The sequence below is a fragment of the Microtus pennsylvanicus genome, chromosome 2, assembly GCF_037038515.1.
Source record: "Microtus pennsylvanicus isolate mMicPen1 chromosome 2, mMicPen1.hap1, whole genome shotgun sequence".
Lineage (NCBI taxonomy): Eukaryota > Metazoa > Chordata > Mammalia > Rodentia > Cricetidae > Microtus > Microtus pennsylvanicus.
The window spans coordinates 152,631,582-152,700,999 of NC_134580.1; the positions used below are offsets into that span (position 1 = coordinate 152,631,582).

The 69,418-nt window shown below is 52.3% G+C and overlaps 2 protein-coding genes across 3 annotated transcripts; one reads left to right on the forward strand and one right to left on the reverse strand.

The window, feature by feature from the left end:
- The first annotated feature begins 3,245 nt into the window (after positions 1 to 3,245).
- Positions 3,246 to 37,824, forward strand: Col20a1 (collagen type XX alpha 1 chain). The gene is made up of 37 exons (XM_075963965.1): positions 3,246 to 3,535; positions 5,956 to 6,066; positions 10,434 to 10,577; positions 10,807 to 10,962; positions 11,235 to 11,357; positions 12,195 to 12,353; positions 12,853 to 12,972; positions 13,452 to 13,616; positions 14,327 to 14,479; positions 14,676 to 14,845; positions 15,220 to 15,349; positions 16,330 to 16,475; positions 16,556 to 16,679; positions 18,202 to 18,338; positions 18,845 to 18,974; positions 19,194 to 19,336; positions 19,531 to 19,663; positions 20,055 to 20,203; positions 20,363 to 20,492; positions 21,353 to 21,391; positions 22,608 to 22,746; positions 25,459 to 25,601; positions 25,885 to 25,994; positions 26,320 to 26,478; positions 26,550 to 26,627; positions 27,220 to 27,306; positions 28,053 to 28,106; positions 33,340 to 33,435; positions 33,510 to 33,563; positions 33,659 to 33,712; positions 34,139 to 34,192; positions 35,112 to 35,183; positions 35,800 to 35,835; positions 35,916 to 35,982; positions 36,060 to 36,230; positions 36,655 to 36,732; positions 37,753 to 37,824. Exons 1-36 carry the CDS (start codon positions 3,403 to 3,405, stop codon positions 36,726 to 36,728), a joined length of 4,143 nt encoding a protein of 1,380 aa, XP_075820080.1. The 5' UTR covers positions 3,246 to 3,402; the 3' UTR covers positions 36,729 to 36,732; positions 37,753 to 37,824.
- A 1,748-nt stretch (positions 37,825 to 39,572) lies between these two features.
- Chrna4 (cholinergic receptor nicotinic alpha 4 subunit) lies at positions 39,573 to 60,188 on the reverse strand. Of its 2 annotated transcripts, none has more exons than XM_075963347.1 (6): positions 59,705 to 60,188; positions 58,216 to 58,367; positions 55,082 to 55,126; positions 54,324 to 54,433; positions 48,466 to 49,840; positions 39,573 to 45,079 (listed from the first exon to the last, which is right to left on the reverse strand). In XM_075963347.1, the coding sequence occupies exons 1-6, from the start codon at positions 60,174 to 60,176 to the stop codon at positions 44,954 to 44,956; spliced, it is 2,280 nt and encodes a 759-aa protein (XP_075819462.1). In that variant the 5' UTR covers positions 60,177 to 60,188; the 3' UTR covers positions 39,573 to 44,953. The 2 variants fall into 2 exon arrangements, with proteins under 2 accessions (XP_075819462.1, XP_075819463.1); XM_075963348.1 differs by lacking the exon at positions 59,705 to 60,188 and adding an exon at positions 59,065 to 59,680.
- Positions 60,189 to 69,418: the final 9,230 nt, after the last annotated feature.

The following is a 69,418-nucleotide window of genomic DNA, read 5'->3' on the forward strand; positions in this document are numbered from 1 at the left end:
ACAACCCTGGCTGCCTCTCTGCTTGGTCAGGTAGCTTGGAAGGTGGGAGAGTTGGTGGTGGACTGGCTCTGAGCTTGTGGCTTGGGTAGATAGCCATTCCTGGGCCATGTTGATGGGCTCTTATCCAGACTCCACATCCTTCTTGAGGCAGGTAGTAGCTTGGCCTCTGCCATCCTCCTGACCCTGACCAAGAGATGTCCGGTGGGGGAGCGTGGAGTTTATGAGTAGTGGCCTGCAGAGAGGCTTCTCCGTTGGTAGCACTTAAGGGCCAGGGGTTATGCTGATGCTGATACATGGTCTCCCACCAAGTGTACTAGGTGGAGTTGGTGCCTCTGGTTAACTGGGAGTGTGGGCTTGGGCAGCTGACCACCAGGGGCATCTGTCTCACAGGTCAGACTTCCTGTCCAAACCCAGCCAGACCAGAGGGCACTTTGGGTCAGCCCTGTTCTCTGTGAAACCATTAAGACAATACTCTGAGTGTCTGCACTCACTTGGGGTCTTCTCTCCTGTCCTGGTATTTCCACTGTCAGGCTGTGGTCCAGGAGAAAGGTGAGCAGACTCTAGGGTACCCTGTTCTGGTTTATAGCACAGATCCCAGAGCATGGGGATGGGCTGTACACATGCCATTGTACATGGGGAAGAGGACCATTGGGCTGATTTAGGGATTCCAGGGCATTACCAGGCAGCCTGAGGTGGATACAGGGTAGCCCACCTGAGGATCATAGTGTAGGGGAATGCTGAGGTGTTTGTGGATACATATAGGTGCTTCAAGGTGTCTGTGAGCTGTGGCCACACATGCATATACCCAGAGATTACCAGGATGAGTTCCTTCATCTGACTGACCATGGTGAAGGTCTGCAAAGACTGAGCCTAGGTTTTTGGGGGTCCCTAGGAACAGAGCTAGGTCCCAGAGTTAGGAGCTTTCAGCATGGCATCAAGAAAGAAGACTATGCCCCCACTTGCATGGATTACATATTACATATTGGCCATTGGCCAGGTTTGTCCGAGGTCATGTGTAAGTTGGGTTGTCTCCTGGCCAAGGTGGTATTGTATAAGGGCTCCTACGAACAATTGATTCATCTCGGAAGAGCACCTAGGAAGGAGGTACCTGCCATTGCTCTTCCCACAGACATGGATAACCTGACCAAGTGGAATTAAGTCATCCAGCTTCAAGGAGCATATCCCAGGATATATGTTCCTATGCATCCTCTGGGCAACTCAGTAGGGAAACATAGTGTCTGATAAGACAGGAAAGGCTGGCAGTTCTGCAGCCTCCCATCTTGCTGGGCTGGGGCTAAGCTAGGGGGCAGGGCAGGTGGTAAGGGACTTGGATCAGCCTAGGATATGGTGGGCTGGAGCCAATGTGTAGTTGAAAACCAAGCTGAGGCTGCACTGGACCCACGGGAACCCAGAGTGACTGCTTCACAAGCCATGCCTTCAGGTAGGAGCAGGAACCCTTTATCCTAGGCCTAGTCTTCGGAGCCAGCTTGCCAAGAGTTACAGCAGCTAGGCCATGGGGAGTTCAAGATGGATCAGGAGAGCTTTGCTTAGGGCAGAACCAGTTCGGGCTGGAGTGGAGACTGTAAGGGCATACTAGGTGCAAGCAGTGTAGGACTGGGCCTGCTCCTAGGGAACACTTGGGTTCTAGGGCAGACAGGAAGAAAGGGAGTAGAGAACCCAAGTGGTTGGTAGAGTCTAAGTGGTCTTTCCTCCCGGTAGGCTGGCGGAAACTCCTAATGTCCAGCACCCAGGACCACACAACTGGCCTTTATTCTCAAGAAGCCTGTTCCCTACTTCCCCTACTGGGATTCCCATTGTGGCATGCAACGGGGTCCTTTGTGCAGGGACCACCATCTCATTCTCCAAAACACGCCTCAGGCAGCAGCGGACAGAGGGGAGGAGAAAGGACTTATGGGCGGGACAAGTGGTGATGTCAGGGAAAGGGGCCTTTTATAAGCCCCAGCTTTCCGATGGGCACAGCTAGACCAGGAGGATCACGAGGCATCCTTGGAGCAGGTTAGTGACTCATCTATGGCCCCTGGGCTGGATGGGTGAAGGGGCCACCAAGAGTCCACTCAGGGCTGTACTGGGGGGTGATTTTGAACTTACAGAAAGATTGGAATAGGTGCTGAGGTCTCACAAGCAGAGAGACCAAGTGCAGCCCAAACACCCGAGCAGATTCTTGGGATCCTGTGAGAGTCTCAAATGACGCTCAGAACTGGGTATACAAAAAGGCTGTGTCCAGCAGAAGGAGGTTTATGTTCTTCAACTGTGACATGAGATAGGAGCGGCTTCAGAATGAGTTCAGAAGGTTAGGGCCATCTAAATGTGGCACCTGTAGATAGACAGTGATTCATACTGAAGCCTTAGTTTGGATTCCTTGGCTAGGTGCATATATCCACTCTAGGGTGGTGGTTCTCAACCCTCATGATGCTGACCCTTTAATGCAGTTCCTCATGGTGTGGTAACCCCCATCTTAAATTATTTTCATTGCTACTTTGTAACTAATTTTGCTACTGTTCTGAATCATAACATGTTTTCCGATGGTCTTAGGCCATCCCTGTGAAAAGGCTATTCGAACCCTCAGGGGTCACAACCCACAGTTGAGAACCACAGCTCTAGAATGTATCAGCCTGCAGCCTTCCTGCAGGTCTGGGCCCCTGCTCAGGGAGAGCTGGATTCCTTGCAGAGGGTACCCTTGAATATGCAGGGAAGTTTTTCAGGTCCTTTGTTCAGTGGGGTGGAGAATCTGGATTCCCCAGGACTCCCAAAACTCAGGCTCACAAAATCCAGACTGGGTCATGTTTGTGTCCCCCTCCTCCAAAGTCCCACCCCTGGGCAGTGGACTCTTGGCCTCTCCACCCCATTGGCCTCTCAAACATTGCCTCCCAACTTCTGAGAGCTCTCAAGTTTCCCGATACTTTTCATCCCTACCCCTGACATGCCTGCCTGCTTCTGCTCTGATCTTGAGTGTGTCCTTTGCTTGAGGGCAAGCCACCCAATGTAAGGACCTTGAAGGTAGGGTTCTATCCAAACCAAATCCCAGATTCTGTGGGGCTGCTGGGGCCTCAAAGTCTTGGCACTTTTAGTGACTCCCACTGTGTACATCTGTTGTGGATGTGGACACCAAGGGGCATGGACAGGCGTGCTGGACTGGATGGACCCTACTCGGGGAGAACTGGTTCCCTGCAGAGGGTGCTTTGGAGTGCACAGGAGGTTGTGCAGCTAAGGATCCTTTGTTCAGTGGGACGCCTCTGTGCTAGTCTTAGATCCTCAGTGTCTGTCACCATCCCCATTATAACAAGTCATAGACCTCTGGGTACCACACATGTCTGTGGAGACATTCTGCTGGTCCATGGGAATGGATGGAGAAACTGGCTTCCTGGTTTGGGGTGGGAGCAGATGGCTGAATTAGTGGTGAAGGGCTGTGGCCTCTCCTCCCACAGGCTGCTCGTCATGAGCCTCCGAGGCTCCCACCTCCACTCCTGCCTCTGGATGTTGTTGGGTGCCACCTTGGCTTTGGGGCAGGGGCAAGGTAAGGAGACAATGCCCCCACTGCCTGCAGGAGGAACTCCGCTGCAAACCTTTGACCTTCCATAACAGGCGTTTCCAAACAGATTGAATGTCTGTGTAAGAGCTGTTGCAGCAACAGGCAAGCTGTCAAGACAAAGGGAGAGAGTCTTCATTCTCAGCTTTTGTCCTGACCTTTGGCCCTGTGGTCTTCCAGCTTCAGTCTTGCTTGGGGAGTTTTGTTTGTTTGTTTGTTTTTTGTTTTTTTTCTCAGCTTTTTCAGGATTACTAGCATACTCCAAATTTAATCCTGTAGCGATGCTTTGCTTAGTTATTCTGTGAACCTTTCAGTGTGGTATCAGACAGCACACACACAGCTTAATCGAGAGAAAGATTCCTGCCTCCTCCTTCCTGAGATGAAAAGGCCTTCCTGCACTGTCTTAGACAGGTGGTGCATCTCTCCTCTGCACAAGTCTTAGGACAAGAGTTTCTATCTGGTCCCCTCCTATTTGGCCACTCCACCCGCTCTTCTTGGGAAAGGCTCCCCTGGTGTCTTCCATGACCTCCAAGGGGTTTGTACAGGACTTGGGGAGGGTCTGTGTTGCAGATTTCTTCCAGTGGAACTGCTGCTGGCTCAGGTGGGTCCCAGAAAGACAAGTTGCTGTGTCCCTTTAGCCTCCACACTCATGACTACACCTAGGTCCCAGGAGCGCTTGACTGGTTTGAACCTGCTTCTAGGATTATACAAATATCTAACCTCATCCATGTTAAGAACCTCTTCCTGTCCCTACTATCCACTGCACTGTAGGCAGGTCCAGCTCAGGTTGGCCTGGAGCCCAGAAGACTTCATTTCCCAGCATATCCACCATCCAGAGAGGTGACTACCACACAGGAGAGTCCCTCAAGCTCCCTTTGTTCAGACAGAGGAGCCCCAAGGCAGGCTTGTGGACTGGGACTTCAATCAGAAGGAAGTCTTGCTATGAGTATGACCAATTGAGAGAGATTCCACAAGACCCACAATGCACTGCTCTCCCACCTCAGATCTCAGCTTGTCAGGCTGCCCCTCATCAGCCCTTTGCATGGCTGCAGTGGACTGGGGTCTCAGAGAACAACCAAAGAGGCAGGGTCCACATGTCCGCCTACTGGCTGGGAAGTACAGCTGAGGTTCAGGAGGGGAGCATGTGCCTGTGCAGTCTCTGAGAGGGAAGTTCTAAGTCTCTAACACATTGCAGGGGGAGGAGAGAAACAGAAGGCTCTTCATGGCAAGGGTTGGGGCCCCTGCTCACAGCTGGCCTGTCAGAGCCCCACCTTCTCCTGTCACATTTCTGCCTTCGGCAGATCACTGTCAGAGCAGCCAAGCCCATCTGGAAACAGCTCACTCTGAATGGGCCATTGTGTCTACCCCAGACGCCCCAGTCTTTGCCTATCTCTCTGTGCCCCCGCACATGGCGAAGGGACTAGAAGAGGCCTCTGTCCCCATTTTCCAAAAATAACTGCCTGCACCACAGAGCCCGGAAGCTTTCTGGGAGGTCAGCACAGACCCCACTGCCCTGTCCTCCCCATTGACCATGGGTATCTCCCCCACTTCCATGGGTAGCAGGAGCTTGAAGCAGCTGGTCACATTGCATCCACCATCCGAAAGCAGAGAGGACTGAACGTGTGCGCTAGAGCTCAACTCACTAGCTCAGTGTCGCCAAAGGAATAGTTCCATCTGCAATTAAAACGTGTCTCCCCACATTGTTAACAAATCAAGATAATCCCCTACAGGCATACTGTCAGTCCAATATCCCAGGCGATTTTAGATTCTGTCAAGCTGGCAGTACTAACCATCATACTGCCAACTCTAGTGTGAGGGCTAAAGCTAGATGTGCATCCTACACGTGCCCACATTTAGGCACAGGTGCACACAGACACACCGTGTGCGCATAAACAGACAGCCACCGCCACACTTCCAGCTGACGTCCTTTACCCAGTCTGCCCACAAGGGGTGCATCAACTTAGCATGACTTTGGCAGTGGGGGGGGGGGGCATCTTCAGCAGCACGGCTGCTTCTACAGAATTCTTGAGAGCAGGAGACTCAAAGCAGCTTCTAAGGCCCTGGGCAGTGGGTCAGCAGCTGCTGTTTTACCTCTGCACCTCTAATCATCACAGGGTGGGCACTGCCCCTGATGCTGATCTGAGCCTCCTTTGCAGCAGGGGCTTCCCCTTGGGTGGGATTAGACTCCCTCCTGCTGAAGCTAACAGTGTGGCCATGTCATCAAGAATCTTAAGGGTGAAGGATTTTTCCTTCACAGAAAAATCTTGAGCCACAGACTCTTCAGACACCTAGATGAAGATATGTCCCTTCCAAGATCTTAGGGGAGGCCTCCCTCTGGTTGTAGGAGGCGGTCAATTAGTCACTGGTAAGTCTGTCTTGCACCCCAACCTCCAATCCTGTTTTTACAGTAAGCGGCCGTCTAAGGCTGGCAGTACTGCCTGAGGACCAGCTGCAGATGAAGTGGAGGGAAGCAGAGGGAAGTGGCCTTGGCTACTTGGTGCAGGTGACACCCATGGCAGGTATGGCTTCTGCTCCTTTTCCATTAGGACTGCTAGAAATGGGTCTAGGCTCTCAAGAAAATGAACCCAGTCCCAAGTGTTTTGGCAACGCATGCATGCAGTTTTACTTCTGCGGAATGGTATATAGCCAAGTTTAATCAAGTAAGTGAGCACAGCCAGCCAGAGGCCCCACTGTGGTTTTGTTCCTAACCACTCTGAGCGATCAGAGCCGGGTCTCACATTCTTACAGATTGGCTAGCTTAAAGCAATATAATTGGTTAACAGAGTACAGCTTCTAAGAGTACGATGCAACCTTGAGCACAAACATGGATCTTAGAAAAATGCTGAAGGGTGGACAGGGACTTTTTTCTCCCAGATGCCTTTTTTAAAAAAAAATTTATTTTCTCCACAAATTTCTTTAAAGATGGAACCTCCTTTGTCTCATTAAATGCTTCAGTAGAAAAGGCAGTGCATTTTATTTACACCTACAGGACCGAGGCTCTCCACTGAGAAAAGCAAGGAGAATGACTCTTAACAGGGGGTCACTGGGCTTGCTCCAGCTGGCGTCTCCCCACACCACCCAGTGGCTCCCACTCTCTGGCCGGGCCATTTCTACATTTCCACTGTCAGCTTCCATCACATGGAGCAGCTGCAGCTGGGGAGGCCTCTGTATTCCCCTGCACCCAGCACCAGCACACACAGAAGGTGCTCAGGACATATGCTTTGAAGAAGTAGTGACTCCCTCATCAGAACAGGTCTGAGGGCTTTAAGAACAGCCTGGATCCCGCATGCAGTGAGCGTGTGAGAGAGCATTTAGCCCTCCAGTTACAGGGACAGGGTCGTGATGACACAGGCTTAACTTGGGTGTGGTAAGGTTTACCTGTTTTCTAATACTGAGGCAAGAGGATCCCCTGTTCAAGGCCAACTTGAGTTACATAGATGCTCTTTTTGTTTTTTCCCCCCTGTGGCTTAGAGGAAGATTAATAGATTCAGCTTCATAAGTTATAAAATAACAATTGCAGGGATGGGGATGTAGATCAGTGGTAGGCTTGCCCAGCATGTGCAAGGCCCTGGTGTGATTGAGTTCCAGTATTGAAAAAGGAAAAAAGAAAAACTAAGAATTTAAACATCCATATTAAGTTATATGAAACAGAAAAGTTAATATGGGTAGACTAGGAAGAAATGATAGAAAAGGGAATGAATTATGTAAATAAAAACATGAGGTGACTCAACAAAGCCAAAAGATATCTTATAAAATAAATAAAATGGATTACACAATACTAATAAAATCAATAACAAAGTAATTAATTTGAGTTTAAATCTACAATCTTCCAATTTGCTTTCTTTTTAGAAAGATTCTAAATGGATAATGATCCAGAGTATTCTTTTTAGCCAGTATGACAGTCTGTCTTCTTAAATTGTGTGTGTGTATGTGCACACACAGACGTGTGTGTGCGTGTGCATTGGTGCAGGTGCCCTTAAGCGCCAGAGGAGATGGATGTTTCTGGGTCTGGAGTTACTGGCAGCTGCGAGCTACCAAGTGTTGGCCCAGAACTGAACTTCATCTGTTACTCCTAACTGTTTGCCATCTTTCCAACCCCAATCTTTGTCTTTTAGTTGAAACATTTTATCTATTTTTATTTAACAAAGTAATTGATTTATTGAACTTTAAAGCTACATTCTTCCAATTTGTTTTCTTTTTGATATACTTTTGTTACACTTTTATTCTCTTCTTCTTTGGGGCTATTTTTATGGGAATTTTAAACACCTGGAAAACAACAGGGTGTAATGGAGTCTGGGGTTCCGCACTAAGCACCACAGGTAACATGTGGCCAGCCCAGCTTTGTTTCCCTTCTTGTCACCCTCCTGGCTGCATGATCTTAAAGCAAATCTGAGACATTGTACAGTCTGTCTGTATTTGTTCTCCTTGAAGAAGGAACGACTCAAACACAGCTCAAGGGCCATTGGCATGCCTCCAAATTAAAACCACAACTTTGTAGTTCATCCAGAAATATCTTCTACAATTGCGCAACCTTAATTAGGACCCCAAACGAGGATACACATCCCCCCCCCCCCGAAATAGGGTCTTTCTTTGTGGCCCAGCTTGTCCTTGAGCTCACAATTCCCTTGCCTCAGCCTCCTGAGTATTGAGATTGCCAAGTGTGCGCCACACACCAGGTTGAGGTATACATCTTGCTAGTCTTGTGCCTCTTTTAATTTTTCCTCTCTCCTTTTCCCTTGGTATTTACTTGTAGGAGAAGCCAGATCCCCGTTTCCTTGTCTAGCAATGACATCTTTGAGATGCTGTGTGATTTGCCCCTCTCTCCCCTGTGTCTCCTGCAGATTGGTAGTTGGATCCTGGAGTTTAGTCAGGTTGAAGTTAACCTGTGTTTGCTAGTGAAGATTGTTGCTAGTGGTATGGGTGTTCTTGTTTTTTTTTTGTTTTGTTTTGTTTTGTTTTGTTTTTGTATCGCAGATGGCTGTCCATGTTTACTTTTACTGTAGCATTAAGATTGGCTGGCAGGTATTAGATGAAGAGTTCATGAGCTTGATAGTCACTCATTCATCTCCTCATGCCCCAGTGACCACCTTAGACACAGCAGTACACATCCTTATAAACATGTGGCAAGCCTGATATCTTTGTCACCTTTCATAGGTGGTGCTTCAACCTCTGAATACCCCATCTCTATCCTGCTTCATGAATCCTATTCTGTAGATATATTAAATCTCATAACATATTTTCAGTATGACAGTTGGTTATTAGTCTATATCTATAAAGGTGGGCTCATGTCCTAGTCTGTTTTCTTTTTCTTTTTTTTAAGTTGAGATAGGGTCTTTTTTTTTTTTTTTGCAAGGCAAAAATTTATTAATGGCTAGGTCTTATTTTCAATCTCCCATGGTAGGAGAATAGAAACAGTCCATATTAAAGGCAAAAGCAGTTTCTTTACATTAAGCAAGAAAGTGATTTAAGAGTGGAATATTGCAGTTATTTTTATGATCATGGGAATGGTACGTGTTTATGGTCATAGAGTTCACAAACCACAAAACATCTTATGGTCAGTCAATTCTCAGAACAACAAAAACAATTTATGATGTGTAATTCACAATGTTGTTGAGGAAAAACCACCCAAAATGTTAACCTCTAGCTGAGGAAATGATAAAAATTTAACATTGTTTAATTAAAAAGAAAAATGAAGTCAGCTGTCTTTAATCTGTAACAAACCAAAGGCAACAGGAAGTAAACTATCTCAATGAACACGGTTTACACAGGACAAGTGTAAGCCTGTATCCAGTGACCCCCACTTCCAACAACAAAGCCATGCCTCCTTAAAACCCCACACACGATGGGGGACATTTTCTTTCCAACCACCAAATTCCACTCCCTATCCCCTAAAGGCATGTAACTATATCATAATACAAAAATGCATTCAGTCCAAATACAAAAGATCCCACTCTATCACAATCTAAACAACATTTAAAAGTCCAGAGTCTCTTCTGAGTCATGTAGTAACTTTCATTGTAATTAAAATAAAAAACAGATTACATACTTCCAACATATAATGGCACAGGATACTCATCACCATCCCCAAACACAGGGAAGAAAGTATGGAAATACTGGACCAAAACAAGACCGAAAACCAGCCGGGAAATTCCAAACTATGTTTCCATGTCTGATGTCAGAATGTTCTGCAGAAATCCAATTCCCTTCAGTTGTGTTGACTGCAACACACTTCTTTCTCAGGGGATGGCTCCACTCCTTGTGAGCAGCTTTCTTCACCAGATATCTCATAACTCTGGCATCTCCAATATCTTGGGGTCTCCAAGGAAATACAGGTTTCTCCTTCACAGTTTCACACAGTAACCTCTCTGGGCTTCCATTCAGCACACCCCTGACACATGGATGGCCTTAGTCGCTTTCCTTAAACAAGGAGGAAGGTTCCGCATACCTTTCTTCTATCCTTGAAGCCAGAATTATGAGGTCAAAGCTGCCGAGTTCTCTTGGCCACTTCTCCAGCTTTGTTTTCAATAATTTCCTTCACCGCCTAAGGCTGGTTGTTCTGGAACTTGCTTTGTAGACAAGGCTGGCCTCAAACAAGAGATCTGCTTGGCTCTGCCTTCCCAGTGCTGGAATTAAAGGCATGTATCCCCACACCTGGCTGTAAGCTTCTTTTTAATTTCTTTCACAAGTTGGAAATTTCTCCGGGTGGGATGGTGCCCTGAGGTCACCACTACCATTTTTCTATTTCTTAATCTGTTTATCTCCTGGAACACAGAATTCAATTTCATTACACTTAACTCCATTCCTGGTGCACACACATCGACCCACATGTATGTTCACATATGTATAGTAAATTTGGGAGTCTCAACAATTCTGCACCTCCACCTAGGGGACTTGGAGCAGGAGCTGATATTAACCACCAAGATGCCCAAGGCCACTGTGGGTGGCCTGAGCCCTTCCAAGGGCTACATCTTGCAGATCTTCGAGCTCACTGACTCTGGGCCTGTCCTGCTGGTGCGAAGGGAGTTTGTGAGTAAGTCCTCCTGCACACAGACAGGGGTGGGTGTGGGCGGAAGCATCTGGCCTTGTGACCTGGGGCATTTTGCCTGTGAGGTGCTAGGGTCTTGTTTCCTGTTCCTGACATTGCTGCTCTCCTCCCATGAGGTGGAAATGTTCAGGAAAGTATATAAACCCCCAAACCCCAAGCCCCTGCTTCCACCCTGGGCTGATGTCCTAACAGTCAGTCCCTCCTCTCTCTGCAGTTGAGGATCTGAAGAGCCACTCTCTGAGCAGAGGCAGCCGGAGGCTGGTAGGACCCACCCCGGATCCTACCTCTTTCCCTCTGCCGGCCTCAGACCCTGAGAAAACACCTGAGCCCAGTATCGCCTTCACCTCGAACAGAGACCGGCCCATTCTTGGTGGGTCAAAGTGGAGTGGAAGTAAATCCTGGGGGTTGTGTGTGTAGCGGGGGGGGGGGGGGGAAGCCCTCTGATGCTTCTTGTGTCTCTTGCCTTATGGCCATAAACTCTTATTTGTATTTGATCACATGCTCTAGCTTTAATTTAGGCTAGTCATATTCCTGGACTCACAATCTCAGGTACAGGGGCCAGGTAGTCTTTGTCCCAGAGCCCTAGCTCAGGTCTGGGAGGTGCGTGGTAGCAGATGTAACTCTTCCCCTTGCCTCCAGCAGTGGCCAATAAGGATCAGAGGAAACCCAAGCAAGGCTTTAGTGTGCAGGACCCCGCTCAGCCAACCACAGACCTGGAGAGGCAGAGCCACATTGCAGACTCTGTGGGGAAGGGAGAACAGCTAGGTAAGGTGACGGCTGTGTTCTGTGGGGTCAGATCAAGCGAGGCCACCTCCTTGCCTGTGCCCCTCGCATCAGGAGCACACTGCCTTCTTCACCAGACACAGAGCTGTGGGAAGACTTCTGTGCTCAGATTTGGTCATTACTGCCTCATGTCAGGCCCTGTGCCCCATTATGTTGTTATGAATCGGGTCTTCTACTGCAATGTTTACCCCACTATTGAGGGTCTTACAGACATGCCTGAGCCTCCCCCTTTAGACTGAGCATCAGAAACCACAGAAAAATCACCTACCTGGCTGTGTTTAAAAATCTCATGAGGCCTGCCAGGAGCAATCTGTGTCAAATTATCAGGGGCCCAAGGAAGCATGTTATCCACAAAGAACTCTAGGGTGATGGAAGATTCTGAGGTCACAGAAGTAGTTCCTGATTGCTACTGCCCTGCCTGGTCTTCCTGCCAGTTTATACGGTTTGGACTGTCTGTGGTGCTAGCACCCCCACCCGTGACTGGTGGCCACCTACAGGCAGTTAGGTCTGGAAATGTGGGTGCTGGAGCCTGCTCAGCCCAGGGACTAAATTGTCAGATTCAGACATAGTGCTGCCAGGGGCCTTGGAAGGCAGAGGTGACCCTTAGACCTGAGACTGTGATCAGCCCTCTTTGAAACCCCAAACTAGGATGCAAGAGGCTTTTCTAAGTCTAGGGGGACACAAAGTCCTTGAAGACCCTGACCCCGAAGATCTCAGGGAAGGGTATTTTGAGGCCTTCAGTCAGGTCTACAATACCTCAGGTGTCCTGGGGAGGCCACAAGCCTCACCAAATATCTCACCCATTCTTACCTGCCCCAGCTGACCCCCAGTTCCACTGTATGCCCCCAATTCCTACCGATATAATCTTCCTGGTGGACGGGTCCTGGAGCATCGGCCACAGCCACTTCCAGCAGGTCAAAGACTTCCTGGCCAGCATCATCACACCGTTTGAAATAGGACCAGATAAAGTCCAAGTAGGTGGGTACCACCTCCTTTGTCTTGCCCTTGGGGGAGATGGGACCTCTTAAGCCCTCACCAGCAAAGGCTGGCAGCTGCCCTCATAACAGGATAGGAAATGCTATAGCCTCCCAAAGTCCATCAGCCTGTGAGGAGAGTTGAGAAACCTGGCTGATGGAAGCCTGCTTGGTCTGGATTGGGTCATGTGACTGATTCACTTTCCCTGTGAACCAGGGTAGCTGTTATAGTCTGCGGGAATGACTGACTCCTAGTCAGTCCCTCTGATGATACTCCTAGGAGAGCCTTAGACCCTGAAAATGTGTCTTTTCCTGGAAGTGGAACCACCAATGGCTGTGCCCAGAGCAGGCAACTCTGTAGACTTCAAAATAGTCCTGGCATTGAGGGTGCAGTAGTACAATATTGCCTAGCGTGCTTTCCCTAGGGCTGCAAAAAAAAAGAAGGAAAGAAACCAAAAATCAAACAAAACAAAACACCCTCAGCAGCCAGAGTCCACCCCCAGGTCTGACTCAGTACAGTGGAGACCCCCAGACCGAGTGGGACCTGAACTCCTTCCACACCAAGGAGCAGGTGCTGGCAGCTGTGCACAGCCTCCGGTACAGGGGAGGAAACACATTCACAGGTAAGTCTTGAGCCTTGAGGTTTGGCTATTATGAAGCCCCTTGACCAACCTCCTTTTAATCCCCTTCCACCCCTGAACATTGGTATGATGGGCAGGTGCTGAACCCACTCCATACTTTAGAGAGCAAACTCCACCTGCACCACCTACCTCAACCTTCGGCAAAAGTGTGGAACTTTGGGCACCTTGTTGAGATCGAGTGTCTGTGCTGATCATAGGCAGCTTCTGTCTGGGTCCCAGACTGAGCTGAACTCTCAGTCTCACAGGTGGCTTCTTAGAAGACACAGACATGGCCTTGCTGGGCCTTGGGTACCCTCCACAGCAGGCGCTGTCCCTGATCCCCGGTGTCCTTAGTCTGACAAGGCAGGACGGACAAGACGCAAGAACAGAGAGCCCTGGGATCAAGTGTGGGAGCAGCTGTAGCCGAGAAGGCACCTGAGGAGGGAGTGGTTGCCTGTCACTTTGTCCCTCATGTTCCTAAGGCCTCGCCCTAACCCATGTATTGGGGCAGAACCTGAAGCCAGCAGCAGGTGCCCGTTCAGAGGCAGCCAAGGTGTTGATTCTGGTGACAGATGGCAAGTCCCAAGATGATGTGCGCACAGCTGCCCGGATTCTTAAGGATCAGGACATCGATGTCTTTGTTGTGGGTAAGCCTGCACAGTGCCCAGGCCCTAGGTTAGAATGCTCATGGCTGGGTGGGCTCTGGGTCACAGACACATCTGTATTTGGGCTCACCTCCACTGAAAGATTGGGTGACCTGCAGTTTCCACACCGACAGAGGCCAGAGGGTGAGACATGGCTGCACCTTGTAGCAGCATCTCAGTATCTGTCCCTGCCCACTTTGTTGTGACACTCCCCTAACTCCTTGCAGCCCTTCAGCTCACACTGCAGGTAGCCTTCAAACGGCTTCCCTGCCTGGCAACTGCTCTTGTGTCTGACAGCTCTCCTACCTTCTCCATCTGCTCTCCAAGCAAGGATTGTTCCTGGCGCTCTCTGGGGCATCAACCACACTCGCTGCCCTGTGTTCGATGGGGAAGGAAACTTCAAGTGTAGGGGGTTGCTCTAGGAGCCCTACTCTACCCATGAGTCCCCTCTTTTATGGACACCTGTCGCCAACATCCACATAGTCTGGCCCGCTTTCCAGAGCTCCCAGAATTAAGCATACTGGCCTCCCCTGGCTCATTCCTATGTCCCATTGAGATCCCATGGGATCTAGGTCATTGGCTTCACTGTGTGTCCTCCGGTATGCTGGGGACTCTGGCAGGTCTCTCCCCAGGGGCACTGTGTGTAAACAGGATGAGAACTCAGAGTGGCGTACTCTGTTGGCCACCTGCTATCACGTGCTTCCCCAAAGCAGGTGTGAAGAACGCCGATGAGGCTGAACTGAAGCTCCTGGCCTCCCAGCCACTGGACATCACCGTCCACAATGTGCTGGACTTCCCCCAGCTGGCCACCCTAGCTGCTCTGCTCAGCCGCCTCGTTTGCCAAAAGATCCAGGGCAGGGGCCCAGGTAAGGATGCAACCCCACAGTGACCGTAGGACAGGGAGGCTGAGGCTACACCTGGCCAGTTTTCATGGCCTGTACTAAACCAGGGGGATGTCTGTCCTTGGCTATGTTGGGAGAAATTTCCTGTACCTCCTGCACATGGCCACCAGGGGGAGCAAATAGACGCGCTTGCTTGCTCCCTAACTACCTTTCCCCACAGTCAAACCAGCAGTGGCTACTCTGGCCCTGGATCCCCTCCCCATGCCCACCAGACTTGTCCTCACCCACGTCACCTCATCCAGTGTCCACCTGTCTTGGACTCCGGCCTCATACCCACCCCTTAAGTATCTAATTGTGTGGCAGCCTTCTAGGGGTGGTGCCCCCAAGGAGGTAAGAGGGGGTCTCCTGGTTCAGCCTGGCTCGGGTGGGGGGGTGAGGCTCTGCTGAGCTGTAGATGGGCACTAGAATGAAGGTCTCCAGCTCACTAAGTCCACATGAGACAGGAAAGCCAAGGGGGTGGACTTGGGAGTGGGTAGCTATATAAGATGTATCCAACCAGACCAAGTCAGAGTGGGGAGCGCTAAGCAGTGACTGAAGACACCCAGATGTGGTTTTGATGACACACTGATAGACAAATGGATTGTTCCACTGTCTCGCCTGTCTCCATGGTACCTGGTGCTGCTCTGCTCTGTATGGGGACATATTTCAGGATGATGGGACCATGCCCCCCAAGTACACCCTGTTGACAGGACTTTTCTGCCCAGGTGGTGGTGGAGGGCCCTGTCTCATCCATGGAGCTCCGAAACCTGACCTCCAACACAGAATACATGGTCTCCGTGTTTCCTGTCTATGAGAGTGGTTTTGGCAAGAGCCTGCAAGGCTGGGCAACCACAGGTAGAGGGGTGACCTCCGTCTAGTCCGGCCCCTTTGGGACTACACTACCAGGGCATAACTATAGGCAGCTCTGGGTCTAGAGTGTTCCCACGAGCCACCATTCCAAGCCTCTCTGACCCTGGTATTCTCTTTCAAACCCAGTTGTGTCACGCCTCATTCCTTACTACTGCTGCTTAAGGTGTCCTAAGGCTCCTATCCTGGCCACTAGCTCCCAGCTGTTCATGGACCCACCATGATGCCTGGCTAACAGCTGCACTGAGAGAGAACTCATATGCCCTCACTCACCCACTTACAGGGGGCAATTGATGGCTGTTAGTATATTCAGGACTTTGCCAGGTGCAGTAGCACACACTGTAATTCCAGAACTAGAGGGTCAGAGACAGGTGGATGGATCTCTAAGTTCAATGCCAGCATGGTCTACATAATGAGTTCCAGGACAGCTAGGGTTACAAACAGAAACGGTGTCTCAAAAGACAGAAATATGAATAAACAAAAAAGCACAGTATATTCAAGGCTATATACACCAAGGCCATCATAGATCATATTTATTTCCCAAGGAAACTGTACATTTCATTGGTACCCCTGGTCCTTCTTCACCCAGCCCTGGCAACCTCTATTCTGCTGTCTGTCTTTAGTCATTCACAGAGATGGCTTCATATATTGTGTGTGTGTGTGTGTGTGTGTGTGTGTGTGTGTGTCTTTCAACCTGGAGGTTACATCAATCACTACCTTTGTAGCAAATTGCTTTAGGCCAGCAGGATTATCTGGCTCCCCCAGAACTGTGAGTTGAAAACCACAGCCCACTGACAATTGAGACAAGTGCTCTGATTGGTGGTTGTCTACCTGACTGTGCCCCATCTATACATCCCTACCTATTGAAAGTCTTATCATTGGGAAAAGGGTTTCTTTGTTCATGGTTATGAGTTCTGCATGTGCCACACCCCTAAGATTGCCCTGATGGGATGGTCATCCCCCCTCAGCACCCCTGCCTCCACCTGGGGCACTGACCCTGGCTTCAGCGACACCCAGAACCCTCCACCTCACCTGGCAGCCCTCTGCTGGGGCCACTCAGTACTTGGTGCGGTACTTGCTGACTGCCTCCCCTGGGGAGAAGCAAAGGAGAGAGGTGAGAGGTGGGAAAAGGGAGACAGGTGGGACAGATGGCAGGGCTTGGTGCTGAGACATGTGTTGCCGCGTCCCTGCCAGGTACATGTGGGACAGCCTGAGGTACTGCTGGAAGGCCTGGAGCCGGGCCATGACTATGAGGTTTCAGTGCAGAGCCTTCGGGGACCAGAGGCCAGTGAGGTCCGGAGCATCAGTGCCAGGACCAGTGAGTAACCTTCCCAGGTCATGCATCCACATAGCGGATACCGTGCTCTGGGTTTAGTTTATTTGTTTTGTTGTTTTTGTTTTTGTTTTTTTTTTGAGACAGGATTTCTCTGTAGCTTTGGAACTAGCTCTTGTAAACCAGGCTGGCCTCGAACTCACAGAGATCCACCTGGCTCTGCCTCCTGAGCGCTGGGGTTAAAGGTGTGCACCACCACTGCCTGGCTCCCTGCTCTGTGTTTTAGCTCCCTCCAGGGTAGGAGACTGTAGTAATATGAGCCGCGGGGCTGCCTCCCAGCACCCTGGCCGCCTGCTAGCTTATGCCCCGAAATAACAACACACAAATTGTATTCATTTAAACACTGCTTGGCCCTTTAGCTCTAGCCCTTACTGGCTAATTTTGATATCCCAATCAACCCATCTCTAATAATCTGTGAGCACCGGTCTTACCGGGAAGATTCTAGCCTACATCCATCCTGGGTCGGAGCTTCATCGCGTGTGTCTGCCCTGGAGCGGGGCATGGCGTCTCTCTGAGGCATCTGCCCCCAAGAGGAGAGCTGTCGAGTCTAAGCTCACTTCCTCTTCCTCCCAGCATTCTGTTCTGTTTATTCCTCCTACCTATGTTTTAACCTATGAGGGCCAGCCAAGCAGTTTCTTTATTTTTTTAACCAATGACCTTCCTCCATCATTTCCCCTTTTTCTGTTTAAACAAAAAGGAAAGGCTTTAACTTTAACATAGCAAAATTACATATAACAAAACAGTTATTAAGCAAGAATTACAGTTACAATATTTATATTTATTTTATCTTTTATCATAACAATGGAAAACTATAACTATCTATCCATTCTTCAACTCCATCAAAGACTCCAGAAGGATATAATATTACCTAAGTAAACAAGAACTAAGAAACTTCAAACTCTATAAATGACAAAGACATTTCGCTGCCTGGACAGTCACCCAAAGTTCTTTTATACCGTTGGGGCATCCATCTTCAGCCTTCAGGCCCATAGTATCCAGCAGACATTTTTATCAAGCAGGAAATTCCAAAGACAGTTTAGTCACTTTCTGCTGTATCCTGCAGAATGTCTCGCAGACTCTTTCATGAGTCAGGAACCCCGAAAGACCATCTCACCTTTAGGCAAGTTCAGCAGTCCTCTCTCTGCAGGTTCTCTTTGTCCAGTTTATGCAACAGTCCAGGCAAGAACAGTTTTTTGCCCAAATGGCTATCAAACTCCAGGAATGATGATCTTAACCTGCGTCTGCCTGGAGTGGAAGAATCATGGCGACTCCTTGACTCAGTTTCTTTCTCCCAGCATTCTGTTCTGTTTACTCCTCCCACCTATGTTTTAACCTATGAGGGCCAGCCAAGCAGTTTCTTTATTTTTTTAACCAATGACCTTCCTCCATCAGGAGACCACAGCTAACTTTAGATACCCCATATGCTCCTCAGTCCTAGCACATCCCACCCTTTTCCCAGTCCCAAGTGTAGGGATGCCAGCTCCTGCAGCCTTGCTATTCTCTGCAGCTGCTCTGGGGCCCCCAAGACTCCTGAGTTTCTCAGATGTGAACCACAGCTCAGCTTGTGTGTCCTGGGAAGCCCAGAGGCCCGTGCGCCTGGTCAAGGTCAGCTATGTCTCCAGTGACGGCAGCCACTCTGGACAGGTAAGAGCAGGGGCCCAAAAGTCACAAGGGCCTCCTGGGGGACCCAGAATCTCAGGTAGATTCGGCATTCCCACAGACACTGGTGGCCTAGTATTTTTAGGCTCTCATCCCTCATATTCTTCTTCCCTATGGACACCTTCAGACCGGATCTGTTTATCTTCCTTTACATAACCTTTGAGATGGTGCAAGGGACACGGTATTGATTATGTCCCAGTCCACAAGGGGGCTGTGTCTGGCAGGAATTAGGGAATACCTGAAGCAAGGACACATACATATACATTCATGCATAGCGATGTCACTCTGAGACTGTGGTCACACCAGACTGAAAGGCAGAATGGCTTGTGGGGCTAAAAGATGAGACAGGGAAAGGAGTCTCCACTAAGGGAACATTCTGAGGATCCTATTTTGAGAGCCATAGGCTAGCTTTGGCTGTAGATCCTGAGCCTAGGTCCCCATCTTGTCAGGGGCTCATGTGCCTGTCTGATCTGCCTGTCTACCCCCCACAGACTCAGGTTCCTGGGAATGCTACCTCAGCCATCCTGGGCCCCCTTTCTTCCTCTACGAAGTACACCGTCCGAGTCACCTGTTTTTATTTCGGGGGTGGCTCCTCTGTGCTGACCGGCCATGTGACCACAAGTGAGTCAGTGACATCAAGGCTGGGAGGAGCTGGACTGTGTCCTTATGTACTGCTGAAGGGCCTATGTTGGGTGTCTGACTGGCTGTACTAGGCCAGGTGGGTACAAGTGTCTGTACAGTGATGTAAGGTCTGCCACGAGACAAGGGCCAGGGCCACTGCTCAGTACGATGGACCCTTAGGTCAACACCCTACACCCCATTTCTACCCCTGTCTTCCAGAGAAGGCTCCCAGCCCTATTCAGCTGTCTGTGGTGGAGCTTGCAGGAGATTCGGTCAAGCTATCATGGGTGGCTGCTGCCTTGTCTGGTGTACTTGTTTATCAGATCAAATGGACGCCCTTGGGAGAGGGGAAGGCCCATGAGGTAAGGAAACAGGGGCAGAAGACCTTTCAGAGAAATTCCTATGGCCCCAGATCCCAAAACCATGGGAGACTTAGACTCTGTGTCCATCCATGTCCTGTATCTTGGGAATACCTGTCTGCCATAGCCTGTGATCCTGCCTCTGGAGGGGAGGTTCCCTATGATCCAAGCGGACCCCTGGACTCTCCTTTCTTCAGATCTCTGTCCCAGGGACCCTTGACACAGCCATCCTACCTGGCCTGATGAGTCATGTGGAGTATGAGATCACCATCCTTGCCTACTACAGGGACGGCACTCGCAGCGACCCTGTGTCCCTCCGCTACATCCCCAGTAGGTGCCTTTTCCTCCACTCGGATGGGCTTGGGACAGGGGCAGCACAGAGGGGACCCAGACCCTCCTGGATCCACATGCCCAGAACCTCATACTCCCACTGGCAAACAGGCCCCCTGAGTTCCTGAGACCCTGGGCTGGACCATTGGATCCGAGCCCACAAAGGGTACAGGTTCTTGAGGTGGCTGAGGTTCAAATTCCCCAGCCAGAGTGACATAGCCTCTGTGTAAGACCTTCTAGGGATAGCGGGGGACTCATCAGGGGGCATTGTTAGGGCTGAGCAGGACAGAGCATAAGGTGATGATGCAGGGACTGGCTGGCTGGCCTTCTAGCTGTGGGTACCTCCATTCTGGAGAGCCTTGCATTCCACGTTGTCTGTGCTACTGGATAGCCTCAGCAAGCAGGAACCCCCCATCCAGCCTGGTCTTGTCCTCGGAGACCCCCAACAGCCTACAGGTCAGCTGGACACCACCAAGTGGCCATGTCCTGCATTACCGGCTCAACTATGCGCCGGCCTCGGGCTCTGGACCAGAGAAATCGGTGAGTCTATAAAGAGCCTCCCAGGGATTTAGGTGCTGGTTTTACCTATCGATTGAGGGTAGCAGCTTCTTTACAGAGAGAAGGATGGGCAGAGGGAGTACAGCCTTGGAAGGAGAAGGCAGCCTAAGAGGGAAGGCTCAGAGGCCTCCTCCCCTGCAGATCTCTGTGCCAGGCACCAGGAGCCACGTTGTACTTCCTGACCTGCTGTCTGCCACCAAGTACAGGGTCCTGGTCTCAGCCGTCTATGGAGCAGGAGAGAGTACGGCAGTGTCTGCCACCTACCGCACAGGTTGGTAGGCACCAAGACTGCGACTCCTTCTAAACCTCAAACCCACGCCAGACTCAAGGTCCAGCTAGACATTGTCAGACCTTAGGTTTGGTCACTTCCCAGACTAGGCCAGATCTCACTCAGTGAGACCTCATAGCCAGTAAGAGCTCAGAAGCCAGTGCACCCCAGAGCCAGTGAGGTCCCAGGCCCAACACAGACTGGAGAGGCCATGGAGAGTAGAGTGGGCTGATCAGAGTGACTGGGAAATGGATGGAGAGTGTGGAGAGTTCTACCCAGGAGAGACCTGCCTTTGATGCCACAGGACATAATCAGGTCTCTGGTGGCCTGGTAGCCTCAATCCACAAGGCCAGGATCAGCTGCTCAGGTCACAGGGCCTTCAAAGTCCATGAAGCTCACTGCCCCAGCTATAATATCCCATCTTGGATTATCCAGTCATAGCCCAAATGCCTGTGATGATTGGTTCCTCAATGCTCAGTGAATGGCCACTGTGACTGGAACACTGGCTGTGGCTTCAAGGGTCAGCCTGTATCTCCTCCCCCAGGCCTGTGCTAGTTGCTGTACCCAGTCATCTCCCTGGCCCTACCATCTGGTGCCGGGGGCTCACTTTGGGCCCATAACTTTTTGTGTGCGGTCCCCAGTGGAACCTTGGCTTTGGCCCTGGGTGCGCAGGCTAGGCAGGGGTACCTGCTCACTCGGTGAGATCCCGGCATGGCAGGGAGGGATAGAGTGACAGGGTGGGCATTGCAAAGGGAGGGAAGTGGGGCTGTGCTCACCAGAGGCCTGAAATGGCCCAAAGAGCGGTCCTTTTGGTAGTTGGACTAGCTTTGGTGTGATTCACTGGACGCTCTTTGTCCTCCCAGCAGCCTGCCCAGCCCTGAACTCGGACAGTTCCCTCTCAGGTAGGTCCTGTACGTCTCTGTCAGCTGTGCCTTGTCGTTTGCCTCCTCTGCTTTGCTTGACTCTTCCAAGGTTGGGGCAGAGCATTCATGATCCAGGATCAACCACAGGGTACTTTTCAGGTAGCCCACAAGGCTGTCAGGGAGATTTTACTTTTGCTTCATCCAAAGTTAGTATCGGTGTGTGCAGGGCAGAGGCAGAGCTGGCTAGCTCCACTTGGGCCCTAGGTGGCTCCCTACTGCCAGGCATCTGGGGTAAGCCATGCCAAGCCTGGAATCCTCATAAGGACTATGCAAGAGTGTGGAGAACAGATGTTTAACATGAGGCATGTCAGGGGATTCTTCCAGCAAGGGAGGGCCTTAAAAGTACTGAGTGGACAGATAGGCTTTGTGATAGGAAGGCTGTATCTCACCTGAATCCCAGCAAGAGAGTCTGCCTGGGGCTTCCACTGCCCTGAAGCTGGCAGGGATGGTGAGTGGTGAGATCCATGAATGGAAGGACCCATGGAATGCAGGGCCAGTGGACAGATGGGTAGGCACAGCTGCTTCCTTAAAATGGGCCTCGGAAAGGCTGAGCCTCTGCACCCTTGAGTCTGGTGGTGCACAGTTAAACACCAAATTCCTATGTGATCTACTCCCTGATTTGTGCCAGTTAATGCTATAAAAGGAGCTGGTACTTGGAGGATCAACCATGACACTCATCATCCCAGGGACTCGTATGCCAGTTCAGCTTACAGCTGGGGTCTGGACCCTAAAGGGTCCTCAGGCTACAAGGAACAAAAGGGGCTGCTTGAAACTTCTACTCTGGCTAGAGGGGAATTCACCAAGGTTTTCCTTAAAGGGAACACACTTGGAGCTGGGTTGGGGCAGAATGTGGGTCCTGTTTGGTAGGTGTATGAGGCAGGTGGCTGGCTCTGAGTGTCAGGGGTTCCACTGTGTCCTGTATATGGCTTTCCAAGCTGGGGCATTTGGGTGAGCGATTTCCCCACTGTCAGAACTGGAATAGAGGAAGAGGAGCAGGGATAGACGTCAGCCTAGAGAGAAAGGGGCTAGATTCTCCTCTGGAGGGTGGAGCTGTTCTGGGCCCATGGCCACCTCTAAGACCCCATCCCAGGCCATCTTCTCAGGCCCTCTCTTCGACATTCTGCCACCCCTCTAAGTCAAATCTTTGCCCCTGTCCCTCCCTCTTTCCTGATTGTTCCATTCCCTGTTCCACCAGGGTTTGACCTGATGGTGGCCTTTGGTCTCGTGGCAAAGGAGTATGCCTCTGTTCGAGGTGTGGCCATGGAACCCTCCGCCCTGGGTGCGGCCCCCACCTTCACGCTCTTCAAGGATGCTCAGCTGATGCGGCGAGCCAGGTGCGAGGGGCAGAGGGAACCGTAATACAAGAAGAGGTTGTGTGCCAGGTGATGTTGGTGCACACCTTTAATCCCAGCACTCAAGAGGTAGAAGCAAGTGGAACTCTGTGAGTTCGAGGCCAGCCCGGTCTTCAGAGTGAATGTCAGGACAGACTCCAAAGCTACACAGAGAAACCGTGTCTCGAAAAACAGAGAGAGAGAGAGAGAGAGAGAGAGAGAGAGAGAGAGAGAGAGAGAGAGAGATTGTACAAAATGAGGTAGGAAGAGTTAACATGGGCTCTGCCATGACCCTGGCCCATAACTGACCAGCCTCTGACACCATATCAGCAAACCATAGACTGGCTGGCCTCAGCCCTATACTCCAGAAATTCTCATTTGACAGATTAATGAAGCCTTGTGTGTGGGAGTAGGCTCCGTGCCCAGCATGACTTGAAGCCATGCCTGGGTCTTTTCCATATGTAGCTCAGGGATCATTCACATTCAGAAAATTCTGCATATAAGCCATGGCACCATTCCCTCTGCTTTGTAGCCTGATGACGGGCAAATCTACTACTATCCTTGGTTTGTGAGAAGTGGGTGCTTTCCAAGAAGGCATGAGAAGGCACATGAGGTCCCTGTTATCTAGGAGACACCAATTTCTGCTTACCCTATGCATGAGCCATTAACCTGAACTTGATGCACACAGTGTGACTGAGCAGCAGTCTCACTTCCCACATCCTGAAATAACTGAGACCCAGGCATGTAACGGAAGTATAAATAAGGCCTCACAGAGGTATGCAAGGAGCGCTGGAAAGCTCTGACCATCACACTCTCCCATGAACAAGAAAGGAGGCCACAGGTAGACAGAGCATGGCCCCATGGGCTCACACAGCAGTTTGGGGTCCAAGTGCAGGCAGCAAGCTGGGGGTCTTCTTGTTCAGGCTCCTCCGTAGGAACCGCTAGAAACTTTGGGCAGGTAGATGCAGCAGCCTCCTGGTCAAGCAGAAGAGGGGTTGGAGATGTCCTTCCTGTCCACTCAGCTAAGACCCACACAGGCTCACCATCTTTTTCTATAGCTGCATCAATTAGTTAGTGGTTAGATATGGGTAAATAGCGATCTCTTCCAACTTTTATTATTTTGTTGCTGTAAAACCGTTGCTGGTGATGGTTGGCGCTTGTCCTCTGGATACCCACACTCCAGTTCCTCGCCATCTTCCTTCTCTGGGCATCTCAATAGCCTTCCCATCCATTATCCCCTACTGTTCCCACCCTGAGGGCTATGCATACCACTCTTCCTCAGAGCCTGTCACTTAAAATTTGACAGGCATGCTGGCCGATTCTATTTCTTTAGAGCTATGGTGATCACTAAGTCTGACCTTATTTCCTTGTAGCCAGGAATGGACTTGCCACATCTGATATTTCTTATTTTGTTTCTTGAGGACTCTCCATTCTGCTTCCCATAGTGGCTGTACTAATTTACAGTCCCAAGACCACTCAAGGCTCTCCTTGCTCCTCGCTCCACCAACACTCAATAGGTTCTTTTCCTGACAGCAAGGTGGTTTCTCACTGTTTACATTTCCTCAGTGATGGCGATGTTGAGAGCTGTTCTATCTGCATGATCTATTTTTACATTTTCTCCTGAGATGTGTCCTTTGAGGCAGGCATGGCCATGGCCACATGTACTTTGTGCTTGACCTTGTCATCAAGTGTCCCTGGTCTTCGTGTAGGTTTGGCATAGCTGGCTGCCCCTCGTCTTAGTGACTGTCTCTTGGTTCCCTTCACCAACCTCTTCCCTCCCCCTTGTCTTTGCTACTTGCTGTCCCTGTCTCTACTCTTACCACACAGCCTAAACCAAAGCTGCCCACATTCCCAGTAGTGAATTCCCTTAATTGTTCCTCTCCTCAAATGAGTGATTTTTCCTGGAGTTCTCTATCTATTTGCCTTTCTGGGACTCCAAAAGAGGGTGGGACAATTAACTAGCTTCCTCGGAGTGCTCACTTAGCTGCTGAGAGTAGAGGAGTGGAGAGGCTGCCTGAGGGAGGCACTTGTGAGGCTCTGTGGTTTATTTAGAGAATTGTAATGTCGTTCTATGTGTGGCGGCACCTGGAATCCTAGACCTAAGGAGGCCAAGAAAGGATCACTGTATGTCTAATGCCAGCCCTGGCTATGTTGTGAGTTCCTGTCTCTAAGAAGAAAGAACTATAGGATCATGACTGAGGTGGTATTTCTCTAGCTCTTGGCTTTTGTCCTAAGAGCAGATGAAGGTGAAATAGGAAGATTGCAGACTGGTAAGAATAGTCTTACGGAGTGACTCAAGACCCCATTCTTTGCCCTTGTTCTGCCCTTAGAGAGCCCGGTTCAGCATGGGCATGGATTTCCCCATTGCCCAGTCTGATAACTCAGCATATATACTCGGTGGGAGCAGCTCTTGAGTCCCAGGACTGTTCCAGGGACCTTCCTGCTAGAGTCTCCTTGGTCAGGCCCCTTTTAACCCACAGTGCCACTGAGCATCAGGGGCTCAGTAGCCCTTGCACAGTGACTTCCACTGTAGCCTTGGCCTAGTTTTGGGGAGTAGAGGATCTGTTGGCCCAGGGGCCTCTGCACTAATTCTTGAACACTAACAGTTTTGGGTAGGGGGATGCTCTGCTACACTCCCGTGTTCTTTACAGAGAAACCGAGACAGGAAGACCTGAGCTCAGTCCTGAAATCTGCTCCGATCCCCTGTCTCTCCAGTGATATCTACCCAGCAACTCTGCCACCAGAACACACCATTGTCTTCCTTGTGCGCCTACTCCCTGAGACACCCCGAGAAGCCTTTGCGCTGTGGCAGATGATGGCCGAGGACTTCCAGCCCATCGTTGGGGTTCTGCTGGATGGTGACTGTGGGCCCCGTATCACCCTTGGCAGTTGAGAGGGATGGGGCCCCTGCTTATCTTCTTCATCTCATAACACATAAGGATGCCAGCCCCCAGGCCAAACTGTGGGTTCCCCCAGGCAACTAGGCATGAAAGCCCATCTTCAGCGAGAGCAGATATCCTGGATACCACTGTGTCTTTGTATTATGGGGGCCCTACTTGGACCTTGGGTCAGCCCTTTGTTCTCTCACTGCCAGCGTCTTCCAGCTCACTATTCTCTTCTGCTCCTTATCCTCCCTGGCAGCTGGCAGAAAGTCTCTGACTTACTTCAACCATGATCCCAGGGCAGCCTTGCAGGAGGTCACCTTTGACCTGCAGGATGCAAAGAAGGTTTTCTTCGGAAGCTTCCACAAGGTCCTGGGAACTGTCTGCCCGAGGCCTGCAGGCCCTGACCTTCTGGTCTGGCCTTCCCTGCATGTGGTTGTCTCCCTTGAGAGTCAAGTATTGATCCACCTAGGGCCCTTGACCCTGATGCTCCTCTATTATGATTTTCCCTTCTTAATTTGGGTCAGAGAGCAAATTCCTCTCTCTGGGAGGCTCCTGCAGTAACTTCCCCTGGGGAAGCTGAGGCCCCAGTAGGTCCCAGAGTGGAATTGGGATCTGACCCCAGGCCCTATGTGCTGGGCCCCCTTAAAATCTGGTTTTGACCTGGTTTCCCAACTCACTATGGTTTCTATAGGTCCACGTGGCTGTAGGCCACTTCAAGGTCAGACTTTATGTGGACTGTCGGAAGGTGGCTGAGCGGCCTATCGGGGATCCTGGCAGCCCACCCACGGCTGGCTTCATCACACTAGGGAGGCTAGCCAAGGCCAGAGGGCCGCGGAGCAGCTCAGCCACGGTGAGTCTGGACCTTGTCTCATGGGGCGGGTGGGCTCTGCCTATGAGACTGATTTTCCCCCTGCTACACAGTTCCAGCTCCAGATGTTGCAAATCGTGTGCAGTGATACCTGGGCAGACAAGGACAAGTGCTGCGAGCTTCCTGCATTGGTAGGTGGCAGCAAGGTCCTGGACACTGTCCTTGGCCCTGTGAGAGGACCACCAAGGGCCACCCAGTCTGTGTAGATGGCCTGTCTAGACCCTTGCTGAGAGAGACAAAAGCAGACTTTCTGGACGAGGTGGTCAGGGGCCTGAAGAGAACACATGAGGACATCCCATTTCCACCCGTAACAGCTACATGTCAATTGGAAGTCCCTGGTCAGCTCTAAGGAGAAGCTGCTCCCCCTTCGCTATAGACCCAGGCAGAAGCTCATTCAGGGAGGCTGTGGAGCCATCCTAGGTCTGCTTCTGGGGACTTAGCTATCCCCATTAGTCCCTTGAGAGCTCACGCTGAACTTGGCCATGCTAGGAGCCTGGGAGAAGAGCAGGGGAAAGGAGCTATAGCACTCATGTGGGTATCCAGGAGGGACACAGTCTGCTGCACACACAGGATTTCGCAGCCTTCATTCTGACCTGCCCCACCTCTGGTGATGACGCTAGACATTCCCTAGAGTCAGGTGTCCTTTGGCCATGCTGAGTCTCAAGATCAGATGAGATCCAGAGGGGGTGGGGTCCATTGAGCAAATGATTTCTTTTCTTCCAGAGGGATGGAGAGACATGCCCAGCCTTCCCTTCTTCCTGTGCCTGCTCATCTGAGACCCCTGGGCCACCAGGGCCCCAAGGCCCTCCGGTGAGTCCAGTGTCTCCTTCCCTGGGAGTGACCAGGGACTTCTGCTGCCATTGGCGGAGGCAGAGTGGTTGATGGACCTCCCACACCACCTCACGCCAGCTTTTAGGAAGCCAAGTCCACCAGCAGCCTCCCAGCCATGTTACACAGAGGACAGACTTCCTTATGCTTCTTCTACAGCCATTAGGCCCAGAAGCCCAGTCTGGCTGACACCTCTGCACACTGGTTGAGCTTTTCTCTCTTATATATGTCCTCCATCTGTGGGCAGATGCTGGCCTTTCTTGACAGAATGAGCCCAGGTCCCACTGGCCTCCAGGACTGTGCTTGTAGTGGCTGGTGGGCTATGATATGGCAAACTGTGAACCAGCTCTGCTCTGGGTACTGGCCCTCAGAGGATGGTCATACCTCTCTGGTCCGTTCTCTGCAAGCCCAAGGCTTCTGGCCAGTGGCAATGCTTCCCGAGTCAGAGGTCACAGTACGCCTATCAAGGGCACTTACTTTGCACTTGACCGTCCCCAGGCCTCCTTGTATAAAGGCCCAGGGTGTGACCTCAGATCTGCCTGAATCCAGTGGGTGCCCATCAATGAAGGGGAGGACAGTAAGGACACCTTTGATGTTGGAGGATCCTGTTCCTCCCAGCAAAACAGACAGGAGTCCAGGACTGGAGGAGGCTGGGTATCAGCGGGGGAGCCTGAGTGGAATTGAGGATTATGATGGGGCTGTGTTCAGTTCTGTCTGTATCTTTATAGGGCCTCCCTGGAAGGAATGGCACTCCAGGACAGCAGGGACACCCGGGGCCCAAGGTAGGTCTTGTGAGGTACAGGAGCCGTGTGCCTGGTCTGACCTGGAGCGGGAGGATTCCACACTTTCAGAGCACAGGGAGCAGTTGCATGGCCTTCTGTGTTAGGTGAAAGGGCTCCCCACTGTAGATAAGCAAGGGTCTGACATCACAAGGAAGTCAGGATTATTCTGGGCTCTCCTATCCCCTGCCAGACATTTGCACCTGAACCAAGTATTGTGTCAGCACATATGGTCTAAGAGGCCACGCCCCAGTAGGCGTGTAACCACAAGCTGTAATACTTCCTACAGCACCTTCCCCGTTTGTTTAAATAAGAGTTTTAAACCTAACACAAAATTATATACAATAAGAACAAATATATTTAATAATTATCCTATTTTCACTAGTTTAAATCTTGTAAGATAAATAACTTGGCCAAGTCACAAGAGGAAAGTAACTACAATTACCTAGTCTTCAACCCCATGAAGATCCGAGAAGGGAAATAATATTACTTGAGTAGCAGGAAGTGCAATCAGCAACTTTCAAAATATGCAACAAACGACGGAGACAGGATCACCCATATGGCACAGGTGGGGAAACTGAGGAAGTCCAGTGGGTGCATCCAGATTGCCTAGCTCTTCAACTGTCTCCTCATTTCCCTCTGTAGACACTTGCTAACTCATTCATCCACAGCGCACAGGAAACTGGGTTCCAGAGTGATTTCAGACATGGTTAGCCTCTGAGATGATGCCATCTACAGGGTCTGTGGGCTTGTTGGAGGGAGGGTCTGACTGTACAGAGGTTTGTGGGTATGTCAGAGTATGACAAGATGTGAAATTAATATCTGTATCAACTGGGCTGGCACCAGCAGCCCAAAAAAATGACTCATTAGAGTTGATCTCGGTGAGGAGTAAAACAAGCTTATTAGGGATTACTTAGAGACAAATATAGACAACATTTTGCCCTCCATGTGAATCTCAGCTCAGAACACTGCTAGTGTTAAAGCAGTTTGTGTGTGCTCTGTTCTTACCCTTATCAGGGATTCTGCTGGTCTTAGCAAACATAGTCTGATTGTGGGAATGACGGAGGTTTTGCTGTAGTCTGACAGATGAACCAGCTAAATGATAGTCCATTGCAGGATGGTGTCCTCTAACTAGATGCTGGAGAATTGGTCTCTCTACACAGGGCAGGATCTGGCTCTGTAAGGTCTATGGGTTTGCTGGGATAAGGGCCTTGGGCTGAGGTGTGGGCCGTGGAAGGCAGTGTACGTCGGTAGCAGTACCGCCCCCACAGTGGCCTACAGGGTACCACTCTAGGCCACAATGCCACGTGTACAGAATATGAGACATACAGGGGTGGCAGCTGTTGGGATATGCTCCTTCTCTGCATCGACACCTTCACCTCACAGCCTTCCGGGGTGTCTGTCCTCACACCCTATCCTGCCCTGACCCTGGCACAGTGCCTCTTGGAGGGACTGTGTGAACTCAGACAGAACTGGCTGAGGTCTTCTTATTGTGGACATGTTTAGATAGTAGTCAGCCTTCTGTCAGAGACATGTTCAGCCCTCTCCATTGTCAAGGTGCTGCAGTACTCTACCCTCTATGCGCACATTCTGCTGCAGTTCGAGTCCCCGGGGATGGATGCCTGTGCCCTTACGCACTGTCCTCCTCGGAAGCTCCCTTGGCGAGCCATCCACTCTCTAAGCCACTCCTGGATAACTAGGTGATGTCAGGTAGTCTGGTGGGTGAGAATGGGCATAGCTATGAGGTGTTGTTTGTTTGTGAGAGGGTCTCGCTTTGTATCCCATACTAGCCTGGAACTTGCTACGCTAGCTCAGGTGCCTTTCGGAAGCGGCCAGGATTTTATTAGAAGTGTGTCCTCCAACTCTCCGCTGTCCTGTTTGGTACTTGTGTGTCCTCCAACTCTCCGCTGTCCTGTTTGGTACTTGTGCGTCCTCCAACTCTCCACTGTCCTGTTTGGTACTTGTGTGTCCTCCAACTCTCCACTGTCCTGTTTGGTACTTGTGTGTCCTCCAACTCTCCGCTGTCCTGTTTGGTACTTGTGTGTCCTCCAACTCTCCGCTGTCCTGTTTGGTACTTGTGTGTCCTCCAACTCTCCACTGTCCTGTTTGGTACTTGTGTGTCCTCCAACTCTCCACTGTCCTGTTTGGTACTTGTGTGTCCTCCAACTCTCCGCTGTCCTGTTTGGTACTTGTGTGTCCTCCAACTCTCCGCTGTCCTGTTTGGTACTTGTGCGTCCTCCAACTCTCCACTGTCCTGTTTGTTACTTGTGTGTCCTCCAACTCTCCACTGTCCTGTTTGGTACTTGTGTGTCCTCCAACTCTCCGCTGTCCTGTTTGGTACTTGTGTGTCCTCCAACTCTCCGCTGTCCTGTTTGGTACTTGTGTGTCCTCCAACTCTCCACTGTCCTGTTTGTTACTTGTGTGTCCTCCAACTCTCCACTGTCCTGTTTGGTACTTGTGTGTCCTCCAACTCTCCGCTGTCCTGTTTGGTACTTGTGTGTCCTCCAACTCTCCGCTGTCCTGTTTGGTACTTGTGTGTCCTCCAACTCTCCACTGTCCTGTTTGGTACTTGTGCGTCCTCCAACTCTCCACTGTCCTGTTTGGTACTTGTGCGTCCTCCAACTCTCCACTGTCCTGTTTGGTACTTGTGTGTCCTCCAACTCTCCACTTTCCTGTTTGGTACTTGTGTGTCCTCCAACTCTCCGCTGTCCTGTTTGGTACTTGTGTGTCCTCCAACTCTCCGCTGTCCTGTTTGGTACTTGTGTGTCCTCCAACTCTCCGCTGTCCTGTTTGGTACTTGTGTGTCCTCCAACTCTCCGCTGTCCTGTTTGGTACTTGTGTGTCCTCCAACTCTCCGCTGTCCTGTTTGGTACTTGTGTGTCCTCCAACTCTCCACTGTCCTGTTTGGTACTTGTGCGTCCTCCAACTCTCCACTGTCCTGTTTGGTACTTGTGTGTCCTCCAACTCTCCGCTGTCCTGTTTGGTACTTTTGTGCCCCTTGAACTTGTTTGTGACTGGTTTCAGTACAGATTTTTAGGGTAATTTTTCTCTAGTCTACATCACTGCTCTGTCTCTTCTGGAGTTTGAATTTTGTAGGCTCTTTTAAAAGGCCTCCCCAGGTGGGCAAGATTGCTCTGATGTGAAGACGCTTGTCACCAAGCCTCCATGCACCTGATTCTCAGGCCCCACACGACGAAAGGACAGAACTGACACTCACAAGTTATCCCCCGACCTCCGCAGGTGTCTACAAACACTAAATAAACACGTTACATACAATTAAAATTTAAAAGGCTTCCCTCAGTCTGAACTATATGAGAAACATCCTATAGTTTCTCTGGATGCTGGGCATTTTGGACCCGCACACGTTAGTTCATCCCAGCTTGCTTGGTACAAGATGCAGGAGTCATGTCCAGTCCTTGAAAAGTCAGTCTCCAGCCCCCGTCCCCTGAGGACTAAGCCCGGCTAGTCAGTACCATCTTCACCTAGTCCTGCCTCCGAAGCACACTTCACCCTCCTCACTGATTTGTCTACCAGGCCACAGTCTGGCCTGACCAAAGCTTTCCTGTCCACTGGATAGGGCCAAGCATCACGAATGACAGTTGGCTCCTATACCTACAGCTTCAGCATGGCAGATCCAACCCACAGCAGCTTGTGTGTACGCTTGCATGTGCAGATCAGAGGACAGCTTTGTGGAGTCTGCTCTCTCCATCCACCTTTACACGAGTTCCAGGGATTGAACTCGCGTTACCGGGCTTGTGCAGTGAGTGCCTTTACCCACTGAGCCATCTTGCCAGCCCAGTCTGGTACTCTCCGGAACATTGCTGGTTCTCTTTGCTGATTCACTGTGGACTGTAGAACTCGCTTGTCCCTACACTGGGAAATGCAGTTGGTGTTTTCATTGGAACCAAGTTCAGGTTAGAACTGTACTTAGGAAGAAGTGGTGCTTGCAGAATTTGCATTTTCTCATCCAGGAGCATGGCATCCTGTTTGCTGACAGGCTCGGGTTCATGCCTAAATATTGTTTCTTTTTGTTGCTAGCGAAAGTGGCCGTCTTTGTTCTCATTACAGCTTCTCTTGTGGTTTATGCACAGGCTCTTTCCCTGAAGGTTACTTTTGTATCCGAGCTTCTTACATGTCTTATTTTTGGTATATTTTATAATCCATGTTTTTTAGATTCACATAAGATCACCTACATAGTTACTTTTTCTTCTCCTGCCCAATGTTTATAACTCTGGTTTCTTTTTCTTACTTGGCAAGTAATTCAGAACTCTGTCAAATGGTATCATGTGATAGTACAGATGTCTTGGCTTAATAGTAATTAATTAAATGCAGCGCCAATTCAGACACTAAAACAGATATTCATTTTCATGTGATAACAAGATTCATTTAATCCTAATTTACTTGAAATTTGAAAAAACAAATCAAACAGACAGTAAATAAAATGTGTATTATTTGTTCAGTGGTTATGGACATGATCAAGCAATTTTCTTTTTGAAGCAACTTACTATTAATTTTGCTGTTTCCCCACATGTCAATACTCTTGCATCATTATGAAGCCAGCATGGTGATAGCCCTCACTACTGTTTAGTATGTGGCACTGCTCTGTATGCCAAAGTTTTATTTATAGTTGTGCATTAATAAGACTGAGCAGTTTGCTGCATCCTATTTGGAACACTGATTTGCTTAATAAAAAAAAACAATTTGGAAGTATTTTCCCCTAAGGTCAGTTTAAATATGTCTGGTGTCACCGTCCCTTAGAGCTTGGCTATCTAGTGAAAACTGAGTTTGGTGTTTGGGCATCAGAGCTTAAGGAGATGCCCCTTTTGCCCCCATGCGGCAGCCCACTAATGCCCCTTTTGCCCCATGCGGCAGCCCACTAAGTTCCTTCTCTCCTCTTGGTGATTTCTGGGCACATTTCCTCTCCAAGCCCCACTGAACCCAGAGCAGAATAGGAGAACTGAATAGAGATGGGGCGGAAGAACTGGCTTCAAATCCTGACTCAATGCTGGCTTGTTCGTGGCTCTGGATAAGTGGCCAGGGGCTGGCTGTGCCCTACAGACAGGGTCCCAGCAGGATCCATTCAGGGTAGGCACAAGGGGACTTTTCTTCTCCAGTTAAGGTGCCTGTGGCCCCCTATGAAAACACAGGGTGGTGGACAGAGCTGAGGGCAGGTAGTGAGTGCAGAGGGACAGGGGACATGCCTTCTCGGTCCTTCCAATGCTTCTTGTGTCTCCAGGGAGAGCCAGGACCACCTGGACAGACAGGACCTGAAGGCCCTGGAGGTCAGCAGGGGTCACCGGGGACCCAGGGCCGCACAGTCCAGGGACCCATGGTAGGTACTACTCTGTACCCATCTTCTTCTCTTTTGTCTCTTTCCCCTGTCTCTCAGTTCATCTTCTCCTCCAGGGTCCCCCAGGAGTCAAAGGAGAGAAGGGAGACCATGGACTCCCAGGCTTGCAGGTAATGGGTCAGGGTGATGGCAGGGATATGGGTAGGAGTCTCTTCTACGTATGATGTTGGTCCCTGCCTGGTGGACTATCTTTGTTCCCTTCCAGGGCCTCTCTGGCCAGCAAGGCATCCCCGGGAAAACTGGCCTACAGGGACCAAAGGTACTGGCTCCAGGTCCAGGATGATGTGTGGGAGAGAGTGGGCCCAGGTAGAGTCTTAGAGAAAAAGGCTATGGGGAGTGAGCAGGTGAAAAGTCTTCTTCCTCCACCCGAGGCTTCATTTTCCCTGCTCTCTAAGGTCTGGCTAGGAAGAAAGGTATCTCAGTCCACACTAAGGATAAATGGTGTCGCCCTGGGGTGGGGTGACGGGAGGCAGCTCCTCTAATCAGAGCTGGGGCAATTGTACATCCAACCTTCTCAGGGTGGGTCACCTTCTAGGGACTGTACTGGCTTAGACCCAAAGGGAATCACATTTGTAGGAGAGAACTACCACTGAGAATAGTGTATCAGGGGCTGTTGGGTGGGCACCATAAAGGATAAGGATGGATATAAGCCCCCATCTTAGATTTCCCCTCCTCTGCCCACCAGGGAATGAGGGGACTGGAGGGACCTGCTGGCCTGCCTGGACCACCTGGCCCCAGGGTAAGCTCTGCCCGGACTCCTCGAGGCTCCCTGGAGCTGGACAGCTAGTTTGGGAGAAAGGCATTGAACGTCACCTGCTACTGTACAGACCACTTTAGAGGAGGGACTTGTTCCTGCTGTGGCCTTCCACGGGGCTCTGCTGCCGTCTGAGTGTCTGTACCTGGGAGCACCCCAACTCTAACCCAGAAAAGACCTTTGCCCCTGGAGCAGGTTCCTATGGGAAGAGACTCTGGAAAAGCCCAATCGTATCTAACGTTCCAGGGTAGGAGTGCCAGGACTCCTGGCGGCCTGGTCGGGGTAGGCGGCTAGTCCGGCTAAACCGGCTAGACAGTGATGCTGTTCCTACAGCTGTTCCAGCACCTGGGACATCAAAGACAGCCCTATGACCCTGCAGAAAAGCTGGGGCTTTCTCACCTTGAGAAGACTTTCCTTCCTCAATCCCAGGGGTTCTTCACCCTGAGCTTTGTACCCAGTGAACCTCTGAGAGGGTACCTCAGGCCAGCAGCCGAGACTTACTGGGATATACTGCAAGCCCACTGTGTTTCCGCCAGAGCCTATCAGGGGGCATCTCAGTGTAGCATAAACACTAGTGGACAACTGGGTGAGGGGTGGGTGGTCTACTCTGGATGCTGAGTGAGGGTCGGATGCCTGTACTAAGTACCAAACAGAGGTAGGGTTTGTTCTGGGTGCCGGAGGAGTGGCTGGAGGGGTCTGCCCTTAGCTCTGAATGAAGATTAATAGTCTGTCAGAGACACTGGTCTGGGAACAGGACCTGGAGCATTGATGGAGAGGGGAGCAAGGTCTGAGAGCTGCTAGGGTTAACTTTGCGGGGCAATGGGACCCTGAATATCAAACCAGGTCTGGGGAAGGGAACAGACTCCTTGGGGCCTAAACTCTGATAGCTGCATTTCTTTTACAGGGGTTCCAGGGTTCGGCAGGGGCCAGAGGCACCAATGGAGAGCGAGGACCTCCAGGGGCAGTGGGGCCCACAGTAAGTACCCCCTTCCTTCCAGCAAGGCAGCCAAGTGACGGGGATGGTACAAGCGCAGGTTCAGGGACTCCATGATTGAAGATCTGCCTGTCCAGAGCTTCTCCTAGCTTCCATGGAGGTACAGAACTGGAAGGAGGCAGCAGCTGACTTTCGGGGGTTCTAGCTCCCTGAGAGGCCACCTTAGCCTTCAATCAGGAGGAGTAAGGTTCCAGCAGCTCAGGGCCACTTAAGTGGGCTCCGTAGTGTGGGCATGATGGAAAGGAAGAAGCAGGATGAGTAGGAGTTCTTGGCCCAGGCCTGCCTCCGGGCCAAGGGAGGGTCTGTTCTCAAAGCAGCATTCCAGCTGTTTGGGATCTCTGCTTGCACCCCCCTTCAGCACAGCTGGGGGTAGGTTCTCTGCAGCTCACTCTAGATCCCCTTGGAGCTGTTCCTGATGTGGATGTCCAGCTTCAGTTGCTCACTCTGGGCAGGAGCTGAGGACATACATTCCTGGACCTTGGTAGCTGGGCTGGGGCTTTAGCACTGCATCAGGGTGGAGTCAAGATTACCACATGTTGCTATGCCTGCAGTGCCTTGTCTCTACACTGATAGCTCTTTTCCTTTACCCCTGCTACAGGGTCTACCGGGATCCAAAGGTGAACGAGGAGAGAAGGTGAGTAATGGCCGTATTCCAGACATTGGGACTCCCTATCGGCACCAGCCATGGGCACCAATGCCATGTCCTCCTTCCAGGGAGAACCACAGTCCCTTGCCACCATCTTCCAGCTGGTGAGCCAGGCCTGCGAGTCAGCCATACAGAGTAAGTGACGCCCACCCTGCCCTGCCTCATCCTCCCTGGCGAGGCTGGTCCCCAGCTAATGTCTTCTTCTTCTCCAGCACATGTGATGAAGCTGAATTCCTTCCTCCATGAGAATGCCCGGCCCCCAATGCCCTTCATGGTGGACACAGCAAAGCCAGGCAGACCTGGGTCTGTAGAGTCTCCCGGATCACATAATGAGGATCTACTTCGTGGAGACGGGGGACATGTCCACTATCCCGAGGACCAAAGTAACAGGCTTTCTGCTCTTGGGAGGGATTCTAGAAGTAGACAGTGGCTGGTTCCCTGCTCACGCGAGTGCGTGTGTGCGTGTGTGTGTGTGTTTCCTCCTTGTCAGTCCCTTTACCCAAAGTTGTCTTAATGAACCAGGAACAGCCTGGGATATCCTCAGGTGACCCCACCCCCAGGTGACCCCACCCTCAGGTGACCCCACCTCATTTAGAAGTAAAATTGCTTCTCTGGTCTGAACCCACATGAAGATACTTGCTTGGGGCTCAAAGAGTTAATGTACTTCTGTCCTGAATGCTCGGCCTTTGGCCAAGGGCTGAGCCTCATGCTTATCCTGAGAGGACCCAGCTTCCTTCTGGAAAGACAGGAAAGAGAAGCTGAAGCTGCTACATTCCCTGACCCTGCAATGTCCCCCTTTCCTCTCAGGTGGGCCATCAGCCATCAGCCACATAGGCAGCCCTGGACTGCAGGAAGGGAAGATCCCAGAATCCTTGGGGTGAACAGGTGAATTTCCATCATCATGCTAGCCATGGAGCAAGAAGGAGGAACAGCCCGAGTAAAGGATACGTACTTAAGCTGCACAGTGAGAGGGCAGGAGATGGTGCTGGCTCCATCTCAGAAGCACTGACCGTGAGAGTGGGAAAACGGTTGCCTGCAGACTCTCACTGGGCCAGCGAGTGTGGAGGAGCAATAGGGTAGAGCAGAGGTTTGAGCTGCAGGAGTGTGGGTGCTCAGGGACCTGGGAGGAGGGATTACAGAGACTGGAACTCAGAAAGGCGCTCCAGTGAGCACCTGGCCAGGTCTGAGACAGTGCTGTGGGGGTTCTGAGCATGGGTGATACAGTTGAGACCAGGGGGCAGGGTGCAACACCAGATGGCCTCTTCCTTTCCTCTGGATGTCCTGAGCAGCTTTCTGTGTGCAACCCTGCCTGAGGAGGTGTTTCCGGGTGCACATGTGGGGGATAGGGTACAGTGAACACAGGGGGCATGAATACAGATAAACACAGGTGAGTTCTGTGAACATAAGCGCAGGTAGGCAGTGAGTGCAGATGGCACAGGTGGGTCCACATGGGTTCATATGAGTGCAGGAGCATTGTCCTCAAGAAGGTGATGGCGCTGGGGGCATCTGGGAGGGAGCAGACTCAGCAGGCATAAGGACTCGGGGTGCTGGGGTACATGTCTGATGGAAAGTGGGTGGCAGTGGGGAGCCATCCGATGGACAAACTAAAGGATTGAGTGAGTCTGACAGCCTTGCCCCTGCTCAGGAGACTGCAGAACAACTCACGGTTCTGCTTTGTTTCCACGTCACAACACAAGCCTGTGTGTAGGGACCTCAAGTTCTGTTTCTCCAGGGGTAGCCTGCACTCACTGTGCCAGGAGGCTGGGTCACGGTCTCCTAGGCTACAGTCTAGCTGTGTCTGCTCTTCTCTCTTGCCAGGATCCCCCCCCCCGCCCCGCGCCGCCACTTGAAATCACCCTGTCCGTCCCCAACACCCTCATCCATATCTTTTGTCTCAACACTAAGAATGACTGTGTCCTCGAGGGACAGAGAGAGAAACCAAAGGAAGACCCTGAAGCAGCAGGAGTTAGAAGGGAGAAGGGTGGCGCCTCTCAAGTCCCTTTTTTGTACACTTCAAAGTTCAGATAAACCTCTGCTTGCTCATCATCCTATGTGAGGTGTCTGTCTGGTCACTGCTGAGAGCTGTCCCCACCACTCGTGTTACTGATCATTTAAAATTCTCCAGAATTCTCCTCAAAGCCTAGACTCCTTCCTCTGGGCCTCATCAAGGCTCAGCCTGAATCCTGCACTGACCCCTTCTCATTCTCCATCCAAGGCAACTAAGATGCCTGCTCATCTTCAACCCATTAGGACACAAACCTGCTCACAACTTCCACATCTCAGGGTTCCTTGTCACGTCAGGGGTAAAATCCAGACCTCACGCCAACTGTAAAGCATAGCAGGCTATCTACGATGACTACCCCTGAGCATAGCAGGCTGTCTATGGCTACCCCTGAGCGTAGCAGGCTGTCTATGGCTGCCCCTGAGCGTAGCAGGCTGTCTATGGCTGCCCCTGAGCGTAGCAGGCTGTCTATGGCTACCCCTGAGCGTAGCAGGCTGTCTATGGCTACCCCTGAGCGTAGCAGGCTGTCTATGGCTGCCCCTGAGCGTAGCAGGCTGTCTATGGCTGCCCCTGAGCGTAGCAGGCTGTCTATGGCTGCCCCTGAGCGTAGCAGGCTGTCTATGGCTGCCCCTGAGCGTAGCAGGCTGTCTATGGCTGCCCCTGAGCGTAGCAGGCTGTCTATGGTTACCCCTGAGCCATATCCGCTTGGCTCTTTCCAGGATTCTATCCCGACAGCATCTCTCCCTTAGAACAGTGTCCTCACTTCAGCCTCACTGTCTCTTTTGGTCCCCTTTGCCTCTGGGTATGCGCAAACCCATTTGCTCTCTGGCCCCTGTCCACCGTCTAAGAAGTCCAGATTATCTTCATTTCCCTCAGACCCTGTGTTTGGCTCCCAGTGTGGTGATGTCACTTTAAGACCTCGTATCTTCTGTCTCTCATCTTCAGGGTCTTAGAGCAAATTGTCCCCCAATAGCACCTCAGCTTTGGGTCTCTCACCACCCTCAGAGAGAGCATGTAAGCCTCCTCTCTTACCCCACCATGCCAGACAAGGGTCTGGAATGGCATGGATTCATGACACCCGTATTTCCAATCCCAGCTGAGTCGGGGACTTCTATTTGCTTTTTAAACAAATATTAAGTAATTGGGCCACTGCTCCCATCTGTGTAGCTAAGCAAGGAAAGTCCAGAAACAAAGAGTTAAAAACAATCACTGGGGGAAGGGTAAAATCTTTAACAAGGAACAAGAGATGTTTGATACTGACTGAAGGAATACTACCACAACTCAACATGTGTGGGTACATGTGTGTATTAATGCCTGCATACGTATCTGTCTCTGTGCACATGTGTATCTGTGTACACATGCACATCTATGTGTGCACGTTTCTATGCAATGTTGCGTGCATACATGTTTCCCTATCCCTCTGCATGTGTTTCTGTATGTGCATGTATGTCTTTGTATGTTCAGGTGTCACCGTATGTATATATGTGTTTGCACATGCGTGCAGCACTGGTCCTCAAGAAGCTGTTATAAGGCAATGGATAGTTTCCTCCTGGACTTGCACACATGCACATACATTCTAACACACATATATATACATGTACATAGATGTACATTCACACTCCAATTGTAAGCAGCATTGTTAGGCAGGTTTAGGACATGTCCTGACAAGGAAGAGGAAGAAGCTGAGGTTAAAAAACACAAAGACAAATGAATAAAGAGAAACTTATGTTTTCTTTGGTCTATTAATTTTTAAAACTCATGAGGTACCATGGAGAAGAGGAAGGATATTAATAACACGAAGTCCAAAGTAACAGGAATAAATGAAGGAAGACCAACTAGAAGGATTGTGTATGGAAAAGAAACAGAAGCAAAGTCAGCAGGAGACATAGTGAGCCGAGAGCACTGCAGGATCAGAGAAGTGTCTCGGAGCTCAGATCAGCAGAGATGCAGGGAACCTGGATGACAGCAGCCTCATGAGGAGACCCGGAGGGAAGAGGCGTGACAGATGGAGCACTGGTACTTGGAGGTGACAACGCTTTGAAAATATGAGCATCAGAGAAAGGCGTCCGATCTCAGACTGATGGCTGGGCTGTGAGCGCTGATGAGTGGGTTGGGAGATATGTCCTCCGTCATACAACATGATGCAAAGACAGTGGGGACAGCCATCAGGAAATCCTTCCCAGGGAGAATCTACAGCCCAAACTGCAGACAATAAGAATCTGAGGCAGCAGTGAGGTGGGAAGGCAGAGGGGGAAAATTCATATCAAGGATTAGGACAAAGGATAGTTCAAGGACCACAATGCTTCCAGGTATAACACACAGAACCACTTTGCAGTTCACGGGAAGAAGCTTTTGTTGGGAGGGAGGCCAACAGACACATGGAGGCCTCTGCAAAGGAGTGGGGGCATTGTGAACAGAGGGACAGCAACCTCCCTCTGTGTTGGGCAGTCACGCAGCTGTGGTCTAAACTAAGATCATTCCAGATTATTCTGTCAAACTGCTGCCAAGCAGCAGGGTGGTGGGCTGTCAGGAGGGGGAGGCGTAGTGATGGTTCTGATCAATACAGAAAGCTTTTGAAGCACGGGTATTTACTATAAGCAAGGAGCAGCTTCTAGAACAAGAACCAACAGAGTGGGTGTCCAAAGTGGCTGATAGATTAAGCTTTCCTCTGTGGAGGGGATAGAACATATTAAACAATGCTCTCCCAGTGTGGCAGAAATCGCTGCTTCACTGAAGGGAAGAGGAGCTCTCCGACTTCCATTGAAACCTACACTGAAACACAAGACTTGGCGTTCTAGTTGATTTCCCACTCGTCGGGGAATATACTGCTAACCCAGTCCTGAATTTTGTCACACTCGTTTTCAGTGTGGCAAGGGCTCATGGTCCAGCTTGGCCAGAGTAAGCATGCTTTCTGCTATGTTAGAGAAGGTTCTAGAAAAGCTAGCCTGGCCCAGCTGGAAACAATGGTGTTCAAGTCTTCTCTAAATTAATGTATTTTCCCAATAGAAACATGTAATATATTTTTAAATTATTATAATTATCATTAGTGTGTGTGTGTGCGCGCACGCATGTCTGTGTGCACATGCACGTGCCCGTGACTTGTGGGGGCAGGAGGTTGATTCCTATTGCTCCCCGTCTTATCTTTTGAGATACAATTACTCACTGAAACTGGAGCTTGCTGCTTGCCCTGGCTGCCTGCCTGAGAGGAATGCAGGAAATGTTTGAAGGGTTTATAGGTGGCCGATACCGCTCTCAGCTTTTACATGGATGCTGGAGATCTGAACACAGGTATTCATAGTTACATGGCAAATACTTCATCCATTGAACAGATTTCCCAGCACTAGATATGTTTTTTGTTGTTGTTGTTGGATTATTAAAGATAAAGTCTCACATAGTCCAGATTGACCTCATACTCAAAATGTAGTTGAGGGAGACCTTAAACCCCTCATCCTCACACATCTCCCTCCTAATGTTAGGATAAAGAACAGGTTTGCAGACCATATCCCTCCACAGCAGCACTTCTCACACAGTGACAAACGGGGACAACCCAAATGTCCACTGCAAGGAAAATGGATGGATAAATGGTGTAGTAGCCACACAGTGAGCACAAGAGAACTAACTGGCTGTTGGCGGTAAACAGATGAAACCTCAGTAGGCTGAGAAAAGGAAGCCAGGCAGTGCAGCCCACAGGACGGAACCCACACAAGCTAGACACAGAAATGGATACACTCTACCGAGAGTGGTAACTTTCTATCTGTGCGTCACCCGTGAGGCCAGCAAATAGCAAGAAATGTCAGGCAGGGATTAAAGTAATGGAAACTCCTAGCTGCAAACAGCGAGAGTAAACAGAACATTTGAGTGGAAAGCGTTTTTTAAAAAATCACCTAAATCCCAGCACAAACCCCAGTGCCTGACAATTCCACCCTTCCCCTTGGTATTGTGTCCTGAGCTTCCAGCTGTGGGTCAGCGAATCAATCTGGGGAGCTGCAACTGGCATTTTTCTACAGATTGAAACAGGAGAGACTAGAATCAAGCAGCAGGAGCCCAAGGGTGTTCTCCTGTAGCTTTTGTAAAAACCTGTGTGCGCACCATGGAGACATACCAGGGATCCCCATGTTCCCCCTCAAAGGTCAGGACAATTCCAGGACCAGTTAGTGGCTTTGTGCCAATGAATCTCAATCTGTATGGGTGGCAGGAGGCCCAGAGTTAAAACCCTGGACTCTCAGGTGTTTCTAGTGGAAATGCGCCAGTGCCCAAGAGCTAAGGCAACAGTGGGGCCACTTCCACCCTATAGGATGAGTTTTCTATTGGCTCTGTGCCCCAAACTTAGTTTACTGGGGGAGACAAGGGACTCCCCTAGTTGATGGCACGACAGGAAGGGTGTCAGCTGCAACTACCAAGACGATGTTGTGCTAGGAATAGGGGATACCAGGGCCATCAGCGGAGGAAGGGATGAGGGAAGGAAGTGGTACCATTCTCACGAGTGTTTCTGTGAGAGGCTCAGGTTGCATAGAGGAAACAGCCTGGGGTAGTCTGGCCACTTCCTCAGACTCCTGGCTACAAAGGGGTCTCTAGTTTCCTTTGCCTTTGTGGCTGGCTCTGATGTAAATTTGTAAGGAAGAGAGGTGCTACTGTCGATGGCCCATCAGCCATGAAGGTGGGAGGCTCCAAGCAAGCTGAGCACTAGAAATTGTTTGGCCATGGAAGCAGCAGCCTTGAGTCTGATAAGCCCCCAACATGTTAAGACATCATAGCATACAGAAATCAAAGAAGCACGTTAACACAAAGAGAAATGGCAAACATGCCCACAGACATGAACACAGGAACTTGGTCAGCAGCACCTTGACTGACACCACACAGAAGGGAAGACACCACAAGTCGGTTTATTCAGACAGAAACAGCAACTAAGAACCAACAAGCACACAGCAGCCATGAGTTTAGTGCACACAGCACAGCAGATGAGCTTTGGCCACACAAGTGAAAGAAGCCAGGCATCCCGGACACATGATGCCCGGGACTCACATTTGAGTTAATGCTGTCCATGGGAAGGGGAGGAATGGGAGGGCTGGGAGCTTTGGGGAGATAACATCCACATATCAGAGGGACTGGGACCATGCTGATTTTTAAAGCTCACTGGCCCAAAGGCCTCAGATCAAGCATTCTGCCCTAACTGAACTTCATCTTGACCAGAGAGCAACACCAGAAGCAGGCAGACAAAAGGACAGCTGAGTGGGCATGGGGAGAACACGGTGCTTTATTTTCTTTTCCTGACTCCTGGGTGCCAGTGGGATTTGCTTTTTCTGACCCAGAAGAGAGCAGCAGAGCAGCCCTCTCTGTACAGTGTGCCACTGTGGCCTTGCCCTGATCGCTACCACTGCCTGCAAATCTTGAGGTTGGAGCCATGTATGCAGCAGGTGGAACTCATATCTAACAGGTGTGTCTGCTGTCTTCCTCACAGAGGTTTGTGTTCCCCTTGGCTCCCAGGTTCTGGAACAAATTTCCCCACCAGGGTTATCTTGCAACACCCTGAGGGCTCCAGTGTGGGGCTTAGCAGCCCAGTCAGCCAGCAGAGTGAGGACAGATTGAAACATAGCAGATGGGGATCCTTGATGCCCGTAGGACTCTAGGAGAGGCCTAGAACATCCAGAGTTCAGAACCCAGGCCTCTGCAGGCCCTTCCTGTGCACACAAATGTCCTGAGGTCTCCAGTTCAGGGTTCCTTTCCCAGCGGCACCCTGGGATGCCCAGCAGCTGTGTCCAAATGCAGGTTTGCCCACAGGTACAGGTAAAGACAGTGCTGGCCCTTTGGCATACCTCCATCCTAATATCATTCAGCTGGAATGGGCAAGTTATCCCTCGGAGGTAGCAGCTGTACCTCCTGGGAGCTTGGTGTGTTGGTTCCAGACTTCATTAAGTTCTTTTTCTTCAGTCCTCAGAACTATCCAAATAATCCAGCTTCAGGGCCTAGGACAAGCTGGCTGAGGGTGCATGGCCCAGCTCTGCCAAGGCCACCTGGCTGTTGGGGACAGCAGGGCGGTGACCACGGCACAGGATAATTTCTTGGGTGTCTCCCTCACTCTGCCCTTCACCCAATGGAATCTCACAGGGGTGGGCACAGAAGGTGCTTCTCCCAGCCCATCACTGGGGATTTTCCAGGTTGTTTGGTGCTATCTTGGGAAGGGGAGGAGGAGCCCTACAACCTATGTGCAAGGCAGACTGGGGCTTCCCATTATTCCTGCTTGCCTTGAGAGTCCCAGGTCTCTCGTACAAGATGTGCTCAAGCGAGCTGTGGCCTCACCACAGGGCCAGGATGAGAAGTCCCACCTTCAGTCTTTTATCCCAGAGAGGAAGAAACATGCAGGGGCATCAACGAAGATCCCTGAGGGGACCTGCAGCCCAGGACCTGGACATGATCTGGCTCCCTCGCCACCCTGAGACTCCCAGTGCTGCCCTCCTGAGGTTGCGAGTCCCTAGGAGGCATTCACTATAGAACTCTTAGTTCAGCCTTGCTACCCTAGTTCTTCTGTGAGTTGGGGCATCCGCACAGCACAGAGCTTGGCTTCTTACCAATTTACCCCAATCTAAACGAAACCGAACTTGCCTGGGCTCAGCTCTGACACCCGTGAGTCAGAGAGCAGCCCAGTCTGAAGGGTTGATGGGGGCACATCATGGGGCAGGGAGAGGGGATGTGGTCAGCAGGGGCACAGTGGGAGTTTCCTGGGTCGGACGAATCCCCGAGATGAGGGGCTCTGGTTGCTGATGAGGAATGAATTCGTGTGGCCCCACAGGCCGACTGAGACCAACCCTGGACCAGTCTCTGAGACACAGATGAGTGTGTGCTGTCTGCAGGCCAGGAGGTGATTCTCACCTGCTCTGGAGAAATTTCAGTGGGGGCTCAGATTGTAACTCTGCCCTGTGCCAGCCCTCAGTTGCTCTAACCAGGCCTGTGGCTGGATTAGAACCAGTGCCAGCTTCTGGCTCCCGAGAAGCCGCATCTCTTTCCTAGGTTTTCATGGCAGGTTTGGAAGATGGGGTAACTGACAAGTGGCATGGCCCTACAGAGACCAGGGAGCCAGGCCAAGTGGGCCTGTCCATTACTGTGCCTCTAGATCATACCAGCCAGCCAGGGGGGCAGGAAGAGGCCCACAGTGCCCAGTAGGCAGACGATGATGAACATCCAGAGGAAGATTCGATCGATGACCATGGCCACGTACTTCCAGTCCTCCTTCACCTGCAAGAACAGACATGGGTCACTAGATTTCTCAGATCCCATGGGCAGCCAGAGAAACTTCTGCAACCTGGAACTATGAGTCGCAGTTTCTGCACATCCATCCCATCGGATACACATCTGCACACACCCCTGTGGGAGGTGACAAGGGGAGAAGGAGCATGGAGCTGTCCAGTTAGAGGATCTGCTGGGGCAGATCAGCTGCTACAAGACAGAGCCCAGGGAGACACCATAAAGGATGGGTTGGGCATCTACAGAGCCCATATCTGAGGCTGTATGTGTGTGGGGTCTTTGAATTTGGACTCATTGGAGCTTTCTGGTAGTTCACACTGCCACAAGAGACTTGGGGTGCATGCTGTATCCCAACTGTTTTTGCCTGCTTAGCAGGCTGCCTACCCTCAAAAGGATGCTGTTTGGGCATACTTTGGACAAACAGGGTGAAGTTTGTTTTAAATTTGCTGAAGCTGGGTAGCACCATAGAGGTCGAGTCTACCTTCCCACAGTGCAGATGTCAGAAGTGGATCCCAGGGGCTGGAGAGATGGCTCAGTGGTTAAAAGCACTGGCTACTCTTCAAAAGGTTCTGGGTTCAATTCCAAGCATCCACATGGTGGCTCACAACCGTCCATAACTCCAGTTTCAGGGGAATCCGACACCCTCTTCTGACATCCGCTGGCACCAGGTATGCATCTGGTGCACAGACATATATGTAATCAAAGCACCCATACATCCATACATATAACATAAAATTAAAGTAACTTGGGGGCTGGAGAGATGGCTCAGCAGTTAAGAGCACTGACTGCTCTTCCAGAGGACCTGGGTTCAATTCCTAGCACCTACATGGCAGCTCACAACTGTCTGAAAATGCAGTTCCACAAGATCTGACACCTTACATTAAAAAAAAATTAAGTAACTTAAAAAAAAAATGGATCCCAGGGAGATGTCAGTCGTGTGTCCTACACCAGAAGGTAAGGGGTAGGAACTGGCTGGGCAATGGACTGATCACTAAGGCCATCCCACCATATCCAAAAGCAAAAGCGCCCCAAAGCAAGGGTTAAGTCCACACCTGCCTCTGGCCTGGCCCTGATTACTCACATCCACCTCTTACATGGACAGCTGCCCACACACTGGGTAGAGGCAATGATGCCAGGAGATGCTCCATGGAGGAAGGAGGGTCGGGGACAATGTGTACGTCCACCATCTGTGTCCACTTCACTGGACGATGCGTTCACACATGGTGACAACAGGTGCGGATGACTACTGGTTCCTCGGATCCCACAGTGTGAGCTCTTTATGCCCGGGGCTGATGCAAGGAAGCCACTTCCTCAAGCTGTTCCCAGAAGCGAAGACTCAGGGGATTGATGCCTGGGAACTAGCATGGCAATGAAGACAGTTCTCCCTGCAGCTCTAGCCTTGTGCTTCAGGCAGGGTGACTCCTTACCCTTCACAGTCCTGTGAGGGTGTCACTAGTCTAGAAGGGCCTGTGCACATGTGACCAGCAGGGAATAAGCCACGGCAAGCAGACCCAGAGCAGGCTGAGGAACACTTGGCCTCGCAGGCCTGAATTGGAGAAGAGTGCAGCTTCCCCAGAAGCAAGGGCACCTACCTCAAGTTTTCACAGCGATTACAGGTGTCCTGATGGGTTAAGCCAAAAGTAAACAGACATGTTCACTTTGAAAACTTTAGACCGAATAGATCTTTGCTAAATAAAAAGCCCCTCAAAGGGCTCTTCAGAGTAAATGGTGCTTAGTGTCCCTCTGTCCCTTCCTGTGCCTGGGACCAAGCCTCTGAAGATGAAACACCACAGTCATGACCTGCTGTCCTGTTCCTATCAAGTCAGCAAGCTTCCCAGGCCTGGAAGCAGGTCAGGCAGCTGCAGTAGGCCAGTGGAGATGGGGGAAGTCATGGCTCCAGCTACAGGACTATGCTGGGGATGGTTTCAGAAAGATTTCAATTAAACTTTCCACATCCATCCTCCCTCAGTGGCCTCAGTCCAGTTCATGCCTGGATCTCTTTTTCTACCCGAGAGCTGTAACAAGAGATAACCCCAGAACCAAAATTTCTCTCCAGACAGGTCTCTGAGGTCCAGAATATTCCAGAGACCACCAGAATGACTTCATGAGTCCCCGAGACTCAGTGGGGGTGATTCTGGGAGCAGAGACCCACTCCTGGGATGTAGGGCACCAGGCTCCTTTCTTTCCAGGGCTTAGCAGCTCCAGAAGACAAACCATAGACATCTGGGAATAGACAACAGGCAAGTCCCAGGTTGAGTAGGAAGATGAGCAGAAGCCAACAAAACCGACGTCCCAGGAGGGACAGTGGCAAATGCCAGCTCAGGGCAAGGACAGTGTAAAGGTCAGATGCTTTTAGGTGATGTCACTTTTTAGGGGACACAGCAGAGGTTGGCCAGGACAGGACTTCCCCCGACCTCTGGCTGAGACTCTGATTCTCACAGGCAGAGTCAGATCTGGGAAAACAGCTTGCCTAGCACCAAGAGTCCTTCATCTCAGCATCATCTGAGCCCACACTCCAGTCCCAGAGACCCCTACGTGCTACAGTCAGATAAATGTGAAAGGGGAGAGAACCTACCCACAATGCCCTGGTGGCAAGGGCAGACAGAGCTGGCACTGCTGCCCAGCCCAGCTGTTAATCAGAGCCGCACTCTGTGAAAAGTACAGGAGGCCAACACCTATGGAGCAAGATAACCATTCTTTCTCAGGCCTCTGGAGAGCCACAGCTTGGAGCATGAGAACGCATGGGGGTCGGCTGGCTGAGCAATGGCTTCCTGTCTCCAGGTTCCCGAGGCCCTTGCAGTGTGGCAGCATTATGTCCTCACCCCACAACCCTCCAAAGGACTGATGGAGTGGGGGTGGGGTGTAGTTCCCGGCAGCCCCATTCTCTTCTCTATGCCCTCTCAACCTTCCTAGCATTCAGAGGACCACCCTCTGCCACAGAAGCTCAAGGGAGACCTGTTTTTGGGTGGCAGCAGAAGCAACAGTTCCACTGAATTTTGGGGAAGGCTAGTGTGGGATGAGCCTGTCACCCAGGATTTCCAAGCAGCCGGTAACAGTCTGAAGACCTCAAAGGAAGACCTTCTGAGCGTTGGGATGGCAGTGCTAGAAGCAGCCTCTCAACCCACGGCTCACCAGGGCTCATTAAAGTCCTGGCGTCTGGACAAAGCACCTCAGCTTGCTCCCCACTGATAGGGCCTCACCTAAGCCCAACTTGGCCTAGGGATCTATAAAGGATGCTAGGCAGAGACCCTGTACCCTCAAGCTGTGCAACGTTTGTCTGGGCCCTTGGTTTCTGGATCATTTATGGAAAACACTGGGCATCACATCCTGTCTGGGCCAGGGGCACCTCCCATGCATAGCTGCTGGCCAGGACTTACCGAGAAGTCTGTGTCTTCTGCCTTGAGGTGGTCTGCAATGTACTGGACACCCTCTACTGCCCGCGTCAGGGCTGGTGACAGGGGGAGGTGCTGGGGGCGTGGTTTGGTGCCTCGGGCCTTGAGCACAGTGACCGGAGACACGGGAGATGGTTCCTTGCACGTGCATTTGCATGGAGAGATCTGGTCGGACAGTGGAAGCTGGGATGGATGGGCCTTCAGGGAGGCAGGGGAAGCAGTTGGCTGGCTGTCAGCCAGGGAGACAGCTCCATCTCGAGAAACACAGTACTGGATACTCCGAGACCGGCAGCGGATGCCATCCTCTGCCGTTTCCTGGGAGCTGGGCACGTGCTGGACACTCAGGGACCTAGCTTTGACAAGTGTCGGGACCCTGGTGCTGTTGGGTGCGTGACAGGGGCCAGGTGATGGACAGGGACTGGTCTTCTTCACCTCTGATGTCTGCAAATCAGGGGCCTTGTGAGAGGGTGACTTGCATGTAGGCTGGGCCTCGACTGGCGTGGTCAGAGGGTTGCAGAAAGATGGGGCCGATGACAGGCCTCGGTTTCGAGTGTCACTCAAGACGCCAGGCTCACCCTCCGGTTCTGGCCAGAAACGAGGGGCATTGGCCATCTTATGCATGGACTCGATAAGTCTTCGGCAGTTGTCTTTCACCACAGACGGGCGCTTCATGAAGAGGAGGCGCGGCACGATGTCCAGGAAGACTCTGCGCACCCAGGCAGGCATGGTATGCGTGCGTGGCGAGCGGTGGTGAACGTTGAGCACGAAGACCGTGATGACGATGGAGAGGGTGACGAAGATCATGGTGAAGAGCAGGTACTCGCCGATGAGCGGGATGACCAGCGAGGTGGACGGGATGATCTCGGTGATGAGCAGGAGGAAGACGGTGAGCGAGAGCAGCACCGAGATGCACAGGGTGACCTTCTCTCCGCACTCGGAGGGCAGGTAGAAGACCAGCACGGTGAGGCAGGAGATGAGCAGGCACGGGATGATGAGGTTGATGGTGTAGAAGAGCGGCAGCCGGCGGATGATGAAGGCGTAGGTGATGTCAGGGTAGATCTCGGCGCAGCATTCATACTTCCTGGTGTTGTAGGTGCCCACGGCATCCACAATGACCCACTCCCCACTTTCCCAGAAGTCCAGCTGGTCCACGCGGCTATGCATGCTCACCAAGTCAATCTTGGCCTTGTCATAGGTCCAGGACCCAAACTTCATGGTACAGTTCTGCTGGTCGAAGGGGAAGAAGGTGACATCGATGCTGCAGGAGCTCTTATAGATGGCTGGGGGTGTCCACTGCACCCGCCCATCATAGAACAGGTGGGCTTTGGTCAGGTGGGTGACTGCGAAGTCCCCGTCCGCACTGCCAGAAAGAGGGAGAGAGAGCAGTGAGGTCTGCCCATCCCTACACCACACCCACGGACATTCTTGTAGAGAAAGGCTCACAGCCTGACCAACAGCCCCACCAGCTACCATGAAGAGTGCAGGATTATGTATGGTGGTCATGTGGTCTGGGCCATCACTCACCTGTGTGCTTCAGTTTGTCACCCTTGAAGAGTCAAGGTGCCATGTGGTCCAGAGATGATGGTGCTCACCCAGTGAGCGGAGTTAGTATTACAGCTCTTCTCCATTACTATCATGAGGGGCTTGAGGTGGAACCAATCTCCTGGCTTCTCTCCAGAACACCCACTGCCCCGTGAATTTGCATTTGTGCCTTCTTGCAGAGGGGCCTGGGTCACCTCTGTGCCTTTGAGGACTGAGGTACCATGGAAGTTTCTCCTTGGATTCTAATGGTTACCACCTGAGCACTTCATGCACTGAGAGGAGGTGCAGGTGCCTGTCTCCTTCAGTTCAGGAGCTCACAACTGGCTCCGGCAGGTGCTATGGATATCCCAGAGGTCCCTGCAGGACCAAGCCCACTGCGTATGAAGTATGTGTCTGCAGGAACAGGACAAGTGTGCCCAAAGGCCTGATTCAGAAGAATGGATGCCTGCTGGGCCCAGGAGCACAGGGTGTGGAATAAGCAAGATTTCCTCCTCCTCACCTATGAAAAAGGAGGTTTCGTACCAAGCAGCTTCTCACAGGTCCCCGGTGAATGGATAATCTTTCTGGAGGCCAGCAGGGCTCTCTGCCCATCTCATCCACATGGAGGTAGCGCAGAGCTGCTCAAGGTGCCTCCCAGGACAAGTATCCCTTTGAATGTCCCCCTGGACAGGGCTCAAACTCAGGATAGATCTCCTCTCCTTTCCACTGGCCCCAAGAATTCGGAGGCCCCCTCTCTACAGGCCGTGGTACACGGGCTGGGTGAGGACTCCGGCTGCCTCATCCAGGTTCTGGTGCCTGACTATTGGCTTCTTGCCTCTCTCTCTCTCTCTCTCTCTCTCTCTCTCTCTCTCTCTGCCTTGAGGGATGTTTGCCAGGTTGGGCAGTGGAGCATGGGTCTGCTGTCCCTCCAGCCTCTTCTCTTGGCCAGAGTTCCAGCCTTGACCTCTGGGCTTCACAGACAGTAATGCTGTGTCTCATTTTACCCATTCTTGGAACTTGGTGACACCGGACAACAGCTCCATGAAGCCCTTCTCACCGTGATTACCTCCACAACCCTCCCCAGAACTGCTAGTATTTCATATTTGCCTGTGGAATCGTACCCTATTTGGCTGTGAAATCCGTACCCTATTTTCCCCATGGAATCCAGGCGGCAGTGTGGCACTCTCGGGCCTTGGCGTCTCTACATGCCCAGACCATTCGCTTTGGCCCTGAATTAACATTCCGAGTCCGTCAGAGTCAGCAACAGTGCACAAACACTTTGGGGCAAACCCTGCCAGCCTCAGCTCAGAAACACTGATGGGAAACCTCGATTTATAGCTAATGAGCTCCCTGAAGCACGATTAAACTTCTCACTAATGGCACCAGCATGCATCACGTCGATCTCACCACTCATAAAACAATGCAGCCCTGAGCCACAGGCTCCAGAACCCTCTGATTTCCCAAGTGCCCAGCTCCATCTGTCCATCCCTTCTCCCACCTCCATTCACGGGCCCAGCTCATCGGGTAGTGCCCTCCAAGGTTCTTAGGCAGAGAAATCCAGGTCCCCTAAATTTCATCAGCCAACTGGCCGTCCTCCCCTGAAAAGCTTCTCAAGTCCTGACCAGAGCTCATGGTGGCCACCTGGAACCCTTAGTGGTCCTTTCTATGCTAACCAATCACCTGCAGCACCATCTACAAGGTCCAGAAGACCTGAGCTTCCCATGATCTCAGAGCCTGGGCCCTCCTGCATGTTAACTCATCGTGGGTCAATGCTACTGGTATTCTCCAGCACAGCTGTGCTACATATAGAAAACATTGGAAAAGCTGCTCTCAACATGCACCCCAATAAGGCTTCAGGTTGCACACATGCACCCCAATAAGGCTTCAGGCTGCACAGTGCACAGCCTGGTTTCTACAGAAGCCAAGGTTCCCTCCGGGCACACGGGGGTGGATCTTGCAGATATTTCAGGCCCTGTGGAATCAGGCTTGGGCTGGTTCCCTTCTCACAGTCCCATCTCTCCAAAAATCAAAGCCTCAGCACTCCAGGCACAAATTTAAATTCTCCCAAGCAAGAGAGTGGATCCTCTGCTTTGACAACTTTCTACAGAGCAGGCAGGAAAGGCTGCAACCAGCTGGTCGGCAGGGGCCCTCAGGGCTCACTTGAATTAGTGACTCCCATCTGCAGCCTTGGCTGCTGGGTCTGGGTTTCCCACCCTTCAGACACACTGGGGACCCGGCTCTCATAGCTCAGGCTGTTGTGGCTCCAACTGTACTGCTCACCACTCCCTGCTCTCCCCAGCCTGGTCTGGGTCCCCGCGTGAGCTTGGCAGAGCACCTAAGCCTGAATAGATGGATTCCTCTGAGGTTACTGTTGTGCTTGTGTTTGTAGATGGGTACCAAGCATACTCTCTGAGGGAGGAGGTCTCTGAGGGGGGCAATGCAGACCACCTCCATCAGATTCTGGCTCTGTTTCCTTCCACAAAGCCCCAGCTGTGGAGAAGGTGGCAGCCGAGTCCACAGAGTTCAGCACTCTGTAGTAGCTCTGGCTGCTTGTTCTTCTCACATTGCCAAGAGGAAGGCAGTCAGAACGCCCAAAGGATAATGCTGTCCCAGTGACCACTGGCAGCCCGGCCACGCACCAGGACAGCAGGTTTGTCAAGTGAGCTGTCGGCATTTCAGTGCCAAGGCTGCTGATGCAGGGTAAAGATGATAGGTCCTCAGTTTCCAGTTCTGTACCTTACAGACCCCAGAACACAAGAGGAAGTACAAACTTTTGGATCCTACAGTCAACCAATGTGATGTTAGTTCTGGACTCAGTGAACTGTCCAGGAGCTGGGGGCGGGTGGGTCCTGGATTTTACCTATTCCTAAGAGGCCCCACCACCTGAGGCTGCGATCCAGAGGGAAATGAGATCATGTTTGATCCACACCTGGCTGAGAGCGTCTGGGTTTCCAGGAGAGGAAGCCCCAAGTCAACAAAAGAGTAGAGACCCCCCCAGTCCAGCAGTGGGACCGACCATTGGCTAGCAGCTGCTGATTGCACTAAAAATGGCCTCCTTCCTGCCAGCATAAAAGTCCTTTCAACCTTCACCAGCTCCAAGTCCTGCTCAGGTAGATCTCAATTGTTCATCCCAGCCCCAGAGAAAAGGGGGTCTGTCCCTTTGGCATGTGTCTGAGCACGTAGGAGAGAGAGACAAAGACGACCTGGGAGGAGTAGAGACTTCTGAGTGCCCATCCTCAGGAACCTGGTCCTGGGCTGTTTATCGGCTCCCCCACCTCCTCCTCCTCTGCCTACCCAGTACCGCCCAGGGAATGCATGGGTCCAATAGGCTGCCCAGAGTAGATTCAGAACAGGCAGAGGGTGAGTCCCAGAAAGGCCCAGTCGCTAGAAGTCTTCCAGGGCTCAAGGTTCAACTGGAGGGGTACAGAAGACAAGGGGGCCTTTTTGAGGGAAGAGCAAGGGTCATGGACCTTAATGGTTCCTGCCATCTGCTCATTCTTAAACCCGCCCTTAATAAACACATTTTGGGAAAACACCCACAGCTCCTTCTAAAAGCCAAGGATGTGGCTAGTACTCTACTCAATGAAAGAGGAAATAAAACCCCAGTCATTCTTAATCTAATGGGAGCATTTGTAGGTCAGATGGGCACCCCAGGGCCTGGAGGGGGCTGTGGGCAGATGGCTGGGACTAGGGGGTGGAAGGGCTTTCTGTTTGCTTTGTCTGCAAGCACCGTGGGAGCTGGAGTAACGTATCACCCCGCGTAGACTAAGCTCAGAAATCCAGCTGCTCCTAGCTCAGGTCTCTCTGTAAGGGTCCCCGGGAAAATAAGTGTGAGAATGCCTGTCTCCTGCCTTCCTGTCACCAATGACTGTATTCATCTCCGTGCAGACAGGGTGTGAACTGAGCTTAGGAGCTGGGATTGTCCGTTGGCTCGGCACCCAATGTGGGGCACAGCACAAAGCTGGGACCAAGAAGAGCGGAGGCAAGTCTCTGTGGAGCACCCACATCTCTTTATCTCTTCATCTACCCCAAAGTCCCCGCATCATTGGCCTTTCCGACTGTGACTTGTACACCTCAGGGGTTAAGAAAACCTGCCTGGGGTGGGACCTGCAGTCACTTCTGGGAGAGGGTGTCAAATCCATTCCCTGCCCTCAGGACACAGAAGAACCTCACAGCGGGTACCCCCGACCCCCGCGCTGGGTGTTGGTGCCTACACCCAGCCCCTTGGGTTTCCACTCCCTTTGCCTGGTTCCTCTTTGCTTCCAGCAGCTTCCTTGCCGGGCTGGGTCCTAACCTCATCTGCCAGGGCCCACGAGGCTTACTTGTTGTAGAGTACAATGTCGGGCCTCCAGATGAGCTCGGAGGGGATGCGGATGGAGGTAACATTCTCGTAGTCACTGGGGACCCAGCGCAGCTTGTAGTCATACCACTCCTGAGTGGGGGTGGAGAGTCAGGTGTGACGTGGGTTATGGGGCGGAGGGCAGAGGCAGGGGAGCCCCCCCACTCACCGGCACTTCTGAGAGGGGGTGGAGAGCCACATGGGGGGGGTTATGGGGTGGAGGGCAGAGGTGGGGGAGTCCCCCCCCCACTCACCGGCACTTCTGAGAGGGGGTGGAGAGCCACGTGGGGGGGTATGGGGTGGAGGGCAGAGGTGGGGGAGTCCCCCCACTCACCGGCACTTCTGAGAGGGGGTGGAGAGCCACGTGGGGGGGTTATGGGGTGGAGGGCAGAGGCAGGGGAGCCCCCCCACTCACCGGCACTTCTGAGAGGGGGTGGAGAGCCACATGGGGGGTTATGGGGTGGAGGGCAGAGGTGGGGGAGTCCCCCCCCACTCACCCGCACTTCTGAGAGGGGGTGGAGAGCCACGTGGGGGGGTATGGGGTGGAGGGCAGAGGTGGGGGAGTCCCCCCACTCACCGGCACTTCTGAGAGGGGGTGGAGAGCCACATGGGGGGGTTATGGGGTGGAGGGCAGAGGTGGGGGAGTTCCCCCCCCACTCACCGGCACTTCTGAGAGGGGGTGGAGAGCCACATGGGGGGGTATGGGGCGGAGGGCAGAGGCAGGGAGCCCTCCCCACTCACCTGCTTCACCCACACATTTGTCGTCATCATCTGGTTCTTCTCATCCTAGGGCACAAGGGAGAAGGGAGCTTGAGGGTCCCCTCAGTCACAGATATGTCCCTGCTTAAATCTACAATCCATAGCTAGCAAAGGCACGGACAAGCCAGGGCCGATCTTCAGGAGAAGAGTGCCTCAGCCCTGAAGGCAACCTAGTCTGGGATGGCAGCCTAAGGGGAGGTAGGATGAGGAGACAAAGACTCTGGAACCCTTCCAGAGAGACGTGGGGGAGCAGTTCAGCTCCAAATAAACCCCAGGCTCCTTGCAGGCTGAAATCTGTCAGCTATGTCCACTCACATTGCTCCCCCCTCCTCCCTCTGCAGATGGGGTCCACGTGTCACTACTCCTAAGGCCATCAAAGCCACAGGTTAGGGAGATCTTGATAAAACCATCCTCCCAGGGCCGAGGTGGATGTCGTGGCAGAGATTCTGGTGGTTTCATCTCAAGGTCACCATGCAACAACCAGTCAGGCTGAGAAGATCTAGGCTGCAGACTACTCTGTGAGGTCTCTTAGGGTTGCTGCCCCAGGTTTATTTCCCCACTGAGCCACAGGAATGGGCCCATCATCTGGTGAGGAACAGCAGGTTGGAGACCCACGTTCTGATCAGTCAGTTCCTAAAGCAGACAGGACCCTTGTGGAGAATGAGCAAGCCTTGGTGTAAGCACAGATGTCTGTGGGGACAGACCATAGGCACTGTCACACCTTCTAGCCTCAGGAAGGGTCTGAGACCTCATGCCCATAGTCTGGGGAACAGCACTGGGCTTGTCAGAGAGCATCTGATACTGGGCACCATGAGTCCCAAACTGGACCAACATTTTCTGTCATCAGCCTAAGCTTGACTAACAGACTCCTCCAGGGACCTAACCAAGGAGATTCTCGGGACATCCAGCAAGAAAGTGTCTTGCTCAGAATAGAGCATGCTCCTGCCCCCACAAAAATCATTATAGACTAGTAAATGGGAGGAGGTTGCACCCCCTGATGCCCAGCCCCAGGCCTGGGTCCTCTCCAGTGCAGTCACCTAGGAAGGTGACCCAGTGGCCTGAGTGAGTCCCCTCCCTAGAAGGACACTGAAGAGAAGGTGGGATGCAGAGCTGGAGCCTGTGGCTTCCTCCCGCTGCCTGAATGGGCTGGCCGACAGCAACCTCATCCCTGCATGACCTTGACCTACACCCAAGGAAGCTGGAAATGGAATGCTGCTTGCTTCATCCCACAGGGCCTCCAGAATTATCAGGACAAACTTGACTGTTGCCGGGCTGGGTCTTCTTGCCCTAAGCATCCCTTCCAGCCCCATGTGGCCGTCACACCGCAGGGCCTTTGGATCCCATAGATGTCACAGATATCTGGAGCACATTTCACAAGGACTCAGCATTGGGTTAGGAACGTCCTGGTGATTCCGTAGCCTTCTCTGCAGCGGGCGCTGGGTATAAACTCAAGCAAGGCACGTAGTCTCCCTTACTGGGTGCAGACCCCAGAGAGGCATCTATAGTAGATCTAGTAGCTCACAAAGGGACACAGGCAGGCTGGGTGCTAGGATGGGGGCACCTGGATCCCAGGCCCTAGTGGAAGAAAGAGTAGGCCAGACACAAGGCAGACCTTTCTACGCAAATGTAGCCATGAACCTTCAACATGTACAGTGCCTGCCTAGAGCCAGCATTTCCCTTTGCGGAAAAGTCAAGGTAGATCCCTGGCAGGGTGCAGGGAGAGCCTTTGGGACACCCTCCAACCAGGCCCAGGAGCTACAGAGGTCAGGCCTGGAGGCCACGTCCCTTGGAGATATTTTGGTGCTGGGTTTGCTCTGAGCCTAGTGTCTCCCAAGGCAGAGAACGTGAGACTGAACTCGACAGGCTTAGGCATGCCTGGTGGTAGCAGACCCAGAGCCTTGAGCCGCCGCCAACAGCTGCCTCTGCCAGCCACCACTTTGTAATGGTGTTTGCGAACCTCAGCAAGGATGAGGGGCCTGTGCATCTTGCACTGTCCTTGATGTCCCCCAGCCAGGGACACTGCAGGAACCATGTAGGGGCCAAATGCTAGGCTCTCCTGAGGATGAAAGTCTGAGTGGCTACCCTGAATAGAGCCAACTGGCAAGGGTCTCTGTCCAATCCCATCAGGCCGGATCCCTGGGATGCTGCTGGCTATGCCAGAGATGGTATAGTTGCTCTTAGCGCATGTCAGGCAAGCACATGGAAAGGCTGAGAACCACACATGATCAGTGCCAGTCTCGAGCCAACACTTCCTCTTGTAGCAGAGACTGGGGTGGACCTTTAGGACACTCACGCTGGGGTATGAACTCAAGCAAGGCAGAAGTCTCTTTTGTGTCCTCCGCTCTGCAGGGACAGCTCTCTCTCTCTCTCTCTCTCTCTCTCTCTCTCTCTCTCTCCTTACTCGCTCTCCTTGGATCCAGGCTCTGCCCCTGAACCCAGCAAAACTCAGTGTGGAGCTCTCAAGCTTACTAAGTCAAATGGCTATGGCTGCCCCACTGGTAAGATTATGCCTTCCCAGCATCCTTCCCCGAGCTGGGACAGAACTCACGCTGGGCCCAGCCTGAAGGGCAGAGCCTTCAGTGGTACCAAACCCTGGCGGCATTCCCCAAAGCCTGGTCCCTCCCCATAAGGAACATCTCAGCCTTATATGAGGACAGACTCCTACAGAATACTTCCCTGGGTCAAGACTCATCTCTGGTGCTTCCTTCGGGACTCCTTGGGCCCCAGCCCATGCAGCAGGGGCTACTGCCTAGCTCACACAGGTCCTCCCAGAAATCTTCCTGGACCCTCACTGGGAAAATGAACACAGCCAGGTAAAGAGGATCTGTCTGAGATTCACCCAAGCCCGACTTTCCATGTTGGCTGGTACTCCGTTGCCTCTGGGATCAGCCTGAGATCAATGTGCCCCCGGTGTACCACAGAGCCCACTGGAAGGGTGACACTTCCCACAGCTTTCCTATGGAATAGGTCCAAGCCATGGAGCCCACCTCCCTTCCCCAGCGCTAAGTACCCACTGAAGCTAGGGTGACATTTTTCTGTCAGATGGAGTCTCACGGTAGCACCTCCTACAGCGTGACCCCATTGTCCCATACAACACCAGGTCATCCCACACCTACCACATCAATGAGCTGAGCAATGGACAGGCCAAAGCGGACGAGGACCACGTCTGAGATGTTGGCTACTGGCCGAGACCACTTGTTGTAGCCAGAGAAGAGTCTCTTCAGGAGCCGCTCCTCCGCATGGGCCCGGGTCTCCATGTGGCTGCTAACTGTGGGGGAGGCAGGAGGTTTAGGGGCAGGTGAACACAAAGGGTGTCCCTCCAGCCCCATGCCACCACAGTCTTTCCTGCCTTCCAGGTCCTCTTCCACATCACCTTCCACCTTAGGAGCCCTGGGCATGCTGCCTTGATTTTCCTGACTCCCCTCAAGGAAGCCTTTCCAGCGCCCTCAGAATGGGTCAGGCCCTCCTGCATTTCCTTCGCCAGGAAAACAAGGCAACTGACCGCGTGAACACTGAATTGAGTACAACTTCCCTGAAGACAATCACTCTGGATGGAAGTGCCCTATCGCCGGTGACCGGCAGAGACAAAGGACATGAAGTGACTGACAGCCGCATGGGAATGGGGACAGAAGGTGCATGGGGCAGCGAGGGTGGTGCTTGCGCTGCTGTCCACAGGAGTGGTCCAGCTGCCTGGGTTTTAGTGTCCACCCTGACAACGAATGCAGACCCTCAGGGCCACTAGCGCCCAGAGTTCAGGGCAGAAGCAAGATGCCCTGGATAAGCGCCACACTGCTGCCTGGAGAGGGTGGTCCCTCATTCCACCAGTCAGCAGCCCATCTGTGTTCTCTCCATAGGTCCCCTTCGTGGCTAGGGGGCCTCTCTGTCTCCATTTGTTGGGTTGCTGCATTAAAGAGGGGGGTGGGAAGAGGGAGGGGAGCCTCTGCTGTCTGCTGGCTCCTGCTTACCTGAGAGGAACTCCTCAGGAGGGGTCTTCTAGAGTACCCCCACAGCCTCCTCCCTCAATCTCATTCTTCCTGGTACCTTGGACCAGTAAGGCACAGCCTCACCGCTCAGTGGGGTGGCCAGGGATTAAATAACCCCCGGAAACCCCTGGACGGGTTAGGGTGAAAGGTGTCCGTTTAAATGGGAGGTGGCGGAAGCTGGGGGACGGCGGGGGGGGGGGCGAGAAAGGATAGGGTGGGAGCTCCAGGGGCAGAGGCAGATCCCCGAAACCAGGAGCAGACATGGGGGCGGTCTACTGAGAGATTTGGCAGGATGGAACCTCCCTCCCAGGTGGACTCCACCTCTATCCTAGTTGGAGGTTCTGGTTCCAGCTCGGAAATGCAGCCAGACCACCCTCCCCCCGCCTCACCCCCGCCTCCACTCAAGCCCCCTCTCCCAGCACTTGGCGGCTGATTCCTTCCTCACTGGCTCAGCTAGCACCGCAGGACGTCGGAGCTGTAGTGGGTGGAGGAGTCTCTGGCTATCCCGTTGCGCGCACCCGCGGCTTGGCACCGCAGCCCGGGGCCTCCTCTCCCCTGGCCCGGGAATCCCAAAAGCCAGGACCCGGGAGAGAAAAGAAACGTTCTGCGTTTTGAAACTTACCAGGCAAGAGGCCGACCCCTAAGAGCAACAGCAGCGGCAGTAGCAGCGGAGGCTGCGGCGCCCGGGGCCCCCAGAGCTCCATGGCGCACCGAACGGGCTCTAGACGCGGGCGGCTCCCAGCTGTGCCGCGCCTCCGCTCCAATACCCGCGCGAGCCCAACTTCATGCCCCGCGCCGCGGCCGCTCGTCCCCAAGCCGGGCTCCGCAGCTTGTCCCGCGGGGCGCGGCGGCGGGGAGGGAGCTCGAGGTTGTGGGCTCCGCGGCGCGGCCCCGCCCGGACCTGCTGCCTTCAGCCGCCGGCGAGAGGGGAGGAGGGGTAGGGACGGGAGGGAGGAGGAAGCGGGCGGGAGGAGGGGGCGGACCGGGCCCCGAGGGTAGGTGGAGGCCACACTCGGCCCCGCGTGGGGGTAAAGTTTTCTTGTCCCCCCTGGGGCTCGCGGCGTGCCGGGTGGGGTTGGCGACCCCCTGGTCATCCCAGCAACCCCAGCGCCTTCAGGAATCAAGCCCCCAACCCCGGTCTCCAGCCCTAAGACTGCTGGGCGCTCATTCAGGAATTGTGCGCAGAAGAGGGCACCCTGCTTGGCTCTGACTAACTCCATCACTCCACCCCGCCTTAGCGCGACTGTTTGCAGTTTGGAAATAACAAGTCTCTCTTTCTCTCGTCTCCTTCTCTAGCCCAGTGTTGAGGGAAAGAACCCCCATCAGCCTGCTACCCTCCTCCTGTACTGCAAGCTTAAGAAGCATCCTGCAGCGCCCAGGCCCAGACTGCTGTTCTACTGAGAAGATCCTGGCGACCCGGACCCTGCGTCTCGCAGGACCAGCCCGGTACCAGGGTCCACCTTTGTCCTTTCTGGGAGTGCAGATTCTCGCCCCCCATCCCTCCCCCCGCCAGCCGGGTGGACTGTGCTGGCACTTAAGCAGCTCCCCACCCCAACTCTGTGGCAGCGAGCTACTGGCTAAAGAGGACAGGTGCTTTGAGAAAAACCGCTGGGTGCTGGGGATGCCACTAACGAGGTGCTCGGGTCCTGTGGTTCCTAGGGAATGGGGCCCATCTGAGCAGGAGGTCCTGGGAGAAAGGACTGTGGTTTGTGGGCCTGAGTTTCCCAAGAAAGAAGAAGCCCTGCCACATCACAAAAGCTTGATGTGTCCCAACCTTGCCTTGTCCCAGAGACTCCACAGCCGGCTCTGAGCCCCTAGATGGAGACAATCTTGAAGTTGAAGGCATAAAGGTGCTGTCTCTGTCCCAGTAGCACATGCCCCCTTTGTCCCCAGGCATGGTGGCTCCGAGGCTGACTGTCTCTCTGGCCCACACCTATCCACAACAGTATAGGGACAGTTTTCACTGCCCAAGTCCTGCTCCCACGACTGTCCTCTTTCCCATCTCTCCACCCTGCTCCCCCATCTGCCCCTCTATCTTTGTACCTAGCTCTCTTGCCCTCCGGCCTACAGTGAATACATGTCACACACTCCCTGGGGACACTCAGACTCCTCCAGGTTACAGAACCATCTGTCTGTACTTTGTGAGCAGAACCTTCCAAATTATTCTCCTCCTGGGCAGACCACCTTAACAGTGGCCATTGTTCTCCCATTGTGCCCTCCTCCATGCTGGCCCAAGTATTGAGGATGTGTAGGTGCCAGACTCTCACCATACCCTCCAAAGCCAGTTCTTACCATACCTAAGTCTTAGCTAAGAGGAAATGGTACAAAAAGATTTAATCAATTTGCTCAAGACCATAATTCAGTAGCAACACAGCTATTGAACATCAGGTTGGCACCCTGGCCCTGTGTGAAAACAGTTCTTTGGGTACCCACTCCCTTTCTACCTGGAGTCTTTCCAGGAGCCACGGGAAGCCTGACTTTCCCAATAGAATTGCACTCTTTCCACTCTCACCACTCGGGCTGTTCCTCCCTTTGGGGCCCTTCTTAATTTGTCCTCATCCACCCCAGTCCCCCAAGGAGTCAGACCTTGGCCCCACATTTCAGGTATTAGCCCCATCCCCCCACTAGCTGGGTATTTTTAAGTACACCTGTAGTCTTGGACTAAAAATCAGCCTGTGGAGGGGGGGGGCAGAAAGCAAGCCTTGCGTGGTGGACCCTGAGGGAGCTGGAAAGAGCAAGGCCATAGGTGTGGGAAAACAAAGGGATCGCCTTCCGTGACCATGCACAGGGCTAACCCCATCTTCTTTCATTAATGCCAGAAGCCAAAGGTGGATGCAGACGCAAAGGTGGTGCATGCCTGTGATTCCAGTACTCAGAGGCTGAGACAGGAGGATTGCCACAAATTCAAAGCAAGGCTAGGCTACACAGTTTGAGGTCAGCCTGGGCTACCATGTGAGATCCTCATACATATATAGAAGTAGTCAACCATGATTCAGGTCCCCTGGAGCCTCTGCCAATTCCCCTGGAACTCTGATTAGGAGCTGTCATTCAGACATGGCTGTGGAGAAAGGTAGGCAGACTAAGGCTTGTCACTCTGCTTTCTAGGTTCAGTGATGAGGGCCCTGACTCCTGCCCCAGGGCAAATCAAAACCTCCTTTGGGGTAAAGCTGCTTTGTTTCTCCCATCCTAAGTCCAACCCAGTTTTGTCTTTTGGCTGCCTTGAGTTGGGCTTCCTCTGAATGTTGTTTTGGAGTTGGGGGTTGGGCTGGGGTAGAGGATGAACTGAATGAGCCCTCAGAGGTTCCACGAAGAAAACACACAACAGTGTGGATGCTGCCGTGTTAGCGTGTACTTGGGGATTTGTTTTGTGTACAGTAACCCACTCTCTGAGACTGTCGATAACGTATCAGGTCTGTGATTCTCCAAGCCCTTTCCAGACAGCTCAGATGTAGAAGCCTCAGACCACATCTGAGCGAGAGCCTAGCTTAGGCCTGAGTCTGGGGACTGAGAGCTTCTTGGGGCAGTTCAGTTCAGTTGCCTGCTCCTCTTCAAAGCTTCTAGAGACAGCTTTGTGCCCAGCCTTCTGGGTTTAACAGCCTGAGATGGTGGCTCTCACCAGCAGGAGGTCTCTCCTGGGGCAAGAGGCCAGGTGGGGGTCAGCTCCATCTCAGGCTCTGCTGACTCAGCCCTGTGGACCACAGCCCCCTGGACCGCTGCGCCGCTCACCGCTCACACACAGCTGCCTGGCTGGTTGACTTTCCCTGTGGATTTGCTAAAGCAGCAGATAATCAGTCTCATTAATTTGTCCTCCCCTCCTGCTCCACCTGCTCACTAGGAAGCACTGCTGGGGACCCTGGGAGTCCTGCACTGAGTACTTACTACAGGCACTAGGTAAGAAAAGCCCGGTTTACAAGTCTGTAGACCACTCTGGGCAGAAGATCAGGGTGACCCCGAGGCCAGACTCTTGTGTCCTTGAGGGTGGGGGATGGAGCAAGACCCTGCACACGCCTCCCACCCTAGCTACGTTACTGCCCTCCCAGGATGCTGCTGCCCAGCTGGACAGGAGTTCTGCAGATACAGGCCTCCGAGGGGACTTCCCTCCCCCCTCCCTGCCCTCTTTACCCTCCACCCTGTCCCAAGGACATTTCCATGGTAACCATCTGCTGGTATAAACAGGGATTCATAAAAGGACTGTGTCCGCTACACTCGGACGCTATCCCACAGGGATGTGAGTCCAGGAGGGAGACTCTGGGCCTCTCTCTCTCTCTCTCTCACACACACACACAGGGCTATTAGTGTGGATGAGCATGTGTATTGAATGCAGATTGAGGAATGGATGTAGAACAGAGGGAAGTAAAGATGGAGGAGGGAAGGGGAAGAGAGAAAAAGGGGATTTCTGCTTCTATGGCCCTGCACCGCCACTCTGAACCCCACCCCTGGATCAGGCTTAAACAGGCTGAGAGTATCTCTGCTTGGTTAGGGCCCATGGGCATGTGGCCAAAGTGAACAGCTGGAGCACAGACTGGGGACCCAAGACTAGGTCTCCTCAGGCAGGAGCAGAGATGCTGGGATCTGGAGGGCTCAGAGCCCTTTCTCTCCCATCATCTCCGCTGCAGAGGGTGATCATGAGTACACAGGGCCTGGCTGCATTTCCTGTGCTCCTCTGATCAGAATTCATCCTGACCCCTGGCTGCTTCAGATGTTCTTATCCCAGGACATGAGCAGTCACCCCAGGTTCTAGCCACGCGTGGAAGCAGAGCCGGCAAGCTACAGGCTGGGCCTGGTGCGGTAGTGGCAGCTCTAAGCCCGGGGGTCCTTGGCGCCCTGCAGCCTGGTTCTGGATTAAGGGGACATGTCATCCAGGGTCAGCAGCTGCCAGGATGTTAGCCAGGACCATCTGTGGCTGTGGCTAGCGTTTGAAAGTCCACTTTCCTTGTCTCAATAACCTCAGGACCTCCTGCTTCATCTGACTTCCTGTGGGGGCTCCTTTTTGCTGACAGGGCGATTGCAGACCTGGGGCAGTCAGTGCCCAGTCCCTCTCCCCACCCTGGCACCTCTACTCTCACACTTAATTGTCTATAAACACTGTGAGGAGGACTGCTACTCCAGGGAGCACTGTGAGGAGGGAGGACTGCTACTCCAGGGAGCACTGTGAGGAGGACTGCTACTCCAGGGAGCACTGTGAGGACTGCTACTCCAGGGAGCACTGTGAGGAGGACTGCTACTCCAGGGAGCACTGTGAGGAGGACTGCTACTCCAGGGAGCACTGTGAAGAGGACTGCTATTCCAGGGAGCACTGTGAGGAGGGAGGATTGCTACTCCAGGGAGCACTGTGAGGAGGGAGGACTGCTACTCCAGGGAGCACTGTGAGGAGGGAGGACTGCTACTCCAGGGAGCACTGTGGTGATGAATGAGAGTGAGCGCCCCGCTGGCTCCAAGTCTTACTGTTGGCCCAGAGACAGCATCATGGCTGGCAGCCAGAGCTGATTTAAAACCGCTCAGCTCCTCCTGTGCAGTGACCTCATGTAAGCCATTCACTTCTCTGAGTCTTGGTTTCCTCAGCTGTTGAATGAGGTAGCAACGATTGATCGTGTGTTATCACCACCATGAGGAAGGCAGTAAGGACCAGGTGCCGGGCTTGCCCTTTAACTCCCTGGCAGTTTGGAGCTCTCAGGGAGTAATCCAAGTGCCAGCATCTATGATCCACAACTCAGGTGCCTTCAGAGTCTGGGCATGGGACAGACTAGGTATGACAACCCAAAGAGGTGGCTCTGTTACCTGGCTTTTTCCCCCACTATGTATGGGCCCAGGACTGAAGAGCATTGGCTGTGACTCACATCAGGGACCACAGCCACTCAGTCCCCATGCCTGGCAACCATAGCCTAAATCTCTCAGTACCTGCTGGTCCCCGGTCCAGAGATACAGCTTGGGCCCTGCAGCTGATGCTGAGGCAGTGGTGTGGCTCTTTGTGAAGAATTTTGTCCTGACAGGCTGACAAAGGAAAGCTCTTTGTTCCCACCAGCTGGCTGCCGGAAAACGATTCCAGCCAGAGTCCCTCAGATGCTGCCTCTGCCCCTGTGAAGGATGGATCTAGCTCCCACCCTGAGGGAAACAGACAGGGGGACAGGAGGGACAAGCAGCCATGGCCACAGCTTCCCTGTAGAGGAGGGTGGGGGAGGGGCGGCCTTCTGAATCACTCTGCATTTGGCAGCTGCAGGGCCAGCCAGGGATTAAGTGACCCTCCAGGGAGAAGTCAAGGTCCTTCCGGTAAATTCTCCTCCCTCAGCTCCAACTCACCTTGTCTTATTCCTCCAAGCCTGTCCAATTGTATTCCTGTGGTTCCACATGAAGCTGATACCCAAGACCCCTGAGGTCACCCTGAACACCATGTCATTCCCCTCACTGCCCATGCAGGCCAATCCCACGTTTCCATATACCAAATTTCCATAGTAGACATGGCTCCCATTTAGATTAGTCATACGGTCATGTGACTCCAGAGTCTGTGTCTCCATACCACAGGGCTGTCCTCCTATGATCGCTTGTAAAAGACAGTGTGCACATTCTGGAGCCGTAGGTCCACGGCCTTTGTGGGTGTCTGCATAGGGTATGTGTACTTCGTACATGTTAGTCCTCCAGCCGTGTCTCTTAACCCTTGTGACAAGGTGGTCTTGCTTGCCCGGTGACTGAGCCTAAGACCCAGCCCCTGCCCTGCTCACTTTTACCGTCATTTCCTTGGAGGGTTCTGCAGGCAGGGATAGCCCTGTGCTTAGCTTCTGCCTCTGAGTAGGACACTGACACTAAGCAGAAGGTCTTGGAGGCTCAGATCTCTAGGCCCAGAAGATCATTACGTGGAAGTTTTTCCTTGTTAAGCAACTGAAAAAGGGGAATAATGGGTGAGGGTAATTTTCCTTCCCCTCTGCCTTTGGGTGTCCTTGGGCATCTCTCTCTCTCTCTCTCTCTCTCTCTCTCTCTCTCTCTCTCGTTTGTTTTTAGAGATAGGGTTTCTCTATGACTTTTGGTGCCTGTCCTGGAACTAGCTCTTGTAGACCAGCCTGGCCTCAAACTCAAGAGATCCACCTGCCTCTGCCTCCCAAGTGCTGGGATTAAAGGCGTGCACCACCACTGCCCGGCTGTTCTTGGGCATCTCAGTATTAGGGATTGGCAACCAAGATTCCAGAGTCTGTTCTGGGCATCCACAGCCTACAGCTCAAGCATCTTATGCCCCCTCAGTAAACTGGGAGACTGACAGTAAAGCTTAGCCATACAGGAGGCTCTTGGCCGCCAGTCCCTAACTTGGCTCCTCCTCACTCAGTGCTTCTGTCCAGAACCAGCACAGGACACAGAACCAGCTTCTTCCTCCCCTTCCCGTTCTCTGGCCTCCTCTCTTACCCAGTCACACACCTTCCTTCTCACTGTCCCCAAGGACTGTCTAGGCCACAGCACAGTGTATGAGTGCCCCCTGCATCCCTGTGGCATCTAGGGGCTGTTTCTGGTAAGCCCTCCACTGCTGAGACCCTGTGGAGGAAATTGACTCATCCTACGTAGGATGTCCTAGGGCAGATACGCCTCTTGTGGATGTGGGTACCCGCTATTCCACAGAGCAGGAGGGACAAAGCTTGCCATGGCCCTCTGAGTGCCTGATGACAGCATCCGGGACTTATCTTATGGTGAGGTCCTTATTCAGGTGGGCTGGGTGAAGAAGTGGTCCTATCCTAGCAGTAACTCTGGGGATCCAGGTTGAAAAGAAAGATGAAAGATAGGGAAGCCCCAAGGAACAAGAGGGGGGCTTTAAGTGACCAGGATCCAGGTGATGCCTCCAGGTCAGCATGGTCTGGAGCCTTCCTAGTGCAGCTGGCTGGGGGCGGTGGGACATTGAAATGCTATCCTGCCAGCAGGTGCGGGGCAAGACTGCCTGCCCTGGATCTCTGAACAATCTCAATAGTGCTGTACGAAAGGTGTCATTTGCATCAGAGAACTGTTTTCCCCCTTCAGTTTCTGTCATGTTCCAGCATTTGTCACAGCAGATGGATTGTTACGAGCATCAGAAGTGACATTATTGTTGTTACTTCTATGATATCAAAGCCAAGGTCATTGCAGAAGGAAGAGAGACCCAGCTCTGAGACTCCCCCACCCCATATCAGCCTCTGGACACTTGATTCCCCAGACCTGGGGCGCTAACATCCTGAAAGCATCTTGAATCTCATGTTACCTTCCCCCACCCCCTCCACACCCAAAGAAGCCCTGTCCTCCTGAGAGTGTCTGCCCAAGGGAGCAGTGCACATGCCTTATTGTCAAAGAAATCTACAAATAGCTTCTCCCTCACTCCTTCAATCCAAAAATCCAGGAGTGCTTATGTTGTTTCAAATGGGAGCCCAGACTCAGTGCCCGCCAGGGCCATTAGCTACCTAGGCAAAGCTACGTGGCTCATGAATATTCATGATTGAGGACGCAGTCACAGCCTTTCTTTTTACCTCCAGTTTAGCCAATGGAGCTTTCCCAGGAACTCCAATCTCTGACTTTGAGCTCCTCTCTTCAAATGGTTCTCTTTGACCAGATAGGGTGGGCAGGCTTGATTTCCCTTTCTGTGTTCTGGCGCCAGTTTCCGCTCACTGTCTCTGTGAAGTTCATGGAACATTCCTGAACTGTTCTCAGAGAGCCCTGGCCCTTGTCCCAGCCCTGGTGAAGATAATTACCCTGATGTCCGTTTGCAGAGTTTAAATATGATTTCTCGGCATTGGAAACGTGAGTTTGGCTGTGGTATGCTGATGGGTTAGTGTGTGTTCCTTCCCTCTGGCTGGGCCCCAGCTGGGACAATCATCTCTGTTGAAGGTTCCTCTTCATTGGGCCATCAGCACCAGCCCAGCCATGGGCATCAACCATCAGAGTACAGGAGCCTGTCCGTTGAGGAAGATCACTGCCTACAGAGTACCTAGATGTCCCCATGGGCCAGTGCCAGCAAGAAGCACAGCTCATCCTGTGCCTTTTGTTTGAAGTTAAGGTCTGGCTGCCTGTCAGCTTTGCAATCCTGAAACTAGGCTCCATCTTGAGCAGGAAAGACAAGCAGAAGCGTAGGGGTGTTAGGATATGGAACACCAGTAGACTGGAAGACTCTGCCCATCCAGGGATGTCCCGAGGGCAGCTTTGAGATCTCTGAGGTAACTATGAATGCCAGCCATCCCATGGCTCCCTGTTCTTGTTCTTTGGTGAGGACTTACCTTCCCTGAAACAGGTCTGCAGTTCAAGGCCCAGACAGTCCAGTGATGGGCTGCTGCCCACCCATTCAGCCTAACAACCATCTGGGCATGCTGCCAGCCCCACTAGAAATAAGAACAAAATAGTCCTACCCCACCCAAAGCTCAGATCAGAATGACGTTTTGGGCTGAACAAGGAGACAAATGGACCCATGATATAACTCTGTCCTTGGACAAAAGGATACCAGTGCTCTGGCCTGTCACTCTGCCCCACCTCTCAAGTGTGTGGCTAGTTCTTGAACAGTCTAAGCTCCTCCCATTCACCTTTCCGTTTCACAGAGCACAGCCGGCTGCTTCACAGGGGGGCCATTGCTGCATCACCCTCGGTTATCCTGACTCATGCCTATGACAACACCTCTGAGTGTAAAGACAGGGTGCGGGAGGGTTAGCAGAAGCTTTGGCTAGCATGGTGCTGGTAGGTATTGGGGACAATCCTTCCGGCCTGATGGAGGAGTCAGCTGTGGCTGAGAAGGCTTAAAAGGAGGAACATGGGATTGACTTTTTTCTATATTGAAAATCCTGCCCTAAGAAATCAATCTGGCATTCCAGAAGGAGGCCCCAGAGCTGCGTGTGAGCCACCATCCCCAAGTGCCTGACCCCAATCTTCTCGGTGAAGTGGCTCTGAGAGGCTTTGCAGGCTGAGTACCAGCTTCTTACTGGGTTTCAGCCCTGGTCTGCATCTGAGCTATGCCAAGCACTTTGGCCTCTGGGACAGCACCCTACCTCCATGCCTCCTGATGCAGCCCAAGGAGCATACCCTGGGCTTCCCATCTACCCCTGCAGTGCTACCCTGGGCTTCCCACCTACCCCCTGCAGTGTTTGCTGTGTTCTAGCAGAGCCCAGGGCAGATCTGGGCCTTTGTCATCTCTCACATGGGGGGGGTCACTTTGAGAACCATTTAAGCATGCCTGAAGGGGCAATTTGGAACCATGTTGCCACCAGTCCCTTGCTACTGCCAAAATGTGCAGCCAGAGCTTGCTCCCCACATGCAATGGCCTCTCTTGTTCTCTTTGGGAATCCCTGGCTCAGCTGTCAGGAGGAAACAGTCTCAAGTTGACGTGCAGACGGATGATGAGTGACAGCCA

What these genes read in the sequence shown, in the direction of transcription:
- Col20a1 (XM_075963965.1), top strand. Translation starts at nt 3,403, where the DNA reads ATGGCTGAATTAGTGGTGAAGGGCTGTGGCCTCTCCTCCCACAGGCTG. An exon ending in CAGAGACCGGCCCATTCTTG is followed by an intron (nt 10,963 to 11,234) that starts GTGGGTCAAAGT and finishes TGCCTCCAGCAG; the next exon opens with TGGCCAATAAGGATCAGAGG. An exon ending in CAGGGGCAGTGGGGCCCACA is followed by an intron (nt 35,184 to 35,799) that starts GTAAGTACCCCC and finishes CCCCTGCTACAG; the next exon opens with GGTCTACCGGGATCCAAAGG.
- Chrna4 (XM_075963347.1), bottom strand. Translation starts at nt 60,176, where the DNA reads ATGACCAGGGGGTCGCCAACCCCACCCGGCACGCCGCGAGCCCCAGGG. An exon ending in CAAATGTGTGGGTGAAGCAG is followed by an intron (nt 54,434 to 55,081) that starts GTGAGTGGGGAG and finishes ACCCCCACTCAG; the next exon opens with GAGTGGTATGACTACAAGCT. An exon ending in CAGAAGACACAGACTTCTCG is followed by an intron (nt 45,080 to 48,465) that starts GTAAGTCCTGGC and finishes CTGTTCTTGCAG; the next exon opens with GTGAAGGAGGACTGGAAGTA.